The 72,089-nt window shown below is 39.8% G+C and overlaps 1 protein-coding gene and 2 long non-coding RNA genes across 3 annotated transcripts; 1 reads left to right on the top strand and 2 right to left on the bottom strand.

Annotated features, from left to right (window-relative positions):
- Positions 1-34,704: 34,704 nt before the first annotated feature.
- Positions 34,705-35,873, bottom strand: LOC121996894. Its single transcript, XR_006116178.1, has 2 exons — positions 35,684-35,873; positions 34,705-35,585 (listed from the first exon to the last, which is right to left on the bottom strand). It is a non-coding gene; the product is annotated as an uncharacterized LOC121996894 (long non-coding RNA).
- Positions 35,874-38,243: 2,370 nt separating this feature from the next.
- LOC121996898 lies at positions 38,244-38,890 on the top strand. Its single transcript, XR_006116183.1, has 2 exons — positions 38,244-38,443; positions 38,545-38,890. It is a non-coding gene; the product is annotated as an uncharacterized LOC121996898 (long non-coding RNA).
- An 11,985-nt stretch (positions 38,891-50,875) lies between these two features.
- On the bottom strand, positions 50,876-55,053 carry LOC121996883 (probable 3-hydroxyisobutyryl-CoA hydrolase 3). The gene is made up of 14 exons (XM_042551044.1): positions 54,965-55,053; positions 53,549-53,629; positions 53,179-53,247; positions 52,990-53,053; positions 52,795-52,874; positions 52,613-52,696; positions 52,459-52,546; positions 52,285-52,370; positions 52,044-52,165; positions 51,797-51,857; positions 51,595-51,693; positions 51,356-51,457; positions 51,232-51,273; positions 50,876-51,117 (listed from the first exon to the last, which is right to left on the bottom strand). Exons 1-14 carry the CDS (start codon positions 55,001-55,003, stop codon positions 50,977-50,979), a joined length of 1,158 nt encoding a protein of 385 aa, XP_042406978.1. The 5' UTR covers positions 55,004-55,053; the 3' UTR covers positions 50,876-50,976.
- Between the last annotated feature and the right edge of the window lie 17,036 nt (positions 55,054-72,089).

The following is a 72,089-nucleotide window of genomic DNA, read 5'->3' as shown; positions in this document are numbered from 1 at the left end:
GAGTACCATCTGCTAAGCGTTCTTCCGCCTCAAGAAGTCAACAGGATCGGTAAATACAACTTTGCAAAGGAACTTTGGGAGAAGTTCCTTGAGCTGCACGAAGGGACGTCAGAAGCTAAGCTCGCTAGACGAGATCTGCTTCGCAATCAGCTCACCAGCCTGCGACTTGGGGAAGATGAGACAGTCGCACATCTGCACTCCAGAATAAAAGAAATCATCACCGGACTCACGAATCTCGGAGAAAAGGTAGGTAACCGAGATTCGCTCAGGTACGCGTTAAATTCATTTCCGAGAAATTCAAAATGGGCATCACTAGTAGATGCTTTTAACATTTCTAAGGACTTAGAAAAAATTTCATTAGAAGAATTTTTTTCAACATTTGAAGTCCATGAGTCAAGATGTGCAGGAATGAAGGAGCCCAAGAACAACGTCGCCCTCAAAGCTTCGAGAGACGAACCTGAGTCGGAATCCTCTCTCGACGACGAGGAAATGGTAATGATGGTAAGAAGATTCAAGAAACTTTATAAATCTAGATCTACTAACCATCCGCAGGGGAAGAAGAAAAGGATGATCTGCTGCTACCACTGCGACGAAGAAGGGCAAGTCAAGGACAACTGCCCCAAGCTGAAGAACAAAGACAAGGAGAAGGGAAAGAAGCCTATCCAGAAACGAAAGGCCCTGAAAGCGACGTGGGACGATACGTCGTCCGAATCGGAAGTCGAAGCATTCTCCGGACTCGCACTAATGGCGAGCCATCAAGACGACGACTGCGATTCAAGCTCTTCCGAAATGAGCATCGAGAGCATCGATGAAGGGGGAGACACGTCGGAAGAAAGCAGCAGCTCAGGGGGAGAAACGGACAACGAGATCGACAAGGTAAGTCAGGTACGATCTCTTCCTCCCGATAAAATGTTTAAGTTCGTTAAACTTTTAACAAAAGACTGCTGCAAATTAGAAAGTGAAAATAAAAATTTAAAAGTAATTCTAGCTAAGTCTTGTCCCTTAGAAGAATTAGATAAATTAAAATTGAAAAATGAAAAATTGGAATTAGAAAATCAAATTTTGAAAATTCAAATAGATAACTTAAAAAACTATGCATGTTCATCTAAAACCAATTTTAGAAGATTTAATAATTTAAATTGGTACTTTAAATATCACCCGGGACAAATTAGGAACATCTCAAGAAAACATGTCCCTAAAAACTTTTTAGTTAATCCAGTAGGTTGGAACCTATATTGGGTTCCTAAATCATGCTTAAATTAATTTTAAAATTAAAATTAGCGCTTTAAGTGAGAAAATTAAACAAATAATTTCTTTATGAGGCTTTGTCTAAGGAAGTGGTTGTTGCTCCAATAACCAAGAAGGCCTAGTGCCTCGCCACGACCTGGAAGCCAAAATATTGAAATAAATGTTTAATTAACTTACTAATGAAGCATTAATACAAGAATTAATTAGTGCTTGAAAAAGGTTATTCAAAACATTTTATTTCAAATTTACTTACTTAGAATTTTTTTTATATTCTCAAAAATCATTTTTTTTAAGTTAAGAATCTTTTTAAACAAGAAATCTCAGCTTAAATTACACAGAAAAACTTTCTAAATTTCTTAAAAACTTAGAATTTTTTTAAAAAATATATTTTTTTTAAGTCTTTAACCCTTAGATTATTTTTCTTGGAATCCCATTTTGTTGTGATCAAAGGGGGAGAAGGGAAAGTATAAGTCTAGGGGGAGGTAGGTAGATAGATTTAATTTTTCTATCTTTTTGTACTTAAATTGCAAATTAAGTTAATTTACTTAATTTTATTTAATGTCTATTTTTACCCTAGCTTAACTTGGGTTGATCACACCAAAAAGGGGGAGATTGTTGGAACCCCAAGGTTGTTTTGGTGTGATCAACAAGTTAAGTTAGATCCTGTGTGTATTTAACCTTGTGTCTAAGTATGCAGGAGCTTAGGAGCACAGGTACTCGAGCGGAAGACGCAGCTAGCGAGAAGGACGACACGTTGTACGTCCGAGGGACGAAGACTGCGGAAGAGTACACCGGCGGACGAGAAGGAAGCGCGCGGTGATTCCGAGGGACGAAAGCCGGAGCGGAAGATTGCTCGGGGAGCAAGAGACGCAGCTAGCGAGAAGGTCGACGACCGAGGGACGAAGACTGCGGATGAGTACGCTGGTGGACGAGAAGGAAACATGCGGCAATTCCAAGGGACGAGAAGCCGGAGGGAAGCACGCTCGAGAAGACCGGAAGTTGGGTTCGGGTGAGCCCTATTTCGGATGGCAGAGATCACCCAAGCGAGCGGATCCGGAGGAGAAGATCCGGACCGAGGCGGGACTGAAACGGAGCAGAGGTCCCGGACGCAAAAGTCAACCAGAGTTGACTTTTTGCTCCGGGGCGCCCGGAACTGTCCGGGGCGCCCGGAGCAGCCCGGGGCGCCCGGAACGTGAAGTTTGACCAGAACGCATCTTTCGCGTTCTGGACGTTGGGGGATAAAGTTTTATCCCCCCCCCCCCCCAGGGCGCCCGGAACCCTTCCAGACGCCCCGACCAAGGCTATAAATATAGCCTTGGTCCAGAAGCTTCAAATCAACTCAGTAATTAGCATTCCAAACACTTGTGCACTCATTGTTCTAGTTTAGCTTCTGTTTTTGTGCTTTCACCGGTGTAAGAGGCTTCTCCGCCCGAAGGAGTTTTTTTAGTGTGATCACTTTCCTTGGATTAACAACCTCCCCGGTTGTAACCAAGTCAAACAAGGTGCCTCGTTTCTTTCTTGTATTTCTGCTTAGCTAATTTTATACAAGTGTTAGTTTAAGAGTTCACGAAGGGTTGCTTTTGTTTTTTTTTACAGGGTTATTCAACCCCCCCTTCTAGCCGGCCCAACGGTCCTATATATATGTTTTGTTGTTCTTTAGGTAGTTGTCGATAGAAGCTTTAGGGCAGTGAGGTGGATTTCCAGCATCCACCTTGTTTATAGCTGTGAGTTGAGGTATGTTGTAGGAATTTGGCTGCATGTTGTAGTGGATAATGGATTGATTTAAGAATGATTTAATTACATGATTATGTGTAGGTTTGAATTGGAAGTTGTAATTAGTTGTCGAATGTTGATTAGGTTTATGTGTTTTTGAAATTTGGGTTTTGCCCTAATTTAGGGTTAAAGAATTTATTTATCTATTTATAGGAATTTAGCTAAATAATCGTATATCTATTGGATACAGGACTTTGACGCGAGACGAGTATCTTGATGTCGGATTTAGACATTCCTATTGGAGGCGGGTACTTCTGACTTTATGTCGTTTGATATGCATAGTAGTGAATTTAACAAATTGCAATAATTATGTTTCTTATATGTTTCGGTTAATCACTACACGATACTTGTTACATGCTTGGTTGATACTTGTTTTGCATATCATGTTATTTCTTACCTGCTTATACATGCTTATAGGGGGTAGTGATATACCATGCTTCACCATGTTCAGGACCTAGGTTTTATACCTTATCTTATCTATGTACCTTTGATTTGATTCATTGACCTAAGGTGCACCTTTTATATATATATGGATTAGCTCAGGATATTTCCATGGTTAGTGCCATGCACCATTCGCATGATTGCATGTTGTGCGATAGTCCGCTCCATTATTGTTGAGCACATCGCCAGTTACATGGATCTGCACACACCACCACTCATGGGTTAGTGGTCGATACAGGCAGAGTGTGCTGCAGCAGGGAATTTGTTTGGCTTCGTTGGTCCGCTCATGGGTAGTGTGACGCAGCGTGGTAGCCGGCAGAGATTCCTCCCCGTCATCGTGTACCGAGAGTTGAGAGCATTGCGCTCCCCCATTTATGATTTGGGGTAGGAGGATAGGTGTACTCCGACAGCATCCCGTCCACTCGGTCACTCATCAGGAGCAATGACGACAGAGTGCACGGTTGTCACAGCCCTACCGACTCTGTCTCACTATTATGTGTGAGATGGTTGACTGGCGTCAGGGGTGACTAGGACGCATCATTGGCATCATACGCATTGATGCATTTGTTTCTTGTGATTGTGTTTGCTGCATTTATTTGCTGCATTTTGGTTGGATGGTCATGCTTGTCATGCATACAGGATTTCTATACCTCTCGGACTGTTTATCCTTGTACCAGGTCCTGGTTAGTACTGTATTCTCCTGTTTATTTCTATTTGCATTTACCTTTATTACGTCAGGAGACTGTACGCATGATTAGTGTTAGATGTTATTTCCTTACTATGTATATCAGTTGTTACCCGCGGAGGAGTTGACTCACCCTGTGGATATTTACTATTTTCAGGTTGATGCTGTCAGGAGAGAGTTCCAGTTGCTAGTCCCCTGCAGTCCACGAGGATGAGCGTTGATCTTGTGATTTTCTTTATTAGACTGTATTTAGACTTGTTACGTTTTGATACTTGGATCTTGTGTATGGATTGTTTTACTTATCGATGGGTTTGAATTTGAATTTGTTTTACTACATGTCTGCCTAGACGGCAGAAGAGGTAAGTTGATTTGATCATCGGATTTGTGTTTTATGAGTGTAGTAGAGTAGGATATCGGTTTTGAGCTTTATGAGTGTAGTTGAGTAGGGTGGATTTTTGAGTCTTATTATCATTGCCTATTAAACTGCGTGGATGTCTATATGTTGTGGTTTGTTTATTATTGTTATTTATTCCAGCCGCATGTGGCTGAGGTATATGGTGATGTAGTAAAGTTTCAGATTGTCCGCCGTACAGGGGAAATGCTGCCGAAATTTCTTCAGACAGGGACTCCTCCGGGGCGTGACAGTGGCATCAACTAATATCGAGTTGGGAAATAGGGGTCAGGTCTATCAGCAACTTATTGGAGTTCAAAGTTTATAGTCTCAGGAAATACCACCAGTTATACCAACCCCGACCATTACCTGCTGGGTGGAAGATAGGGCCTATATGACCTTGTTGACTTGAGCAGTAGAGGACCGATTTACTCATGATAGTTATATTAGTAGATAACTGGCTTACTTTATTTCATAGAGATTCCAATCCTTGGTTTCCTCATGCCTAGTTAGATAACCTAGAAGGCACATATGAGTACATAATTTGTAAAAATGTAGGGAAGGCCGATTTAGCTGCATCCCATCTATGAGATAAGATCATTACTTTGTGGAAAATGCAAAGGATGACTTTCGGGGAAACAAAGCATATCTTATTGATGATTTTGAGATGAGAGATAGTATTCCTCTACCTCTTTCTATATAGCTCAATAACAAATGTTCTTGAATTTGAAAAAGGAGGAATCGAGGCATAATGGTTAACAAGGCGATGGTTAGTTGACTCGACTAACGCTATTCCATGAGAGATCCTGACTCATGGATCCATCGGATATGGTTAGATTTCTTCGATGGTGTATTGAGATATATGACCCACAATGGTGTGGAGAAGGCGAAGTTATTTACTTATCACTTACGAGACCATGACAATGCTTAGTGATAAGGTATAAAAGATGATCTTCGAGGGGCAAAGCATCATTTGGTGTTGATTTTGAGATTCCATGGAGAGCTAGTATTTCTTTGCCTCCTTTTCTATTGCTCGTCGCTAGAGGTTCACGAACCTTAAGTAGAGCAATCGTAGTATGATGGATTATAAGGCAATGGTTAGTTAACTCAACGAACATTGTCTCCATCAAGTAGCTCAAGACCTTAACCACATGATTATTTATCTAAGGTCTTGAAGTCTATATGTCATAGCAAAGTGTTTGACCTTTTGTCGACATTTGTCAAGGGACATTTACAGACATGATTATGAGAGTTGTAGAGATGCCCTCTTAATAGATAGACTCTCAGTCAATAGGTTAAGTAACCCTTTAGACTTTGTTGTGAGATTAGCTAGGACATAGAGAGGGTGTGATGTAATTTGGGTAATCGATGACCGGTTAACCAAATCTTCTCACTTTTTATCGATCCGTAGGATAGATTCTTTAGATCGATTTGTTGTACTATAGAGAGATCACTAGATCTCATGGTATATCTCCAAGTATCATACCGGTAGAGATTCATGATTCACATCATGGTTCTGGCGGAGTTTATAACAGGCCATGAGTATAGAGCTCTGTTTTAGTACAATTGTTCATCCTCAGATAGATGGATAGTCTAAGAGCATTATACAAATGTTAAAAGATCTGCTGATAGTGTACGATATAGATTACAGAGGCAGTGGATTTATCACAATTGGCAGCTATGAGGGAGTAGTGGAAGCATGGTGAGCCCATAATCCACAAAGTTATCATTACCAACTTGGAAGTGAATCATCATGTAGTTCTATAAGAGAACCTTTAATCTTTTGCAGTTAGGGATTTGTTCATGATGCAAGGATGGACTAGTATATGAGCGTGTTGTGCAGTTGTTACCCTTGGATGAGGATCCTTGAGTTTGAGAAGTAAATTTAGAGACTAAATTTTATTAGTGGAGAGAATGTAAGATATGATAATTAAATAATAAGTGTTATTGGAGAAATAATACTATTAGATTTTCAGGAATTTAAAAAAAAATAGAATTTAAACGGAGCCCGTGTGACACATTTAAATGGATGAATTTATTAGACTAGGGGAAAATCACTATAAGCTACCCTATTTGAATGAAGAAATGTTTAATTTCCTTAAATATTTTCTTTTCTTTTTCTTCTCACCGTTCCCTAGCCTTAGCATTCCTTAGACTCCACCTCTCTCCCTCACTCTCGCATTTGCGATCATGCCGCCAACCCCCTTCATTGCCGATAGCCGATGATGCGTCTTAGCCGTCGCCGGAACAACCTCAGCTATCGTCGCCACCACAAGATTATCGTCATACTGCCACCGATTCTCATCTCCTCTCTCGATCTCCTTCTTCCATTGCCTCTCTTCATCGCCGTCGGCCACGAGTAGGATGCTTTGGGGCAGACTCAGTGCCATCTCCCGATTTCCCCTCTCGTGATTTTTCCCTAGACCTCTACCACTACCCCGACGCTATCGCTTAGTCAGTGCTGTTGTCTCGCCAACTCATGTTGCTCATCAAATCATTGGTGGCCACCAAGCGCGGTGGATCTAGAATATGGTGACACCGGGGATGACATCGAGCACCTGTGGGTCCATTGTTGCCTTCACTCAACGAGGAACGCCTCATCGTTCCTAATTCCCCTCCATCACTAATGCCCGGTCTCTACACGACCCTCTGATTAAGCTCCGAAAATCCCACTTCAGCCTTCTATGGAACTGCCCCCATGGGACAATAGTAGCCGCAGTGTCATCCCCTAGTTTCGTTTTTGCCTCAGATGTAGTAACCAGCGTCTACTAGCCCAAGATTTGGCTCCGCAATCAGTTGTGGCTGATGAGGTATGCACATTTTGGATTGGTGACCTACAGTATTGAATGGATGAGAGCTACATCTATAGTCGCCTTGTTCAAATCGGAGAGGTAATTTATGTGAAATTGATCTACAATAGGCAAATTGGGTTGGCTGAATGTTGTGGGTTTATTGAGTTTGTAACTCGTGTGGTTGCAGATCGAGTTCTACAAACCTATAATGGTTAAGGGATGCTAAAGTCAGAAACAAGTTTTCAGATTGAATGGGTCAACATGGGAAGCAAGTGAGAAATGAAATGATGACATAGAATACACAATTTTGTTGGTGTTTGGGCTGTGGATGGGATTGAGTTTGGTTATTTGGATTATAGTAGATTGGATTGATTTGTGTTATATGTTGCAGAGTTTTGATTCGATTTGAAGCAGACTCCTGGACTTGAAGATATTCAGTGTGACTTACAATAAAGGCAGATACTTCTTCCTTAACATCCATAGTTCTTTGAACTTAGTGCATGGATTATCTAATGGATTAGGTTGGTATATCTTGACTCCACTTGTATTTTATCTGTGTTTGATACTTATATGCTTGATCTTTAATATACTCTTTTTATTATCTATACAGTCTCATTGTTTGATATTATTCTATAGGGTACACATGTGTATGGTGTGTACGATAGGAATTTGGATTAAGATTATTTATATGTAGTAGCGTATACACGTGTATGATTTGTACTATAGGAGTTATTATGCTGTTTATGCATATATTACTGTGCATGCGTGTATAAATGATGCTACGTATTGTAGTTATTGGTAGGCACATGTTGGGTATTTTCATGCATATAGGTACACGTGATTGATGGATCATATTTCTGGATATACCTATGTTGTTATGTTCACACGTGTCCAAAATGTTTAGTTAGAAGCATCTTGTCAATTATACCTATGTTGTTATGTACATACGTGTCCAGCATATTTAGTTGGAAGTATCTGTCGATTATACCTATGTTGTTATGTACATACGTGTCCAGCATATTTAGTTGGAAGTATATATCAATCATACCTATATTGTTATGTGCACACGTGTCCAGCATATTTAGTTGGAAGTATCTGTCAATTATACCTATGCTGTTATGTACATACGTGTCCAGCATATTTAGTTGGAAGTATATATCAATTATACCTATATTGTTATGTGTACACGTGCCCCACATTAGTAGTTGGAAGTATCTTGTCGATTATATTTATGTTGTATGTATATATATATCTAGTGAGCATTATTGGAGGTTTTGTGTTGATTATACCTATGTTGAGTATTCACACATGTCGGATATGTGCTATTGGAGGTATTATATTGATTAAACCTGTGTTGTGGTGTGTGCACCCTGTCCAATATGTTTAATTGAAAGTATTATGTTGAATATACTCATGATGTATGCGCATACAGGTCGGGTGAGTATTACTGGAGGTATCATGTTGATTTTTGTTTGTTGTTTACCCTAACTTAACTTGGGGTTGCTCACATCAAAAAGGGGGAGATTGTTAGTACCCCAAGGTAGTTTTGATGTTATCAACCAAGTCAAGTTAGGTCCTATTGGTATTTGACCCCTGCGTCTAAGTGTGCAGGAACTTAGGAGCACAGGAAGTCAAGTGAAATATGTAGCTAGCGAGAAGGACGACACAGGAGAGGGCCGACGGGCTCGGTGCGTCCGAATGACGTGGTATTGCGGAAGAGTACGCTGGCAGACGAGAATGAGGCACACTATGTTTCTGAGGGATGAGAAGCCGGAGCGAAAGACTGCTCGAAGGCCGTAAGTTGGATTCGGGTGAGCTTTATTCTGGATAGCTAAAATCACCCAAGCGAGTGGAACCGAAGCAGAAGATCCTAACCAATACGAGCTGAACCGGAGTAGAAGACTGGATCAAAAAGTCAACACTAGGTTGACTTTCTGGTCCAACCGCCCGGACCGATCTAGGCACCCGGATCTAAGTCCAGGTGCCCAGACCGGTCCAAGCGCCCGGACCCCGGCGATCCCCCTGGGTGCCTCGGTCGAGCGGCTTCATGAATGGGTTTAACCCGGTCCGGGCACCTGAAACTAGTCTAAGCGCCCGAACTGAAAAAGTTATCGACACGCCAGGTGTCACGAGCCGTTGCGATGCAGATAAAATTCTATCCGCGTCCAGGCCCCTGAACCATTCCAAGTGCCCCCAACAGCACTATAAATATAACCCGGATACAAGGAGCTAAATAGAACACTCGTAATTGATTCCATTTGACTTTAGCTTTGGAGTTGTGAATCTTGACTACTGTAAGAGGCTTTTTTGCCCAGAGGAGACATTAGTGAGCTTTTCATTTTCTTTGGATCAACAACCTCCCCGGCTATAACCAAGAAATCTCTGTTGTGCCTCTTTTATTTCTTTAATTAATCAGTTTCTTTTTATGCAAGTGTATGATTTAATTAAGCTGTAAAGTTCGAGAAGGGATTTTATTTATTTTTTATTATGTAGGCTATTCACCGCCCTCTAGCCAATCGCCAAGGAACCAACACTTAGTAGGTCAAGGACATCGGGTAAAAAATTCTACATGCCGAGGACAGTAGGTGAAAGTCCTAAACGTCACGGTGTCACGCCTCGAAGGAGCCCTTGCTCGACAAACAGACAGAATCTCCCCCCTTATGACAACATATGAAACCTGGATACAATGCCACAATGCAGTACAAGGACAGTTTCTACAGCCAACATGGCTGGAATCAAACACAATTACACAATATAATATGCAGGCCACACGGATAGAATAAAAACACAGTAGAAGACATAAGATAAAACATATAAACAACTGACTGCAAGTTGGCCCAGCTTTATACAGCAACATCAAAGCAAATACAAGAAGCTACAAGGCTAAAATCAAAGACCAAATCGAATTATTATAATGCCAATTCCATAAATTCAAAACACAAGTAAAGCATAAAGCACAACTAGAAAACCATCCTCGGATGTGACATGGGTTCGACAATCAGGATATTCCAAGTGACTTGTATCCCCTACCTATTACCTGGAAAAATAAAAGTATAAATGGGGGTGGTGAGTCCAAATGACTCAGTGGGTCGAAGACAGATAGTGCATAAACATAATATATCTAGAGATTCAAAGGTATATAGTTTCATAGGGAAATTATAATAGCAACAATAGTAATATCATAATAAATATCCATACCTGAACTCATACATTAAGCAAGTAATAGAAAGTCATGTGTAAGTGAAGATCTGCAATAGTACTACTTATAACTACCAATAAGTAAGCCAGTGTCGATGCACATGCAGCAAACATATTTCAATCATATGTAAACATATCATGGTTATATGGATACAATAAAACAACAGCATATGCAAACACAATATCATATGTATATGCATGACATGGTCACTCCTGCCCACCACTCAGCCCCATGACCCTTGTATGGTCGAGAGGCAGAGACAATGACAACTGTATGACACTCCAGCTACCACTACTCTCGAGTGGCCGAGTGGAAAATTTGCATAGTAGCTGACTAGATACATAGAAATGGGAGTCCATTCTACTCGCAACTTCAGCTACCACTATCCATGAGTGGTTGAGTGGGTACGACAGGATAAGCAGCATGTACCCCAATTACCACTACCCATGAGTCGTCGAGTGTACGACATTGGCCAACGACTCTCTCAACCACAAGGGATATATAGTCGTCGGCATGCATGCAATGATATGATGAACAAGATATGAACAACTATCACCACAGATACATAAATAGAAATCAACTATGCTACAGTAAAACCAGCATGCTCAATAGCACACATGAATATATAGCAATCGATGAAAGTAAACTATCATGAATGACAACGAGAGACTGTATAGATATCAAATCTATCATCTCAAGGATCAAGTATGTAAGTATCAAGCTCAGGTAAAATATAAGCGGAGTCAAGGTAAATACAATAACTATCCAAATATAGCTCATGCACTAAGGTCAAAGTACTAAAGAATTAAAGCAAGAAGTACCCACCTCTATATGTAGTCCGTGCCAAATGACTCCCACGTCATGTTGCTCATCTCATTCAGAGTCTTGTATCAACATATGAAATTTAGCTACTTACATCATGCATACAACAGCTAATCCCAAATTCAAATTCAATTAGGAAACCCTAATTGTATCAATCCTTGGTTAACCCTTAATTCATCTATCCATTGAATTAGGTTTTACCCATAACCATGAACTCCTTAAGTGGTCTATGTAGAATTCCATTCATTATTTGATCCAACATCCAATTTAACATCATGATCAAATTTGCTAACCTATCAATCTGATAATTAACCTTCAATCCATTGAATCAACTACTAAACATGATGAATCAATAGGATTACTGAAAGATCATTGTTACCCATGTTTCTTGTTCTCTGGCAACAATTCACCGCTACTCCTTAAGTGGTGGCAGTGCAAGAAGGTAGCTCGCAAGTGGTGATGGTACAAGGTAATACCGGAGATTGGTGGGATGCTGGATTTTGCAGCTACTTGCAACGGCGGTTGTTGCACAGAAGCTTGCAGTGGAGAAAGAATGGAATTGGTGATGACAAGGAGTGGGAGGCAACACCATCAATAGCCAGCTGCAGCTGCGACTTTAGGAACCTGAGGGCGATAGCAGCTCTCACTCGACCAATAGTTGTAGCGTCGCTAACCCAGCCTCGGGTGAAGGGAGGTGGCTAGTGGTGGCTCAGTTCTCCGGTGGTGACACAATCTTCGTTTGGCGGATCATGATGGTGTCGGAACGCACCACGTCATGTGCGAGGAAAAGCCATCGGTGGGGGCATTGCGTGGATGTAGTCACGACTAAGGAGTCGTGCGGCCATGGTAAGGACTCTGACAAGCGACAACATCAAGGGAGGAGAGGGGCATGATGCCGACGGTCATGGTCGGCAGATGAGCTTCCGGTGACTATGCACGCACACACTGTTGTGGATGAGGCAACACCAAGAGATCGAGCGGCGCAACATTACAAGAAGGAGGATCGACGTGAGAGGAAATCAGGAGAGGTAGAATAGGGAAAATGAAATTAGGTTTTCTGTTGTATACTTAGTTTTAATCAATTAAACACTAAATTAATTTCTCAATCAACTCCTACTTAAATGGTTATTCTAAACCAGCTTTCTCCTAACCCAATAGATCCATCCCTTAAAACGTGTCATACAGACTCTATTTAAATTATGAAAAATTTCTAAAAATACTTAGAAAATTCAATAAGGCTATTTATCCAATAACACTTATTATTTAATTATCAGATCTTTCATGCTGACACTAGACGGAAGATTGAACAAGTCGGGGATCTGACATCCAGCAGAAAGTCCTGAAGTCTCGGATGCTGGGCAACAGTCCAAACGATCTGGAGGACCAGTTTGGTATCAGGTAAACTCTCCTAAGAGGAGTAGGTTAGGACACGTTCTCTGTTGAGGGAATAGTAGGAGTTGGTTTGACCTAGGATCTTATGAAAATTCCGACAGTTAGAACCGGACAATCCCGAGACTGTCAAAATACTATATTTTGCTTATTATTCTAACTATGTGTCGCAGGAAGACTAACATTTTGTAAGTTAGGATTTTACCTTGTTCGGTAGACCGAACGCCCAGATTAGTCGACTGAATCCCAATAATCAGAGCAGGATTTCAACTCACGGTGAAGATTCGACCGAGAGATCGGTCGACCGAATAGGGAGGTTCGGTAGACCGAACGGTGGATAAACAATGGGTTGATTGAACCAAATAAGCCGAGGAGGATCAAAGGATCGGTCAACCGAATGGTGGGATCAGTTGACCGAACAAAGATTTTATTCGAAGTGGCAACATCTAGATGGGAATCTGGGTTGATTCAAAAGGATCAGTCGACCAATTAGGGAGGATTAGTCGATCGATAAAAGTCAAGTCACGAACAATGATCCCAAGATTAGTGGATCGAATCAGGTTCAACTTGGCAATAAAATGAGGGTTTGACCAGCAACTGAACAATACCTTCTTCAACGACTTCCATTCTTGCGCGCTGCTTCAAAAAGCTCTCATCGATGCTCAAACACTGCTCCGATAACAACACCTAAGATACTACTCCAAGTTGTTGATATAATCAATTTTTTTATTGTACTTTCAATTCCATACATTTGTAATCATTCAAAGTTTTAGTGGATTGTCCAACGAAAGCACTCAACGAGTGCGAGCCTTGAAGTAGGAGTTATCACATACTTCGAACAAGTAAAAAATAAAGTGTTAGTGACTTCTTTTCCTTTACTTTCCGATGCATTTACTCCAAGTGTTTTAACAAAAAATGTGAAAAAGCCACTAGTACTATCCCCCCCCCCCCCCCCCCCCCCCCTCCAACGCTTTCGATCCTATAATATATACCTGATCATCCTTGTAATTTGAAGATTTAAACGCCCATTTATCGCCATATCTACTTAAAAAAACAAGGGAGAAAAAAAATGTGCAGTGTATATATTCATTGCAAGCTCAAGGCATAGGTCGCTAAGGCATATGCCTAGGCCCCAAACTTTATTGCGACCCTAATTTTTGTTTATTTTAATATTATTTATGTTTATTTTTTAATAAAATATTTATTTTAAATTTTAGATTGATTTTTAAAAACATCCATTTTTAATTTTTAGACTATTTCAATTTTATTTGTTGTTGATTTCTTTAATTGTATATTTTATTTTAAAAACCAACCTAATCGACTTTTCCTTTTCCACATTGATCCCTCAAAAATGTGTGTCCTCATGGCAACTAGTGATCTTCTACCTTTTGCCACTCTTATCAGTGTTTCCACGTCTGCTTTCTCCTCACCCAGTAATGTCACGCCCTTCTTTTTGGAAGTTTAAACCAAATTTCTTTGGTCTTTATCAAGTCAAGTTTGATTGAATTATGTAATGGCTAATTAAGTTATCATGTTGAATTAAATTGTCAAGTACAAGCATTTGATTAGAAAAAATGTAATGGCGTGTTTAATGTAAGAAGATCCAAATTGATCTTTGGACTTCCTTTGTTATGGCTATATAAGCCAAGCTGTGATATGAAAAAACATATTAACAGAAAAAAAAATTACATTTCTTCCTTAGTTATAATCCTTCTCTAATTGTAACACTCCTCTTCTATCCCAAAATATCATATCTTCCCCCCCCCCCCCCCCCCCTTCAATTGGTAACTGAGTGAGGTGAGGGTCAAGCAAAATGACATTTCCTCATACTTTCAATGGAGAAGATTATGATTATTGGAGCAACAGATTTGAAGTTTGACTGAAAACATTCGACTTATGGAATATAGTCAATAAAGGGTTTATTGAGCCTAAATATGAAGAAGCCTTAAGTGATGCTGAAAAGAAAGTTTTGGTGGATCGGAAGTAGGACACACATGCTCTCAATTAGATCAATCTCGCAATAGACAAAGGGGTGTACAAGAAAATCCACAAAGCAACAACAACAAAATAAGCTTGGGAAATTCTACAAAACACTTATAAAGGTGATGAACAAGTGAAGAATGTTCAATTTCAAATTTTAAGAATAAAATTTGAAAAATTGGAGATGAAAGAAAATGATAGTATTGCCGAGTATTTAACAAAAGCTGGTTCTATGGTGAATCAAATGTCTTCGAATGGTGAAGCTTTGGATGATCTCATAATTGTACAAAAGGTACGTCGTTCTCTTCCTAAAAAATGTTTTTATCTTGTTACTATTATTGAGCAAACACGATATTTGAAGAACATGACTTTGGAGGATCTATAGGCATTCTGAAAGACAATTAAGTGAAGATTAATTTATTATTTCCCTCATCACAACACTGGTCAACCTCTTAAATCTCAAGTTTCTATTAGAGGTCATCGTGTTTCATCCTATCGCGACAAGGGCAAAAATTTCAGAGGGTGCGGTGATTCAATGTCTCATGGAAGAGGAAGAAATAATCAACAATATCATCAAAATGACAACAATGAAATTCAAAGCTTCAAGTTTCAAAGAGGAAGAGGAGATGATGGTTATCAAAGAGGCCAAGGATGTGGTTATATTTAGTTATTGTCAAAAACTAAGACATAAAGATATAGATTATTGGCACAAACAAATAGGTGATAAGAAAAATTATTATATCAAGTATAACCACTGCCACAAGCCTACACATAAAGCTGAAAATTATTGGTTTAAGCAAGAAGGTGACAAGCAAAGTGAAAGTGGCCTTATTCATCAAAGTAAAAAATGAAGAACTTTGTTGCTTGCTTCCAATGATAGCAAAGTTAATGAAATGTGGTACCTAGATAGTGGGGCCAGCAAACACATGACAAGTAACAAAAAATTATTTTCTAGTTTATCTAAAATAGATCATGGTGAAGTGATGATTGGTGATGCTAGTACTCACAAAATTGAAGCATTGGTGAGATTTGCTTTAAAACTAAGTTTGGAAATATTGAGAAAATATATAAAGTTTATTTTGTTTCCGGTTTAAAAAGCAACTTGATTAGTGTTGGTCATCTTATAATGAAGAAAGAGTATGATTTGCATATGTATTATAATGCTTGCACTATTTCAAAAGGCAATCAGGTTATTGCAAAGATTGGTGGGACCTCTAACAACTTATTTCCTCTCAAATTTGAGGCTTCAAATTCATCTTGTTTTGTTGCCATTGATAAAAAAGGTTTCAAAGTTGTGGCATGATAGGTTTGGACACTTGAATATAGAGTTTAAAGTTGTTATCAACAAAAGAGATGATTAGAGTACTGCCAAAGATCGACCAAGTTGAAGATGTTTTCGAAGCATGCCAACTTGGAAAGCAACATAGAGATCCATTCCCACAACAAGTAACATAGAGATCAATTCCCACGACAAACAACTTGGAGAACAAAAAGGCCATTACAGCTTATTCAGTCTAACCTTTGTGCAAATATACCAACAAAATCACAAGGTGGGAGTAAGTTTTTCATTACTTTCATTGATAATTTCACAAGGTATGGATTAAATTTCTCAAAGAAAAGTTATAAACATTTCAAGCTTTTAAGGATTTTAAAGTTGAAGTTGAGAATTATACTCGGCTTCATATCAAAACTTTAAGAATTGATCGTTATGATGAATATATTTCAAATGACGCTGAGAAATATTTTAGAGAACATGGTATAAGGCATGAGTTCACAGCTCATTTTACACCACAACAAAATGGATTAAGTGAAAGAAAAAATAGAACAACTATTGAAAATATGAGATGCATGGTCAAAATAAAAAATTATCAAATGAATTTTGTGCAGAAGTTGTTTCTTGTGTAGGTTATCTTATTAATTGTTCTCCAACAAAAAGCTTGAAAGATTGCACACCACATGAGGCATGGTATGGAAGAAAGTCTAATATTCAACATTTAATGGTGTTTGGGAGCATTTCTTATTCACCCATTCCACAAACAAATAGAAACAAGTTTGATGACAAATCTAAAAAGTGCATCTTCATCAGACACTGTAAAAGAAACAAAGCCTACATGCTCTATAATCCAAACACCAAAAATGTTTGATAAGCCGTGGTATTCATTTTGATGAAGATGCAAGTTTTGAAGATCCAAAAGTCAAAGAAAATGAGATGTCATTCCTTCAATTAGTGAACAAGAATCAGAAGAAGACAATTCTTCTCATTAACCAAGTTCTTCAACAAGCCCTCCTCCAAGGAAAATGTGAAGTGTGCAGGAACTCCTAGACTCAACTAAGCCTATTGAATATGAAGATTCTATATTCTTTGCTTTCTTTGTGGGAGAAGAACCAATTTCCTTTAATGATGCAAATAACGAAGAAGTAAGGAAAAAAAATCTTGAAAGAGGAGTTATTACCATTGAAAAAAATGGAACTTGGGGAGCTTACTAATCTTCTTCCATATAAAAAATCATTGGTATTACATTGATATACAAGATAAAATTGAATGTAGATTGCTCCTTCAACAAGCATAAAGCAAGGCTTGTAGCAAAAGGATACAAACAAAAAGTAGGAGAAGATTTTACAGAGGTATTTGTTCCTATGTTAAGACTTGATATTGTTTGATTAATGATCTCTCTTACAAATCAAAATAATTTGATTTTTTGAAATGAATGTCAAATCGGCATTCCTAAATGGTGTTCTTCAAGAAGAAGTCTATCTTGAACAACCTCCTAGTTTTATTAAAAAGTGAGGAGAAGAGAAAATCTACAAGTTGAAAAAGGCTTTGTATGGACCAAAGTAATCACCAAGGTCTTGGTATAGTTGCATCAATTATTACTTTGAGAAGAATGGTTTTCTAAAATTCCCATTAGAGCATACTCTCTTCACCAAATCCAATCCATCTGGAGGCTTTATATTTGTAAGTCTTTATGTTAATGATCTTATTTTATGGTAATGATTTAAAGATGCTAGATGATTTCGAACTCTCAATGAATAATAAATTTGAGATGACTGATTTGGGAGAACTACACCATTTTAATAAAATTGAAGTTCTAAGATCTAAGCATGGAATTTTGATGACTCAAGAGAGTTATGCAAAGGAAATTTTGAAAAAAAAAATAGAATGGAGAATGCAAATCCTATTTCAACTCCTTGTGTTGTAGGATTAAAGTTGAGCAATCATGGTGAAGGGAAATTGGTTAATCCAATTATGTTTTGAAGTTTGGTTGGAAACTTGATGTATTTGACAGTTACAAGGTCAAATTTGATCTGAGGCCCACATACCTTTCATAGATGTCAAGAAGTCCCATAACAATTTCTTGTTCATTGAAGCATTTAACATGATTTGATCAGAAAGGACAAGAAAAGTTAGTTGGTAACAAGGGAAATCTAATAGAAGCAACACCTTACTTAGTTTGTTGTCCAGTGTGACTACATTCAGCTCAGCCCAGCCCGGTAGAGTAAGACTTCATTCTCCACTAGCTTATTTACATCAAACTTCAAATAGCCTAGGGTCTCTGTTGCCTCCAAGTATCTCATACCAACCTGTACTGCCCAAGTTGCGGCTAAGTAGGTAAGTCGGCTCGCTAGGCAGTTGGCCTATGCATGGCTAAGGAGGCTAAATAAAAAATGAAGCAACCCTTCCACCCCTTGTGCAAGTAAGGGTATTCACTGAGGAAGTTGCACCCCCAACTTTGTCGCGAAGTAAAAGAACCCAGGCTCTCCGTATCTCGAGTAAAATAAATAATGAAAAGGCATGGGATCAAGAGGCACTTGATACAATTAAAAGATAATGACTATACCACATATCAAGCGATAAGAATTAGGGGGAACTGGACCAGTAAACTTGGAAGTAGGTGGCAAGTTCTTGTAAAAAAGGGTAGGGTAAACCTAAGGCCAATCATTAATTATCTAAGGAAGTAGGTGATGTAACCCAGTGGCGACTCATGAGGTCGATGCTCCGATGCTGGAATCTGGATCTTATGGTCGGAAGGAATGTCGAACTATAGCTGGAGCTGCAATTCAACACCCTCATGTATATGGTCCAGTATGCCTCATACCAAAGGTTCAATGAGTCATCAGTGGCCATGGACTCAAAGGCAAAAGGGTTAATAATATAAGAAAAAGGCATGGCGAACTTGCAGCATCGTCAAAATCAAAGAAGAAGATGAAGACACTGGAAGCAGCAAAAGCAAATAAAGGCGGCATCACTTTTTTATAGCCTAATATACCTTGGCGACAGCATAGTAGGGTTGTCGCATCAGCCCACCGAACCATTGGATGGCAAGAAAAGAATAGTGAGATCTCATCATAGTTGTCAGATCGCTAGACCGAACAATCGCGATCATGGCATAATCTCTCCCCATCAAAGAGAAACAGTGCCAAGTTACGAAGAGACACATCAATCTCTATGATGGTTCAAAAATAGTTGTCGGATGTCGAAACCAAAAAGGCGTCAACACACCACCATCATCAGATCTAATGTTGTGTCAGCAGCAACACCACCACACGCCTTCACAATTAATGAGGTAAGGTGCTCTCACGGCTCAAAGCAGATACCACATGTCACACATTAATGTGATGGAATAGTGCACTAATCATAAGGGTAATACAAGATCTCACATATCACTTTCATAAATGCAATGCCTTATCTCCTCGACGACCAAGACCCATCCAGTTGTCCTAAAAAAAAGTTGGCACCTCATCTCAACATTTTGAAAAGATAAGCTTGGAAAGCATATGATAATTCAGCACAGTGCAGTCAGTCGAACTACGTCACTTTGACTAGACTTGAAGGAGAGACTTGTTATGTGGTGGATTCCTACAGCCCCCACATGTCTCGTGTCATGAAAAGTCATTCTGATCTATCAGTCAAAGTTAAGGTGGATCAAACTTGACCCAAAGGGAATCAGACTCAATCCATATGAGATAAATGATTTGATTAAACCTACTCAACGCACTCATCCCAAGGAATAGAATTTGCTTGGAGACAAGACATCTACTAAGACTTTGCTTCGGTCGCCAACATCATTCCTGTCTCAATTCCAAAACTCAACATCCTCTCTACCTCAACATTGAACCTAACATAATCTATGTCTCAGCCTCAGATCCTGACATTCCCCATACCTATGCCTCGGATCCCAACATCATCCAGGCCTCAATCTCAATCTTCAGCATAGCCCCTATATCAACCTCAATCGCCGACATCATCCATGTCTCGACCTCAAATCTTGACATCCTCCATGCCTCAATTTTAGTGGCCAACATCGCCCATGTCTCAATCTTAGTCGCCGACGTCATCCAGGTCTCAGTCTTAAATCCTGGCTTCCTCCCTCGACTTCAATCACCAACATCCCCCACACCTCAGACTCAGTCACTGACATCCTTCATGCCTTAGTATCAAATCCCAGTTTCATAGCTGGCATGACCTCAGTCGCCGACATCGTCTCGGCTTCAGCCTTAGTCATGGACACAATCTTGAATTCGGCCTCAGACGCCTACACCATCCCTAATTGGTCCCAGCCACCAACTCTGTCTAGGACTGGGCCTTATATCCTGATACCCTCCCGGTCTCAGGCTCATTCGCCAACTTAATCTATCCTCAAGGCCACTCAACGTCGACTTCATTTCCTCAACCATGGATCAAGCCCACAGGAGGTATTCCAAAACATGTGGCACCCTGTGAATGGAAAAGTGGTTATGTGGTTATCAGGTCTCGTCCCCTGGTTGGCCTACTTCAAACACATGGTGTTTGGTGAATCGAGAGGTAGCTAACAACTATTGGATCTAGTCCCTTCACTGGCTCATATGAGGATGATGAAGAGAATGCTGCATCTGACGTGGAGATGCTCTTCTAACAACTATATAAATCCCAAAGGAGGTAAGTGCAAAGGGGACTCTTCCATTGTGCTAGGCAAAAATGCCCCCATGATCTACCTGCCTGTATCTTGTCATGGGACCGGCGATACTGGGTCGCTTGGGGTGAATGATATAACCTTTTTCTCCAAAGCAAAGAGGATTCTCTCACACAGAAACTCTCTTCAGCTATATCAAACTCTCGCACTTTTTTCTCCATTAACTTCATCCTCAAACAAACTCTAACTTAAGCATCGGAAAGACCTCTCGAGATCTTTCTCCAGCTCATTCTAACTATCTGTTGAAGTGCATTTTATGTCATCCTCATGACCTCATCCTCTTCATCGATGATTTCCAAAGAGGGCACACATTAGCTCGTTCCTTGTCTGATGGCTTGACCATTCATGATATTTGTCAAAGTTTGTGGCATTTTGCCAAGTTCCAAGGTGCTGATTATACATTCAACTAACACATTATAAATTGAAGATTTTAAAATTATTTTGTGTCGTAGACCCATGTTACAATGTCAATTTTTATAATACATTGGAAATTATTGTGTTTTTTTTTTAAAAAAAAAGGTATGCGGATCCAAAAATGGTAATAACCTGGAAGTTATATGGGGCCACAAGTTTCTTGTTCCTTGGAGTTTAATATTAGTGTACGATTATAGAATGGACGCAAATTAATTTTGCAAATCAGTTTGTGATCAAAATATGAGAAATTATAATTTTTTATTCATTACTTTAACATGAGACTTCCCAATTTTATATGTTAATAATTATGAATTTATGGGCGCAAGATGATTTCAGCTTTGCACCCGAAAACTTCATCCACAAAATGGGCACAAGCTCATTTCCTATCAAATTGCGACTCAAATTTTGAGAAAACATAAGTTATTTTAATTTCTGACTTTAAAAGAGTAGTAACATAACTTCAAATTTGTTATAAAAAATATATAATTTATAAGGGGAGCTAATTTATAAATTAGCAATGAAAATTGGGTTTCATCATAAATTTACAACGAAAATGGGATTCGTCGTAGATTTGCAACGAAATTAAGTTTGTCACCGATTTGGCGAAGAACCCATTTTCGTTGCAAATAGATTATGAAAATGAATTCATCACCAAATCTGTTACGAAAACCAAATTCGTCATAGATTTGCGTTTGTAAATTGTACCACAATTTTTTTTATTGCAAATTTACAACGAATTTGGAGACTAAATTATAATATATCACAGGATTGACGATGGATTTACATGTTTTCGTTGAAGGGTTTGGTGTAAGATACAACAATAAATATTAATTAAATAATAAATGTTATTGGATAAATAATTTTATTCGAAGTTAGATTGATTTAATTAAATTTTAAACCTATGTATAAATATCTCTCTCGTCACTATTCACTGATCATCTCTTCCCAACCAGATCCCTAATGTCGCATCACCTATCTCCTGATCTGACACCGCAGCCGCGCCACACTGATTGTCAGGCATCGCCGCGCTGATTTTCGTCAGTCGCTTCTTCCACTATTGGGGCATAGGGGAACAGCACGGTTGCGTGTGAGATGTCGATGCCCATTTCCCCTCTCGTCGCTCTCTTTCCCCGATCATCACCATCGGCACCCCTCTCCCAACTCTCACTGCTACCACTTCGAGTCAGACCAGCGCAGCGACATCGATGTCATCGGCCGTCGCGAGAACACTAGGCCCGTTGTTTCCTTCGTCCGTGCTGAGCAGCCATCCATCGCAGCCCCTCCCTTCACACAAGGTCGGATTAGCAACCAGCTGTGTTCGCCAACCGCCCCTTGTTCCTCTTCCCTCTACCATTGCCGGAGAGCTGTGGTGACGCAGGGGAGTTAGGGTTGTCGTTGCTACCACAGTGAGTTACCACTCGTTGCCCTCTTTAATTGTGCCAAGCCAACCTGTCATCGTCCCATCATCAACCGCTTCTAGAGCAACAATTGACCGCCAGAGAAGAGAGAGTCGTGGGCCATGGCAGAACAGGAAGGGGCCAAATAATAGTTGGTATGCCCTTTATTAGTTAGTTCTTTGTCAATGGATATTGTTATTACGCTAATGATGATTGCTATTAGTTTGATTGTTCTTGGAGCACAGTTGGGATCAATGGTGTCAAGGGGAAACGGGGGAAAATATCTTTATTGATGAAGGACACTAATACGGGACGAGTATCTTGACGTGTGATTTATTTGACACAAGCTACATATTGAAGGCGGATACTTCTTCCTTGGCCTCTAGTTCATTGAACTTTGTGCATGAATTATTTGGTGGATTAGGCTACTTTATCTTGACTCCACTCGTATTTTATCTGTGTTTGATACTTATATGTTTGATCTTTGAAATGATCTCTTTATTGTCTATACAGTCTCACTATTTGATATTCCTATTCTATAGGGTACACGTGTATGGTGTGTACGATAGGAATCTTTATTAAAATTATTTATATGTAGTAACATACGAACGTGTATGGTATGTATTGTAGGAGTTATCATGCTGGTTATACATATGCTAGTATGTACATGTGTATAAGTGTAGCTATGTATTGTAGATATTGTTGCTAGACACTTGTTGGATCTTTTTATGCATATAAGTATATATGATTGATGGATCATGTTTCTGGATATATATGAGTGCTGTGTAATCATACATGTTAGGTGAGTTCTATTGGGAGTATCTTGTTGATTACACCTATTTTGTGTGTGTACACATGTCTATTATGTTTTATTTGAAGTATTATGTTGATTATATTCATGATGTATATGCATATATGTCGGATGAGTATTATTAGAGGGGCATGTTGATTATACCTATGTTAAGTGTCCACATGCGTTTGATATGTATTATTAGAGGTATCTTGTTGATTATAGCCATGTCGTGTGTGCACGTGTGTCCGATGTGTATTATTAGAGGTATCATGTCGATTATACCTATGTTGTTATGTGCACACGTGTCCAACATGTTTAGTTGGAAGTATCTTGATGAGTATACCTATGTTGTGAGTGCACATGTGTTTGTCATGTGTGCACATGTGGCTGGTGTGTATTGTTGGAAGTATTATGTTGATTATACTTATATTGTTGTATGCACACGTATCTAGTATATACTTTAGATGTTGCTGCTTATGGTATATGTTGTATGGTGGACACCTGTTGGATCTATTCATATATATAGACTAGGTGATATATTGTACAATATGCATGCTGACGACTATTGCTCCCTTACGGTATGAGCTAGTTTGATGACCATTACTCTCATGTGGTATGATCTAGTTTGATGACCATTGCTTCCTTGTAGTCGGAGTGTAACGACCCGCCTTCTACTGACTAGGCTGTAAGGCCGATCGTCACATTATGCTGTGCTAAACTACTATTGCGGAAATCTGGATTGATTAAAATTTTACTAAACTGATTACTATAAAACCTGAACTTAATGTTCTAGGTGTACCTAGGAGTTGTACACATGCTGGGAAGATAATCTATGCCTCTCGGTTGTCCTGCTAGCTGTACCCAGGCATTCCAATCGATCCATGAATCGATTGGGTTGTCGGATCGATCCAGCTTGATACTGGCACGGAGAAAACTCTGGATCGGTCGGCTGACCGATCCATAAACTATTTTGCTTCTGTATGCGGCTGGATCGGTCTACCGACCGATCCAGGAGTACACTGATCGGTCGGTAGACCGATCCAGTGGCTCACTGATCGGTTGGCTGACCGATCAGTGAGCTTTATACTTCCCTGATCACATCTGGATCGGTCGGCTGACCGATCCATAAACTCTCTGTTCGCGACTGGATCGATCAGCTGACCGATCCAGTGGTACAACCCACTTCTGGTATCACAACCCACTTAGTGAGGTAGATGGTTTCTTACTAAGCTTTAAGCTTACAGATACTTTTTCCTTATACTGCAGATAAAGGTAAAGGGAAAATGGACTAGCGGAGGCTGGAGGACAATGCGATGAAGATGTGTGTGGAAGGAACTTGGAATAAAAGATCTTAGGGATCTAACAAGCTTTATTTATGCATTAGAACTTTCAGCAAAATTAGTTAACTGTTAGAACCTTATTATTATTCACATAGTACATTTGCATGCCATAAATTAGTGAACCATGGGTGATATCATGTTTAAAGTGTTAGCTAATACATGTTAAAAATGTTTCTAGCTGTTATAGACTTGTTGTGTATGAGTTGGGCACGAAATAGTGCTGAAATCAGGGGTTCTGATTCGAAATCAGAAACCTGATCGATCTACAGATCGATCAGAAGTGGGTTGTGCCACTGGATCGGTCAGCTGATCGATCCAGTCGCGAACAGAGAGTTTATGGATCGGTCAGCCGACCGATCCAGATGCGATCAGGGAAGTATAAAGCTCACTGATCGGTCAGCCAACCGATCAGTGAGCCACTGGATCGGTCTACCGACCGATCAGTGTACTCCTGGATCGGTCGGTAGACCGATCCAGCCGCATACAGAAGCAAAATAGTTTATGGATCGGTCAGCCGACCGATCCAGAGTTTTCTCCGTGCCAGTATCAAGCTGGATCGATCATGAGATCGATCCGACAGCCCAATCGATTCATGGATCGATTGGAATGCCTAGGTACAGCTAGCAGGACAACCGAGAGGCATAAATTATCTTCCCAGCATGTGTACAACTCCTAGGTACACCTAGAACATTAAGTTCAGGTTTTATAGTAATCAGTTTAGTAAAATTTTAATCAATCCAGATTCCGCAATAGTAGTTTAGCACAGCATAATGTGACGATCGGCCTTACAGCATAGTCAGTAGTGTTGGTGCAACCTTAGGTCAAGGTTGACCTGGTTGACCTGACTCGAGTTGTATTTTGATGTTTGACGAGAATAGAAAAGTTCTATTCTGATGTTTGACGAGAGTAGAAAAGTTGTATTCTGATGTTTGACATAATACAAACTTGGGAGATTGTGGGTGCAATCTTTGGTCAAGGTCGACCTGGTTGACCCGAGGTGAGTCTACCTGATTCGGGAAATCCTGGTGAGTGAAGCCAGGCGAAAGTCCTGGTGAGTGAAGCCAGGCAAGGGAAAGTCCTGGTGAGTGAAGCCAGACAGTTGGAAAGTCCTGGTGAGTGAAGCCAGGAAAGGGAAATTCAGATAGGTCAAACATCTGGTGAAAAGTCCAAGCAGGGAGCTTGGCACGGGAAAAGTCCAAGTATGGAAGCTTGGCATGTGAAGTCGGAAAGGGCTCGGTAGCTCGTTCTCCGGACTAGGTCAGAGACGGCTCGGTAGCTCGTTCTCTGGACCGGATGAAGTCGGAGAGGGCTCGGTAGCTCGTTCTCTGGACCGGATGGAGTCGGAGAGGGCTCGGTAGCTCGTTCTCCGAATTAGGTCAGAGAGGACTCGGTAGCTCGTTCTCTGAACCGGACGAAGTCGGAGAGGGCTCGGTAGCTCGTTCTCCGGACTAGGTAGGGTTTAGGGCTAGGAGCTCTAAACCTGGATCGGTCTGGTGATTGATCAGTAACCAAACAGTGTGTTTCTGTGAATTACCTGATCGGTCTGGTGACCGATCAGTAATCATACAGAAGCGAAGAAGATCGGGAGAAGAAAGAGGGGGATCGGTCTGTCGACCGATCCACCTGAGTCCTGATCGGTCTATAGACCGATCAGAGAGTTGGGCAACTCTCTGTGAAGCGTGCTGATCGGTCTGCCCTCTTCGCAGGTTCGCAGGTTCAGGGATATAAAGGGGTCGAGTGCCTCTACAGTCTAGCGGTCGCCTTTCTTTTCTTGCTGATCTTACTGCAATCAGAGCTTTGCTGAGCTCTCATTTTCCTGAAGCTTCGTGGAAGCTTCCTTCGGCTGGTTCCTGCTGTTGTAGGTGTTTCGTGAAGTTGCTGCTTCATCCAGTCGACGAGAAGGCAAGCTGTGTTTTTACATTCTTACTGCTTTTGTATTGTGCTGTATCTTTGTACTCCTATCTTGCTGTTGCAAGAAGTTTGTGGTGAGGTTTCTCCACCTAGAAGGAGTTTCTATTAGCCGGTTTTCCGGGGTCTCATCCACCGACGGATTGAGAGGATTCGTCCACCTTACGGACACGCCGAGGAGTAGGAGTTTCATCTCCGAACCTCGTTACATCGCTGTGCTTGAGGTTTGATTTTTCCATTTACGTTTCTGTTGTTATTTTTCCGCTGCGCTAACTTGATTTGTAGAAAGAAACACGAATTTGGGGTCGGCTATTCACACCCCCCCCTCTCTAGCCGCGACCGTCGATCCTAACAAGTGGTATCAGAGCGAGGTCGCTCTTCGTTGGATTAACACCCGGGGGAGCACGAGCTAGAGAATGGATGGACTTGGAGATGACGTAACGATTCCACCCTTCTACGATCGCGACGACTTCGCCTTTTGGAAGGTAAGAATGAAGTACTTTCTTATGACTAACTTAGTTAATTGGAAGTGTGTACAAGTAGGTTTTGTTCCTCCAAGGGATGAAGAAGGAGAAATTCTTGAGAAGAAGAGGTGGACGAAGGAACAAATCCACCAATCCGTAATCAACGACGAGGTAATGAAAAATTTTGAATTCTCATTACCTAACGATATCTTGTGTAAGATAGGTGGTTACAACAATGCCAAGGAATTGTGGAACAACTTGGCCAAGTTCCATGAGGGAAGCTCCAATTCAAGTCATGAAGAGGAATCAAGTGAGTCAAGTAGCTCACTTCATGGATGTAAGGAATTAGAAGTTGAGGGCTACTCAACATCTAAGGAAGAAGAGGAGAAGAGTTCTTCTTCAAGATTGGAGCAAGAAGAAGAAGCTTCTATCTCCGGAAGGGATGAAGGAGAAAGCTCATATCCACCCTCAACACTAGGTAACTCAAGCAATTTAATTTCTTTTAAATTACATATAATGTGCTTTGAGTGTAGGGAATATGGACATTACAAGAGTAAGTGTCCAAGGAGGATTAGGAAGACTCCACCGGCACCAAAGGTCAAGAAAGCCGGAGTCCCGATACGCAAGGGTAAAGAGCACGTGGTGTGCTTCCAATGCAAGCGAAGGGGACACTATATGAGCCAATGTCCGAGGGGGAGGCAATCTCACAAGGACAAGAGACCGAGCACGTCTATAGGGGGAGCTAAGGCAAACCCTAAGGTACCCTTTAAGGCACATTATTGCAATTCTAATAAGAAACATGCTAGTAGCTTTATTACAATTGCCAATGATGATAAGCATGATAACTATAGTAACTGATACACGTGCTTAGGTGCCAAACATGTTAGTCTAGATAAGCACAATACTAGAAAAACCAACCCTAGAATTGACTCATCTAAGGTTAAGGAAAACTTAGGTAGGAATCCCAAAACAACTAGACATATGCCTAGGTATACCTCAAAGAAAAATGACAAATTAAAACTTGAGGTATTAGAAAAGGAAAATCAAGTCTTGAGGTCAAGACTTGACAATTTAGAAAAGGCCCTTAAGAATTTAGAGAAGTCAACTCAAGGGTCTAAGGGTCAAAAATCAAAGCTCACTTATCATAATGTTCCATTTGATTATGGAACAAGACCTAGGGCTAGAAAGACCATCACCAAGGTCACAAGGGAAGTCACTCCTAGAGTTGATCTTGATGAGTCCCAAATGACCAAGGCTTTAAAGCCTAGGAGGGTCATTAGGAGGGTTGCTAGGGAAGTCATCCCTAGTGAATATTTAGTGAACCCAATGAGCTCAAATAGGTTTTGGGTTCCTAGGAGCGTGATTTCATCATGCTAGATGGTTTAGGGTGTGCCAACCTTACTTGAATAGGTAGTTAACCTAATCATGGCAAAAGGTGGCACTTTAGGAATTTTCAAGGTGTAATCAAGCCTTGAAAATGAAATGAAAAGTTATTCCTAAGGTGATTAGGATGTGCCAATCATATTTGAGGAGTTGTCTAGAGTCAATCTAATTGGCACATAGTGATCTAAAAATCTTTGGTATAAGATGCTAGGTCTATTACACTTAGGAATATATAACCTATGGCAAAATGATCAAAACTATCAAAAATGGCAATTAAGGCTAGAATTAGGTATCTTCTATACCTTTACATGTTATTTGCCATATATTTTTTGCCATATGCCATGTCATGACATCATATTTAATTTATTATCATTTGAAATGTCATGATAATGCTTAGGTTAGTTAAATGTCATGCTCTATTTAAGTTTCATACTTTATGCCATGACATCATGACTTTGACACATGTTTTTACTTATGATATCATTATATGTCATGTCATCATCTTTTGCATTTATAATCAATTAATTTGATTTAAGGACAAAAACACAATTTGATATGGAGATCAAATTGTTGTTTAGAAAATGCATGAGAACTTAGCCTAAGATGACCTAAACTCATATCTCACATCAAAATTGACTTGGATGTGTTTAATACACCTTAGATGTGTGTGAGATATTAGGATCATGAGTTAGGATCAAGGTGCATAGTTCTTGTACCTAGATGAGCATAATTCGAAATTGAGGATCATAGGGAAAGCTTGTGTACAAGTCATGTACATTTAGCCCTAAGATTGTGGTCCTAAATTAAATGGTTTAAAATCATTTCAAAGTTGATTTGAAAAACCTTGATGAAGATTTTCTAGTGATAGCATTCATCATTGAGTAAGTTGATACAAAGATTGATTAACTTTGAGTTATTTCAAAATCTTTTGAACTTTGTATCAAGATTTGAAAATGGAAGTTATTTTCATAGAAAATTATTTTTTCTTGATAGTATATGTTATGAGGAATGTATCCTCAAAGTTTTATAATTTTTTGAATTTTCTAGAATTTTCTAGGAGTTTCTGAATTTCGGGAGGAAAATCAGAAATTCTGATATCAGTCTTGTGGACCAATCAGAGAGGATTCTAATCGGTCCAGGAAAGTGTGGATCGGTCACTAGGACCGATCCAAGAGAGTGTGGATCGGTCTGGTGACCGATCCAGTGAAGGCTGATCGGTCTGGTGACCGATCAGAGCGTGCGAAATGCTAATTTTTCGACTGTTGACTGAAATTTCAGCTATGAAAGTTGGTGGTTTAGATTTCTAAAGGTTTGAAACTCTCCACGACATTGTTGGTGCAATGGTCAAGGGGGAGTTGACCTTTAGGGGGAGTTTTACTACTGGTCAAGGGGGAGTTGACCTTTAGGGGGAGTTTTTACTCCTAAAGACTTGAGTGATATGGGATTATCACTAAGTTAATTGTTGACCTTAGTATAAGGGGGAAATTAAGGGTTTCAATGAAAGGTATGAGACTTTCATTAGGAAGAAACTCTTGACCTTGAGTCACTCTTTTTGATATGTGTCAAAAAGGGGGAGAATGGGAGAATGTCCAAAGAATGTTCAAGGAAGAACATTAGAGTGTGGGGAGAATGTTCAAGGAAGAACATTGGAAAACCTAAGTTAGGTTATCGGGTTAACCTAACTTGATTATGGTCTTTGTCAAACATCAAAAAGGGGGAGATTGTTGGTGCAACCTTAGGTCAAGGTTGACTTGGTTGACCTGACTCGAGTTGTATTTTGATGTTTGACGAGAATAGAAAAGTTCTATTCTGATGTTTGACGAGAGTAGAAAAGTTGTATTATGATTTTTGACAGAATACAAACTTGGGAGATTGTGGGTGCAATCTTTGGTCAAGGTTGACCTGGTTGACCCGAGGTGAGTCGACCTGATTTGGGAAATCCTGGTGAGTGAAGCCAGGTGAAAGTCCTGGTTAGTGAAGCCAGGCAAGGGAAAGTCCTGGTGAGTGAAGCCAGGCAGTTGGAAAGTCCTGGTGAGTGAAGCCAGGCAAGGGAAATCCAGATAGGTCAAACATCTGGTGAAAAGTCCAAGCAGGGAGCTTGGCACGGGAAAAGTCCAAGTATGGAAGCTTGGCATGTGAAGTCGGAAAGGGCTCGGTAGCTCGTTCTCCGGACTAGGTCAGAGAGGGCTCGATAGCTCATTCTCCGAACCGGATGAAGTCGGAGAGGGCTCGGTAGCTCGTTCTCCGGACTAAGTCGGAGAGGGCTCGGTAGCTCGTTCTCCAGACTAGGTCAGAGAGGGCTCGGTAGCTCGTTCTCTGGACCGGATGGAGTCGGAGAGGGCTCAGTAGCTCATTCTCCGGACTAGGTCAGAGAGGACTCGGTAGCTCGTTCTCTGGACCAGACGAAGTCGTAGAGGGCTCGGTAGCTCGTTCTCCGGACTAGGTAGGGTTTAGGGCTGGGAGCTCTAAACCTGGATCGGTCTGGTGACCGATCTAGTGATACGCTGGTTGACTGATCGGTCTGGTGACCGATCAGTAACCAAACAGTGTGTTTCTGTGAATTACCTGATCGGTCTGGTGACCGATCAGTAATCATACAGAAGCGAAGAAGATCGGGAGAAGAAAGAGGGGGATCGGTCTGTGGACCGATCCACCTGAGTCCTGATCGGTCTACAGACCGATCAGAGAGTTGGGCAACTCTCTGTGAAGCATGCTGATCGGTCTGGGGATCGATCAGTATAGGTCCTGATCGGTCCCCAAGACCGATCAGAGAAGGTCTGGACCGATCATGGTGGAGCTTGATCGGTCCAGCTCTAGCGGTTGAGTCACAACGGCTAGATTTCTGCTGTGTCTTCTGCCCTCTTCGCAGGTTCGCAGGTTCAGGGATATAAAGGGGTCGAGTGCCTCTACAGTCTGGCGGTCGCCTCTCTTTTCTTGCTGATCTTACTACAATCAGAGCTTTGCTGAGCTCTCATTTTCCTGAAGCTTCGTGGAAGCTTCCTTCGGCTGGTTCCTGCTGTTGTAGGTGTTTCGTGAAGTTGCTGCTTCATCCAGTCGACAAGAAGGCAAGCTGTGTTTTTACATTCTTACTGCCTTTGTATTGTGTTGTATCTTTGTACTCCTATCTTGCTGTTGCAAGAAGTTTGTGGCGAGGTTTCTCCACCCAGAAGGAGTTTCTATTAGCCGGTTTTCCGAGGTCTCATCCACCGATGGATTGAGAGGATTCGTCCACCTTACGGACACGCCGAGGAGTAGGAGTTTCATCTCCGAACCTCGTTACATCGCTGTGCTTGAGGTTTGATTTCTCCATTTACATTTTTGTTGTTATTTTTCCGCTGCGCTAACTTGATTTGTAGAAAGAAACGCGAATTTGGGGTCGGCTATTCACACCCCCCCTCTCTAGCCGCGACCGTCAATCCTAACAAGTAGAAGGCGGGTCATTACACGGAGCTAGTTGATAGTAATTGTTATACATTTGGATTTGCATGTATCCTATCGGCCAGGGCTCCCATCCCATTATAGGTTGAGGTCAGAGCCAAGCGACAGTGATTGTTGTACACCGAGATTTATATGTATCCTATTGATCAGGGCTCCCTTTTGTTGGAGGTTGAGGTCAGAGTCAGTCGACGGTGAGTGTTATATCCTTAGCCGCTCATAGTGATCTGTGATAGAGTGATCTCGTGCGGCCCGTAGCTAGATAGCTACTTCCTGTCGACCCACAATGATCTGTCATAGAGTGATCTCGCACGGATAGGGACCTTGAGATTTCAGATTGCCCATAGTGATTTGTGGTAGAGTGATCCATGCAGTCCCTAACTAGATAGCTAGATGTCTTGGTCACTTGTATTTCTTGTAGTGGAGTGTTGCTCCCACACATGATGGTTTGTTTATGGTTTTATTATTGGATTATTATACCTTGGGCTATCCACAGTGATTTGTGGTAGAGTGATCTCGTCTAGCCCGTAGCTAGATATCTACTTCCTATATACCCATAGTGATTTGTGGTAGAGTGATCTCACACAGACAGGAACCCTGACATTTTGGACTGCCCACAATGATCTGTGGTAGAGTGATCTCGCGCAGTCCCTAGCTAGATGTCTTAGTTATTTGTATTGCTTGTGGTGAAGCGTTGCTCCCACATATGTTGTATTGCTTGTGGTGGAGCGTTGCTCCCACATACGATAGATTGCTTGTGGTGACTGTTGCTCCCACATATGGATTGCTTATGGTGGAGCGTTGCTCCCACATATGATGGATTGCTTGTGGTGGACCGTTGCTCCCACATGTGATGATCTATTTCTACTATATGTACTGGCATATGCTTAGGCTTTGCGATACCTATATTGCTTATGTTGTAGACACATGTTGTATATATCTGAGATCTTGACATGATTCATTCATGTGCATTTATTATATATGGATATACTGTTATATATATTGTTCAAGTATTATGAGCAGATTTGTTGTTGATCCTAATAATTTACTAATCGTTATACCATGTGTGCTAGATCGGTACTAGTATGTGTATTTATCATGTCATATATGATCATGTTCTTATTTCCCTACTTGGATTGTATATCTTTGATCGCCTTACACATTTATCCATGCACTGCCATTTATCTATTATCTGTTGAGTTATCCAGACTCACCATCCCTTTTACTGATTTCCTTCCACCAGATAACAAATAAATGTTGGAGAAGTTGTTGGGAGGGCCACTTGTATCCATTTTCAGATTTTATTTTGGTGCAAGTCATGTCGGCATGCAGTCAGTCTATTATCTTACGTGATTTTGTGTTTGTACCAACCATGTAGGTCATGTAGCTTTATTTTCTTCCGTTGTATTTTTGTTTTAGCTCTGTGAGCTACCTATATAATTACGTAGTTATGATTATTTCCAGCCGTGTGGGTTGTATATACAACTGCGTGGTTGTGTTTGTTTTTCAGCCGTGTTAGCTATTGTTTATTTTACTTGTACAGCCGAGTGACTATGTATCCATGTTACAATTGTCATCCTTACAAGAGAGGTGCTGTCCATTTTTCATAGACAACTTTATCCCCGAGGCATGACATTTGGAGACGACTTACTTGATAAAATAATGTTTTCGTCGTAGATTGTTTTTGCAATGAATTTTTTAAAACAAATTTGTCTCAAATTGTCATATTTTTATAGCGGATTATCCTGCATGAACTGTAACATTATCAAAGTAAAAACATATAACTAACCAAACTAAATGCAAATGCATACATTAGAAGAAAATTTCATCACTAAATAATTTGGAGGAGAAAAACTTAAAAATTGAGTATAAAAATACAGAGGGGATATAAGAGATATGCATAATGTAAAATATCTCATAAAGGAATCCAAGGAATAACAAATAAGGTTATGACAGAAATCTTTAATATCTTAGATTTCTCTGTTGGACGGTTTATCATTTTGCATGTTACTCTTTTATACTCTTATCATCCCTTTATTTATTTATTTATTTATTTATTTATTTATTTTATTGTCAGGAAATTAAACATATGCATGCTAGTGTAAGCTCTAAGAGTCAATTAAAAGTTGATTGACTTAAGATATTTTGTATCATATTTTATTAATAAAAGATAAATTTATGATTAATATTTTTTCTTTAGATATGTGCTAGATGAATAAGTATAATAATGTCCTAGGATAGTAGATCCTAGTTTACAGCATATCAATTGGTTGAATTGATAATGAAAGACTATATATATATATATATATATATATATATATATATATATATATATAAACACTATACTTTTAATTATTCCTAATCAAGTATTAATATACAAAGGCAATATTAATGCATTGAGACTAGCATGCATGTCAATTGATGACTTAATCTCACAAGTCATAGATATGAGATATCAAGTTGACACATGAGTGTATATTAGAGAATATGCACTGAATTGACCTGTCATGAAAATATTTCATGGATCGTTATATGAATGTCATAAACATTCTCATGTAATTATTAGTAAGAATAGTTGGTAAGTGCGCAACTGTCACTTGCGCAGAATCAAATTAATTCATTTATACTCAACGGAACCCCTTAACCTACACTAAGGTAGTATAGTAGAGGACTGGGTCATCTCTCACGTGGAACCAGTGATAGGGCATTTGCTCTCAGACGGAATCGAACAGGGGCTTTGTTTTGGAATTTCTACACTTAATGCAAATAAGGGAATCCTAACTAACCAACAAATATGAACTCACAACGCAGTGTCACTCTACGTTGTGAGGATCCTTTCTAGAGAAGAAACATGCATAAAGAAAGCAACAGTTAAACAACAGTAATTGACTAAACAAACTAACAACAATTAAATAAAACCTAATTATGATTAAAAGCTAAACTTGTACCACATTATCACCCTATGACACAAGATCAACAATCATACATAAATGGAACTAAACAGAATATGAAACTAAACAATTTAATATGCATCCTAAGGAAATAACAAGTAGACCAAACATAAAATTAAGCTACATAAACAGCAAGGTGAACTACACTATCCGAACCACTCTTCTTGTGATCAACCACCAATCGACTACCCCTGCCGTCACACAGAGACCCGGATTTGGAACGCCAGCCCTGGTGGAAAACACAATGATTGATTGACTGCTCGTAACAACGCAACCTCACTTAATTTAACAATGCTCTGCCGGAATTGTTGACTGAAGTTGCTGGGATCATGCCAGCCTTCGCAACACCGTCCGCAGAAGTCCACAGCAGCATTAGCCTTGGGATTCAGATGGGAAGCACATTGGAGAAGAAGTAAAACATTGCGGACAACTCAGATTCTACCGGAATTTGTAAACACAGTGAATTTCCTGGACTTCCTGCCTTCGGAACGCCGTCCGCGGAAGTCACAACAGAACCAATGTGGAATTTAGAAGGTGCTTGCCAGAGAAGAAGATGAAACGGCTGACTTCCTCCTTGGAATCTTCCGCTTTCACAGCGCCATCCGTGGAAAGAACATCCACTGAGGAAGGGATGGAAAAGGGTGCCTCTCCGGAGGAGAACGCTCCGCCGATAAGAAAGCCCTAATTCTGATCTCACTGTGTCGTCGCCGCCTTGGGATGGAGATGAAGGGAACCTCACCGGTTGGAGCAGAACTACTCCACCGGAGACGTCACCGTGAAGATGTCATCGCTACTCACAAAGGTCCGTCGGAGATTGCCGTCGTCGCCGCTGGAGAAGAATCACAGAAGAGGATTGGGGGAGTCAGGTGTGCGGGAAAGAGATGCTGACAATACGAGAAGAAAAGAAAGTAGAAAGGGTTGGCCGACCGGCAGCAAGGAAAGAAAAGATGTCGTCAGTCAACGGTGAGGAGAAGAAAGGAAGAAGAGGGTGCCGCCGGTAGTCGCGAGCCCTAGCAGAAGAGGAAAAACGCGAGAGATGGCCTTCGGCCTTGTGCGTCCGCGTGAGTGAAGAGGTAAGTTTCTTAATGGGTTTCAGGTTTGGGTAAGGAAAAGGATTCGATCCGAATCCAATATAAAAAGGAAAATTAGATTATGAAATTGGACTTCAAGATTGGGCTTTAGAAGTGGGCTTGAGGATTGAGCTTCTCTCTTTGAAATGAAATGAACCAAGGCTCAACCTTAGCTTTGGATCCAATTAATTTGACTCAGTTCATGTATATGAAATCTCTTTAATCCCCTACAAAATCATGAAATAATACCAAGATTAGGGAGAGATTATAATAAGCTAACAAATATATCCTAACTCATGAATCATGATATAAAGCAAGATTTAAATGAATGAGAGGATAAAAATGCTAAGTATAAGAGCTAAAATATCACATAAAAATGCTAGTTATCAATAGTCCTTGGACCTGAAGTCACTATACTTCTCTACATAAGGAGTTGTGTATTTTAGTATCGACAAATGTTACTTATAACAAGATGGACTATAAAGTCGATCATTAAATATGCAATAAGTTATGCGGAGAGATGTGAGTGATGTAGATGGGACATATTCCTTCCACATGATGGAAGTGATATTTATAAGCCCCTTGATTAACTATGATATAAAAATGCATGGTCATTCTTAAATTAGTCAATACCATATTGAGCTTATTTGATTGAGTGTGTCTACTTAGCGATCAAGAAATATAAAAATTGATAAGAGGATGACATGGTCTATGTCTTAGTAATCAATCTAGATATCAAAGATTGAATGACTGAGTTATACAAGATAATAGACATAGAAAGGTTAGGTTAGATATCGATATTCTCATCGATCGCTTGAATAACAATGATGCATTGCTAGATGTAGACTCAAATGAATTTGAATTAGACTCATGGGATTAATGGGTTAGACTCATTGACTTATTGCGTTAATGACTTATTGGGTAATGGTTAATCCAATATACTAAATCTAACGCATTAAGATTAATAGATATTAATAGAGATTAATTCATCATTAATCAAAAGAAGATCAAGAGGCAAAAACTTTTAATATTCCTTAGATAAGTACAAAAGGCTTGTAGAATTCATTTTCATTTAGATGATTTTGTATCTTCTTCCTCTTGATCCTCTCTTGGTCGAACCTCTTAGAGTGGCTAGCACCACGAAGATGGTTCTCTCCGAATAGTGAGTTCGTGAGACGAACAGGAGAATGTATTTGTGTAGATATCTTAGAGGTGCAAACATGCACTTTATCGTGCTAAGATCTGCATCCAAATCAAATTTGCTGTCGGGAGTTCACGCAACAAAGGTAATGATTCTATGTGATAAAGTAGCAAGAACGTAGTATACGGTATTCGTAAGGATCTCTGGAGGGATCCTTTTTCGCTATGTATGTGATTATTTTTCTCATAAGATCCCTACAATGCATACACATTATATATGGATGAACAACTTATAATCCTTTTAAAATAAAGTGCATCAAAATCATATATAAATATATAGGATGAATGATTCACGTACACATAGGTGAATGATCCACAATCCACACAATTCAAAATACATCGTAAATATATATAAAAGGTGGACAATTCCACAATCTACCAAGTATATAAAAGCTCATCATTGTGTGTGTGCCCCCGTGGACGACTGAGATTAACTGGCTACATGACAGCGTTAATCAGAAATTGCCACATGGATAGTTGCTCTCAACCACCCACGGGGGCGCACACACAATGGTGATATATGAATTTTGATATTCTGCATACCTTATCCTGCACATCTCAACTAGTTTTTATCTTGGGCGGTAAATATGAGCACCCAGCGTGAGCATCTATCATGATAGATGCTCACACTGGGTGCTCATATTTACCGCCCAAGATAAAAATATTTTCTCTTTTTCTATATATATATATACACCGATCGAAGTCTACGCATCCTTGAAAAAGCTCTAGGACCCTTTTTAAATGCAGAGTAAATGTTCTATATATATAGCATAAATAATTCATTTTATTTAGGTATTTTAGCATAATAAGATATGAAAGTCCTTCGGAGTTAAAGGGAAGGCAAACCTCTAAGAATAATTGTCATATTCATTATCTTATTAATTTTAATATCAGTGTCCTAAACTAATGTCCTTATGTAAAGAAAATCAGAATTTATGAAAAAGGAAGTACAAGTTGAAGAAAATGATTCAATATATGTAAAAATAAAATTAAGATTTATTAATTATTCTTTTCGTTATTACTTATTTTGAGGCAGTCTCATAATATTTTATTTATTTATTATTATATTAATTGACGGAGTGTTATAATATACTTATAAATCATCTCTCTTATAAACAAATAAAAATAATCAATAATTTTATTATTTTATTTTATTTCTCTCCCATCTTATTTCTTTCCTAATATTAGAGTCAGATGTAGCGATAAACGGTGAACCAATGTTTTAATTAATCTTTTCTTTTCTTTCTATCTTATGCCTCTCGTTTTCTTTTTGTTTTTAATTAACCCTCTCTCTTTAATTTCGTTTTTCATCACCTCATCTCCTCCCTCTCCTCACATCAAGCCGACACCCGACACCAATCAGCCTGCATCCCCTTCTCCTTCGCTCCGACCGACACTGGCGCCGCCTCATCTTCCGGTACTTATTTTTCGCTTCAATTCAGAACCTTTACTTTTTTTTCTTCTTCAACGCACAACCACTAGAATCTCTGAAGAAGACTGCCGCCGGTTTCTTTGAAGAAGCCACCCCTTTTTGAAGAATCCGACTCGAGCGGCCTGTTGTCGCCGCCCTTTCTGAAGAAGCCGACCTGTTGCCACTGCCGATTGGCTCTCCTTCTCCTTTCTCTGCTGTCGACGCCAACAAAAAGGGGATTTCGCTGCTGCTACCTCTTCTTCGCCGTCCAACCTCTGCTCCGGCCAAAGGAGGCACCGCCAGCCCACCTCCGGACTTCCGCCGCCACTCTTGGCTTCTCTGCTCCGGCATAGAAATCATCTTTATGGCACAACTCTCTTCCTTATCTTCGAATGTCATATCTTATTTATCCATCAAACTTAATTACATGCATTGGAAGATGCAGTTCCTTTTCGTTACTTTATGTTCATAATTTACTTGGAGTTATTGATGGTACTTCTCTTAAATCACAAGAAGACGATTCAACTTATGCTATATGGAGTAAGAAGGATCAAATAATTATGACATGGTTGATTTCAATGATTAGTGAGCCTATACTTCCTACAATTGTTAGGCAATACACTTCATGTTACGTCCATCACTAAAAATTTACTCTCAGTTCGTCAATTTGCTCTTGATAATAAAGTATTCTTTGAATTTTACCTTCATTATTGTTTTGTGAAAGATCTCACAACTAGAACCACCCTGCTCAAAGGAAAAATTAGAGATGGTCTTTATTATCTTCAACCTATATCCGCCAAAGCTCTAATTGGAAAATGCACAAATAAAACCTCTTGGCATGCAAGACTTGGTCATCCATCTCTACGTCTCGTTCAAGAAATCATTAATTGGTTGACTTACCGACTTCTTTGTCATCCTCATCTCATTCTATTGAAGTACGTTTAAAAGCAAAAAGTCACAAATTACCCTTTGTTTCTTCTTCTCGTACATCTTATTTTCCTTTAGAAATAATTCACTCTGATGTTTAGGGCCCTACTTCTATTTTGTCAAATCAAGGTTTTCTTTATTGTGTGATTTTTAATGATGACTTTAACAAGTTTACTTGAATATTTCTTATGAAATAAAAATCTGAACTTTTTTATTTTTTTTTTATCAATTTCAAAGACACGTAGAACGCTACTTTGACCCTAAAATACTTTCTCACCATTCTAATTGGGGTGGAGAATATCAAACGTTCATCGTCATCTAAACTCCTTGGGCAACTTTTGTCAAGCCCCGGAGGAGTCCCTGCCCGAAAAAATTTCGACAACATCTCCCCTGTTCGGCGGACAATCTGAAACTTTCTACATCGTCCTCTGGGCCACATATACCTCGGCCAACACGGCCGGAACAATAACAATAATATAAACAATCACCCACGCAATTAATAATTTAACTAACTGTAACAGTGATAATATGACTCAAACACAACCCTACTCAACTACACCCATAAAGCACAAAACCGATGTCCTACTCCACTACACTCATAAAGCTCAAATCCGACAATAAAATCAACTTACCTCTTCTACCGTCTAAGCAGGCGTGTAGTAAAACAAATCCAATAAAACTCATAGGCAACAAGAATCCATACAAGATCCAAATGTATCAACACAAACAAGTCCAAACATAGTCTAAAACAAGAAAAACTAAAAGTTCAACACGACGTCCTCGTGGACTGCAGGGGACTAGCGACTGGAACCCTCCGGATATCATCAACCTGAAAATAACAACGAAGGAGGGTGTGAGTCTAACACTCAGCGAGTATCAACTGATATGCATAATAAAGAAAATAACAGGCAGCACTAATCATGCGTACAGTCTCCTGATACAAGGATAAATGCAACTAAAACAAAACAGGAGAAAACTGTACTAACCAGGACCAAGGTATAAGTACAATAGGGTCGTCAGACCGAGAGTGTCATAATCCTGTATGCATGTCAATCATATGCATCCATATAAATGCAGTAAGTAAATGCAGCAAACACAAGCAATAAATGCATCATGCATATGATGCAAATGTCATGGTCACCCCTGATGCCAGTCAGTCATGTCACACACAATGGTGAGACCGAGTGGGTAGGGCTGTGACAACCGTACACTCTGCCATCACTGTTCTTGATGAGTGACCGAGTGGACGGGATGCTGTCGGAGTACACACATACTCCAACCCCAAATCATAAATGGGGGAGCGCAATGCTCTCATCTCCCGGTACACCATGACGGGGAGGGATCCCTGACGTGCTACCATGCCCCGTCACACTACCCATGAGTAAACCAACGGAGCACCGAACAGAGCAAAACTAACGTGCTACCACGCTGCGTCATGCTACCCATGAGCGGACCAACGGAGCACCGACAGTGATGAAACTGGCGATGTGCTCAACAATAATGGAGCAGACTATCACACAGCATGCAATCATGCGAATGGTGCATGATACTAAGCATGGCAAAATACTGAGCAGCATAGCAATAATCCATATACATGTAAAATGTGTACCATCGGGAAGTGAATCAAATCAAAGTACACGGACCAGATAAGGTATCAAAAACCCTAGGTCCTGAACATGATAAATAACATGATTGTGTCACTACCTCTATAAGCAAGTAAATACTAACATGATGCGCATAGCAAATAAACAAACAAGCATGTAGTAGATTAGGTAGTGATCAACTGAAACAGATAAGAAAACACAATCATTGCTATTTGTTAAAGACATTACTATGCATATCAAATGACATAAAGTCAAAGTACCCGCCCCTAATAGAAAGGATTGTATCCGGTCCAAATCCGACGTCGAGATTCTCGTCTCGCGTCAAAGTCCTGTAGTAAACCGTATAGTTTAGCTAAATTAATTATAAACAAATAGCTAAACAAATTCCTAATCCACCAACCATCTAGGGTTAGCTTCATTAACCCTAATTACACCATTAGGTTAATTCTAAACCTAAGTTAACAATTATTGCTAACACAACTAGCAATCATCTACAACGAAGATCAATTCCTACACTATACCTAAATTCCCAACCGTTGTTGTTGTTGGAACAAGGGTTGTTTGCTATTGGAATTTAAGGCAGCAGCTGTTAGAACAGAGTGAGAGCCAATCTGCTGTGATTCCGGATCAAGGTGAGATCAAGCAACAACACCCAAACAGAGAATCAAACCCAAATCCATAGCTAGGTATGACACTTACCTCCAACCAATAGCCCTAAATTTCTTCCGCAAGGAAGGAGTCTGAGCTCCGATTAGGGGAAGCAGCAAGAAACAATCCAAAATCTTCCTTCTAGTGTAAAACAGGAAGAAGGTCACAAGCCGATAAACCCAATCAAACAAGATCATTAAATCTATAAACTTCTCGTCCCTGCTTACCTTGAGGATCGCTGCTAGGGCACGGGAACACCGACGATGGATCGACACTGGCACGCAGAGACAAAGAAAGTCAGGCGATCGTGTGGAGACGGCTAGGGCACAGATGAACTCGACCGCTGACGCTAGGGCACAGGCGACAGCGGCGCTGGTTCTGGTAGAGAGACGGCAGAGGCACAGGAGGAGAAGGGATTGGGCGGCGCGGCTCTGAAGAGAGGGGAAGATCGGCACTGCTCGACTGTCGGGAGAAAGAGACGAAGCGAAACCCTTGCTGAGGGGTTAAATCGCGAGGGAGAGGAGGAACCACCGACGGTTAGGGCTGATCGGCCGCGAGGAGGGAAGAAGGCGCGGGGGAAACGACTCGGCACGGGTTCGGCGAGGAAGGGAGGAAACGAAGGAATGAAAAGAAAAGAAAATAAAGAAAAAGAAATAGAAAAGAAAAAGAATTTAGAAAATAAACATTTCTTCGCTAAAACGGGGTAACCTAAACAGGCTTTCCCGGGCCCCTTTTTTATCCCCGTTAACTCGTCCGTACGAGCTCCGAAAAATTCTCGAAAAATTTTCAAAAATTCTGAAAGATTCCCTTATTCTTATTCACCATTTTTTGGTATTTTATATTCTCCCCCACTAATAAAAATTTGGTCCCCAAATTTCGTTATCTACCATCAACAAATACTAATAACAGATAAAGAGTACAAAATGATGAACGGTAAATTAAATCACATACCTCAAGTGAAAAGATGGGGCTATCGAGCTCGGATAGTATCCTCCTCGTCCGAATGATGCTGTCATCCGACTTTAACCAGCCGGATAGTCTTGTTCCGCAACTGACGCTCTTGACGGTCCAGAATCCGTACCGAAATCTCCTCATAAGTGACGTCAGACTGAACGGGAACTGGGATATCTGTCAGCACATGCGTCGGGTCGGGTACGTATCTCCTCAGCATAGATACATGAAATACATCGTGTACGCCTGCCAGAGATGGTGGTAGTGCCAGCCGGTATGCTACTGCTCCAATCCTCTCCAGGATATGGAAAGGTCCAATGTATCGCGGAGCTAACTTACCCCTGAGACCAAATCTCTTTACCCCTTTCGTGGGTAAAACTCTCAGGAAAACATGATCACCAATAGAGAACTCCAAAGGTCTGCGTCTCCGATCAACATAACTCTTCTGGCGGTCCTACGCCTCTGACATCTTCCGTCTGATAATACGGACCAACTCTGCCTCCTGCTGAGCTCTATGAGGTCCCAACAGCTGAGCCTCTCCAACCTCATCCCAGAGGGTGGGTGTCCGACAAGGCCTACCATATAACGCTTCAAATGGTGCCATCTGGATAGCCGAATGAAAACTGTTGTTGTAGGCAAACTCTACCAATGGCAAATGGTCCTCCCAACTGCCTCCAAAATCCAATACACACTATCTCAGCAAGTCCTCTAGAGTCTGAATGGTCCGCTCTAACTGTCCATCTGTCTGTGGATGGAAAGCTGTACTAAATCGGAGTTGAGTGCCCAAGGCCTACTGCAAACTCTGCCAGAAATGAGACGTAAGCCGGGGGTCTCTATCCGAAATAATAGTCAAAGGGAAACCATGCAATCTGATGATCTCCCGACAATACAGATCTGCCAATCGATCAAGGGAATCTGCCCTCCGAATCGCTAAAAAGTGCACGGATTTGGTTAATCGATCAACGACTATCCAAATCGCGTCATGACCTCGTCGTGTTCTCGGCAAACCCACCACAAAGTCCATAGTAATATGTTCCCATTTCCACTCAGGAATAGAAATCCGCTGAAGTAAGCCGGCAGGTCTCTAGTGCTTGACCTTCACCTGCTGACAGACAAGACATCTCGCTACAAATTTTGCGATGTCTTTCTTCATACTGTTCCACCAGTAAGAACGCCTCAAATCTCGATACATGCGGGTCTTGCCTGGATGGATCGAAAATCGAGAGTGATGAGCCTCCTGAAGTAGCTCCTATAAGACCGGATGAAACTGAGGTACGCATAATCTGCCTCGGAAGTATATAATACCCTCCTCGTCTCGTGTGAACTCGGTCTACTACCCGGAAGCTATTTGGCTGCCAATAAACTTCAAATGCTGATCACTGGCCTGAGCCTCTCGGATCCTCATCCTGATCGATGATTGAGCAGCCATGGTAACAAGAATACCCTGCTTTGTATGTCCCTGCTCCTCAAGGTCTAACCCGAAGAAACCCTGAACCAAGTCTGTAACTGAAACTCAGTGGCAAGCCAAAGTCCCTCTGGACTTCCTGCTGAGTGCATCGACAACCACATTAGCTTTCCTCGGATGATAGCTAATGGTACAATCGTAATCCTTCAGGAACTCCATCCATCTCCTATGTCGGAGATTAAGCTCCTTCTGAGTAAAAAAAATATATTTGAGACTCTTATGATCAGTGAGAATCTCAAATGTAATGCCGTATAACTGATGCCACCAAAGCTTCAGAGCAAAGATGATGGCAGCTAAATCCAGATCATGAACTGGGTAGTTCTTCTCATGCTCCTTCAACTGTCGAGAAGCATAAGAGACTACCTTGCCGTGCTGCATCAGAACAGCGCCCAAACCCTGAAGAGACGCGTCGGTGTAGAGTACAAATCCATCCTCTCCAGAAGGTAAAACCAAAACTGGAGCCGACACTAATCTCCGCTTCAGCTCCTGGAAGCTGGTCTCGCAATCCTCAGACCACATGAACTTCACGCCTTTCCTGGTAAGGCGTGTCAACGGCATAGCAATACGCGAAAAACCCTCAACAAAACGTCGGTAATATCCTGCCAATCCCAGAAAACTACGGATCTTCTGCACTGACTTCAGCTGCTCCCAACTGGTGACATCCTCGATCTTCTGAGGGTCTACTGAAATACCTCTGCTCGAGACCACATGTCCCAGAAAATCGACTGAGGATAACCAGAATGCACATTTGTTGAACTTCGCGTACAACTGATGTCGTCGAAGAGTCTCCAAGACTATGCGAAGATGCTGTGCATGCTCCTCCTCGGAACGCGAGTAGACCAATATATCATCGATGAAAACGATAACAAACTGATCAAGATACTTCAGAAAGACGCGGTTCATCAAGTCCATAAATACCGCTGGAACGTTGGTAAGCCCAAATGGCATTACCAAAAACTCATAATGACCATACCTGGTACGGAAAGCAGTTTTCTGAATATCAGATTCTCTGACTCTCAGCTGATGATACCCGGACCGCACATTAATCTTAGAATACACTGATGTACCTCTGAGCTGATCAAACAAATCCTCGATCTGTGGTAAAGGATATTTATTTCTGACGGTCACTGCATTCAGCTGTCTGTAGTCAATACATAACCTCAGAGTGCCATCCTTTTTCTTGACAAATAACACCGGAGAACCCCATGGAGAAACACTAGGGCGAATAAATCCCCTGTCTAAAAGCTCCTGGAGTTGAACCTTTAGCTCGTTCAACTCTTTTGGTGTCATACGATAAGGAGCTTTCGATGCCGGTGCGGTCCCCGGAATCAGCTCAATAGCGAACTCCACTTGCCTTCTAGGAGGCAGACCTGGTAGCTCCTCTGGAAATATATCGGGGTACTCTCGGACTACACAGCAGCTTCTGAGCCTGAATCGTTGAAACGATCGATATGCCGTCGTCTCTAATGCCAGTGAAATCCCACGAGGGTTGGTTCGGAGGCCGGAATGTGACCACCCTCATCTGGCAATCAACAGTGGCATGATATGCTGACAACCAGTCCATGCCAAGAATAATATTAAAATCGACCATTTCCAATACTAAAAGATCTACCGTAAGTATCATGTTGTCAAAATCTAACGGGCAACCTCTGACCTCCTGAGTGACGTCGAATGAATCACCGGACGGTAGGGAGACGGTCAGTCGTTACGGTCTAAGAGTGGTTAATCTACCCATGTCCCTCATAAATGCACGACGATCCAACCAACTGAGCTAATAGGTCATTCTCTAGCCTACCATGCTCAGTGAATTAAATATTAGTGCCAATACATATTAATCAGGAACATTTCCATGAAATTCAAACAGCACAAATTAAATTGCACTACACAATGTTTCCAATTCAGATGTATCCAAACAAAAAGGCCAACATCTAACTGGCATATATATCAGAAGGTACATCCTTCAATGAAGCGAGCAGTATTGCATAGTATACCATCCGATATAATTTCTTTCTCTTGCAACTGTGAGAATGCATGAGTTCTCAACATGACATTTGTATCCTTGCAAAGGACCATGTAAATTTATCATGGAAATATTGCAGGGCTTGTTTGTCTTCAAGAGAAGTTAAAAAAAATAGTGAGAAAGAGACTTCTGTATCAAATTAAATACAGAAAATATTAACTAGGCCACACCACCTTAATAGCATGGATCATGATGACCAGTTGTCAAATAAAGTCCGGATAGTAACATGATACATTAGGTATCATCAAGTGAAGGATTTCCTAACTCTTTTGCTACTAAACATATTTGATCAACAACCTTTAGACTAACAAAGTAACACTTGTATGCTACTCCAAGATTTTGTACGTTGTTGGAAATGCATTTATTTAATCTGCACAAAGGGAATGGGGAGCGGTTTGATGTATAGCTTATATGTTCATTGTGTCAGAAGTTTATGGATATCTATTTAATACACGGAATAGCTCAGAAGTTTCTTACTCACTTCCTCGCAATGACTCCATTATCTATCCCGTGTTCCTACTTAGCTATCATACAATAACCTCTACAAGAACCCCACCAAATCCAATTGCCTAACTACTGGAAATCTTTATAACATCACAGTATTAACACAATATACATATGGTATGTAATTATAACTGAGATAGTCTAATTGAGGTCATTCGTACTTCTATAAAGCATCACACCATATCTTACTAACAATGTAGCTAATTCCAATATAGACTACATATCTCTTTATAACCAATAAGGATATCTATGTTATCCAAGTATTAAATACAGTCCAAAGATTATAAAATTAAACATTTTACCTATTTGTCGTCTGAAGATGTTCCGTCGCTGTCCAGTGCCCATTTTACCTCGGAATTCCGTACAAGAAAACCAACGGAAATTCATATAAATCTGAAACGGAAGTCCGAAACATAAACATAATGAAAATTCGTGCTAATCCGAAATAAATACCCAGTTTGACTCGCAAATTTGGGCTAACCCGAATATCCAGAACACCAAAAGCAGGTATTCATAACTCGCTCTGATACCAATACCAATAAATTTGTATCAGCTAAATCTCGAAATCCGTAAAACAATATACAAACAAGTATCGCCAACCTTGGCGTTCTGATACCAAATAAATTGGTATCAGGTTATCACAAAGATCCAAAATACGAAAACAAAGGATCATATACCTGTGCTCTGATACCAAATAAATTATCACGCCCCGGAGGAGTCCCTGTCCGAAGAAATTTCGGCAACATCTCCCCTGTACGGCGGACAATCTGAAACTTTCTACATCGCCCTCTGGGCCACATATACCTCAGCCAACACGACCGGCACAATAACAATAATATAAACAATCACCCACGCAGTTAATAATTTAACTAACTGTAACAGTGATAATATGACTCAAACACAACCCTACTCAACTACACTCATAAAGCACAAAACCGATGTCCAACTCCACTACACTCATAAAGCTCAAATCCGACGATAAAATCAACTTACCTCTTCTGTCGTCTAGGCAGGCGTGTAGTAAAACAAATCCAATAAAACTCATAGGCAATAAGAATCCATACAAGATCCAAATGTATCAACACAAACAAGTCCAAACATAGTCTAAAACAAGAAAGACTAAAAGTTCAACACGACATCCTCGGACTAGCGACTGGAACCCTCAGGACAGCATCAACCTGAAAATAATAACGGAGGAGGGTGTGAGTCCAACACTCAGCGGGTATCAACTGATATGAATAATAAAGAAAATAACAGGCAGCACTAATCATGCGTACAGTCTCCTGATACAAGGATAAATGCAACTGAAACAAAACAGGAGAAAACTGTAATAACCAGGACCAAGGTATAAGTACAACAAGGTCGTCAGACCGAGAGTGTCATAATCTTGTATGTATGTCAATCATATGCATCCATATAAATGCAGCAAGTAAATGCAGCAAACACAAGCAATAAATGCATCATGCATATGATGCAAATGTCATGTTCACCCCTGACGCCAGTCAGTCATGTCACACATAATGGTGAGACCGAGTGGGTAGGGCTGTGACAACCGTGTACTCTGTCATCACTGCTCCTGATGAGTGACCGAGTGGACGGGAAGCTGTCGGAGAACACACATACTCCTACCCCAAATCATAAATGGGGGAGCGCAATGCTCTCATCTCCCGGTACACCATGATGGGGAGGGATCCTTGACGTGCTACCACACTGCGTCACACTACCCATGAGCGGACCAACGAAGCACCGAACAGAGCAAAACTTACGTGCTACCACGCTGCGTAACGCTACCCATGAGCGGACCAACGGAGCACCGACAGTGATGAAACTGGCGATGTGCTCAACAATGATGGTGCAGACTATCGCACAACATGCAATCATGCGAATGGTGCATGATACTAAGCATGACAAAATACTGAGCAGTATAGCAATAATCCATATACATGTAAAATGTGTACCATCGGGAAGTGAATCAAATCAAAGTTCACAGACCAGATAAGGTATCAAAAACCCTACGTCCTGAACATGATAAATAACATGGTTGTGTCACTACCTCTATAAGCAGGTAAATACTAACATGATGTGCATAACAAATAAACAAACAAGCATGTAGTAGATCAGGTAGTGATCAACCGAAACATATAAGAAAACACAATCATTGCTATTTGTTAAAGACATTACTATGCATATTAAATGACATAAAGTCAAAGTACCCGCCCCCAATAGAAAGGATTGTATCCGGTTCAAATCCGACGTCGAGATTCTCGTCTCGCGTCAAAGTCCTGTAGTAAACCGTATAGTTTAGCTAAATTAATTATAAACAAATAGCTAAACAAATTCCTAATCCACCAACCATCTAGGGTTAGCTTCATTAACCCTAATTACACCATTAGGTTAATTTTAAACCTAAGTTAACAATTATTGCTAACACAACTAGCAATCATCTACAACGAAGATCAATTCCTACGCTATACCTAAATTCCCAACCGCTGTTGTTGCTGGAACAAGGGTCGTTTGCTGTTGGAATTTAAGGTAGCAGCTGTTAGAACAGAGTGAGCCAATCTGCTGTGATTCCGGATCAAGGTGAGATCAAGCAACAACACCCAAACAGAGAATCAAACCCAAATCCACAGCTAGGAATGACACTTACCTCCAACCAGTAGCCCTAAATTTCTTCCGCAAGGAAGGAGTCTGAGCTCCGATTAGGGGAAGCATCAAGAAACGATCCAAAATCTTCCTCCTAGTATAAAACAGGAAGAAGGTCACAAGCCGATAAACCCAATCAAACAAGATCATTAAATCCATAAACTTCTCGTCCCTGCTTACCTTGAGGATCGCTGCTAGGGCACGGGAACACCGGCGATGGATCGACAGTGGCACGCAGAGACAAAGAAAGTCAGGCGATCGTGTGGAGACGACTAGGGCATAGATGAACTCGGCTGCCGGCGCTAGGGCACAGGCGACAGCGACGCTGGTTCGGGTCGAGAGACGGCAGCGGCACAGGAGGAGAAGGGATCGGGCGGCGCGGCTCGGAAGAGAGGGGAAGATCAGCACTGCTCGACTGTCGGGATAAAGAGAGGAAGCGAAACCCTTGCCGAGGGGTTAAATCGCGAGGGAGAGGAGGAACCGCCGACGGTTAGGGCTGATCGGCCGCGAGGAGGGAAGAAGGCGCGGGGAAAACGGCTCGGCCCGGGTTCGGCGAGGAAGGGAGGAAACGAAGGAATAAAAAGAAAAGAAAATAAAGAAAAAGAAATAGAAAAGAAAAAGAATTTAGAAAATAAACATTTCCTCGCTAAAACGGGGTAACCTAAACAGGCTTTCCCGGGCTCCGTTTTTATCCCTGTTAACTCGTCCGTACGAGCTCCGAAAATTTTTTGAAAAATTTTAAAAAATTCCAAAAAATTCCCTTATTCTTATTCGTCATTTTTCGGTATTTTATATCTTTTATCAAGTCTTATGTCCTCACACTCCTGAACAAAATGACTCCTCAGAGAGAAAACATCGTCATATAATTGAAACTGTCTTAGCTAACAAACTCAACATCAAAGATTTTCCGTTGAATTTGTCGCGCGGGGGAGGGGGTTGTAAAAGAGAAGCATTCACTATGATTATGCCAAAATAAAATTAAGACCTATTAATTAATCCTTTCGTTTATCACTCTGTCACAAAATCTTATAATATTTTCTTTATTTATTATTATGTCAATTGATGGAGTCTTATAATGTATCTATAAATTATCCCTTTTTATGGACAAACAGAGGCAATCAACAATTTTATTATTTCATTTTGTTTCTCTCCCATCTTATTTCTTTCGTTCCAATCCTTATGGGCACCTAGAGGAGGCAAAAGTGGCTGCAAACCACAATTTAATTCGATAAACATGGTTACTTTTGTGATCCAACTGGGCATGGACGAACATTATCGAGTACAAACCTCAGCCGCAAGGGCATGGATTCCTGCGACCAATGGCAGCAATGATAGGGCTACAACCATGGCGGTTAACGATCCAAGAGGTGTGGCCATGCTCTATAAATAAGAACAACAAAGGTTGCAACATCGAGCGACAATAATATTTGTTGAGAAGACAGCAACAAGGATCACTTTTCTGGTTGTAATCTAGAGCATCGTAGGCTAGCCGAGGGAGAGATCGAGAAAGAAAACATCGAAGAGCAGATGGAGACTTGGCGAAACATACGAGCTCTTAGGACATCTAATTACGCCTATATTAATGACCTCATCTACTAAAATTAAGCCTTGGGACCTTTGGTACTCCTTCTGAACTCTTTGTTGCAGATAAATGAATAACAGTCATTGTTTGTCATTGCATATTTTATTCAAATAATAACAATACAGATAAAAACTAACTGTCATTTACTTGCTTATTTTCATTCATTTTATTTCTCTTTAAGTAAACGAGACATTAGAGTTTAGCTCTCAGTCCTTTTTCACGCATGTCTCTAGGAGGAAGTTGGAGTTCTTTCCAGCCTTCAATCTCAGGTATCTTTGTCAGATATTTCTCCACCATATCATTGCTCACCAGTTCCAATTTCGAAGGCTCCCACTGTCAAGTATGATAACAAAATGATAGAAGAAATTAATATGAAAAAAAAACAAAAATATATGTGAAAGTTATTTAGAAGAATTTTGGTACAACTTGTGTACGTAGATATATCACCTTTGGTTTATAGTTTTTCTCCAATAGTGTTGCCCTAACACCCTACGTTCAACAATATATCAACACTTTTTTTCAAAAATGAGAAAAGAGAAATAAACTCTATACAAGGTAAATTAGTGAATACCTCAAGTGAGTCGTTTGACACTGTTCGTCGAAAAGAATGAGCACATATTTTACTGTCTCGAATTAAGCACTCTTCTAGTGGTTCAAATCGACCTTTTCTAACCTATGAATTAGGGTTAGAGATATGAAATTTCATTAGTTATATGTATCTTTTATATCACTTGTCCTTTTCTCTCTTTACCTTCATCCAAGTAAATAAACTCTTAGAAAAAGAGAAAAGGAAGATAATAGATAATTTACCGACATAAGGAAGATCTTGAGATTTATTGGTGATGCTGCCTTCATTGATCTTATTGACTTAGTAATCCACTCCTCTTTCAAAGTTGCATTCTCATGTTCCTAAACAATCATAAATGGGATATGTAATGATTTAAATTATGACTCAAGGTATACAAACATATACATAAACGTTCATAAATACATACATGTGTTGTATCCTTACCAAAGAAGATAAGATTTCTTCTACTGTTTGTTTTGAGAAAAAGTGGTTGATAACGTCGAGCCTACAAAATGATATAAATAGAAACACGTTGAATATATATATATATATATATATATATAGATATATATATATATATATATATATATATATATATATATATATATATATATATATATATATATATATATATATATATATATTTGTGGGAAATTAAGTGAAAATGTGTATGTACTGAGGCATGGTTCACCTATGAAGAACACTGTCTTCTTTCAATAGCAGTGGCTGAGTATATTTGCTAATAATTCCCTGGATTGTATTTGGTTCAACAACATCCACCTCATATAATGATTTCTCCAACAAAATTAAATTCTATTCATTGGTTAGAAATAATAGTGTAAGGACAATGATGTTCAAAATAGATTCTGATTTTTGTTTAAGGAAAATAAACAAACTAGCATATTCTTTTTTGAAAAAACAAGATAGAATACTTTTGAAGGAACAAAGTGAGTGGCAAGTCCACATGCTACCATCTCAGCACCATTCAGTCTTGCACCAGTAAGGCCAAGATATTCCCCTAAAATGATCAATCACAGTCCAAAAATCATCATATATTTTCAATATAATCACATATGTAATCATAGAGTTATTAACTAAGTGATAACCTAAGAAGCCGGGAAGCTTAGAAAGAAAATAAGATGCTCCAACATCCGGATAATAGCCTATAGCTGCTTCTGGCAATATTGCAAAAACCTAAAAGCAAATACAAAGCACCAGTTCAGAACCATAAATCTTAGCATAAATGCCGATTGATCGTACCGTGTTTTCGGTAACGACTCGGTATCTTGCATTCATAGAAAGTCCAGCACCACCTCCCATCACTGCCCCATTGATCAGGAAAACCTTCAAGTAGAAATTTGCTTAACTCGATATGTTACAAAACATATGTGGAGAATATTGTTTCAGTAAGCCTATTGTTGTATCTGATATGAGCAACTCACCAGGGGCATAGTGTATGTTGCCACTTGATAGTCCAAGGTGAGTTGCTTTTGATAAATTTGAGTTGCTAGTGCCCATTCACCTTCTCATATTTAGGTTAACAATTAGTTGCTCTTATCAAATTTCAGATAAAAATGAATAATACAGAATCACCAAAAAAACTTCCAGCTAATTAATATAGCCGTTTTGAATAATACCTGTGAGCGAGCAACGATAGTATTCAATAACATCTCCTCCAGCACAAAATACTTTTCCATTTGCCTTCAATCCATGATGAAATATTCAGAAATTAGACACTTATAAATAGTGAATTTGATCCGGAGAATAATAATATTTTCTTCATAAAAGAAGTTGAAAGTTCAAAGAAGAAAATGGATGCAATGTACCTTTACGATTACCAACTTAACAGTAGGATCATTTTCCAACTTCTGGAACTCCTCGGACAATTGTAAAACCTTAAAAACAAGATTTGTTTTTGAAAGAAATCAGAAACCTAATTTAACATGAATCACAAATTAAAATCAAAAAAGAAAAATGACAATGGAATATTTATTGCCAATATTTTAGTTATGAGTAAATAAGTAAATTTATCTTATAAATGGAATGCTTTTAAATGTTTTAAATTGGATGGAGATAAATAAATCAAACTTTAAATTGATTTTTTTGCTTAATTTTAAAGCATTAATAATGGCATGTAATTTATCAAAAAATAAATTTTTAAATGGCTTGTACAATTGAGACTAAAGATGAACGAACCATTTGATAGTTCAGGGCGTTCAATTTTAGGGGCCTATTTAGTATCACTGTCTTCACATGAGAGTTTCCTTCCACCAAAACCTTGCAAAAAGTAGAAACAAAAGGTTAGAAATTTTAAATAAATCTAAAAATATTCAATAATAACCAAGGGAATTAATGCTTTAATTTATTGCTAATTTTCTTATCCTCGTATATGCAATAACTTGAGAGCTATTGATTTCAATAGCTAGACTCCTTTTTCTCTTTGAAAAAAAAATGTATATATTATATACAATGAAGAATCTAATTATTGTTGTTATTTGAGATACTATGCAGATATGTTATGTTATATGGAATTAAATATTGGGCTATGACATGAATATATAAGTAGAAGATTAGAGTTGAAGAGATTATGATATTAAAATGGATGTATGGACATATAAGGATAAATAAGATAAGAAATGAAAATATTAGAGAGAAAGTCAGGATTGCACCTATTGAGGGAAAATTCTAGGAGACATGTTTAAGATAGTACAGATAGGTACTTAGATGACCAATAAATATTTCAATTAGGTGAAATGAAAATATAACAGATGTCCATATCAAATGAGAAAGACCTAAAAAGACTTAGTTAACAATAATAAAACATGACAAAATTTATTTAAATGTAAATAATGATATAATAGGAGATAGAGCATAATGACTTAAAAGGATCCAAATAGTCAACCCCGTCTAGTGGGGTAAAATTTGATTATATTATTATTGTTGTAGAATTAGAAATACTATACAAATTAAGGGCAATCACTTTATAATGAGATATATTTGCAGAGCTAGGAAGAACACAAAGGAAAATCACGTTATAGTGGATCAGATAAACAAAGTTAGGTAGAACATATTCGTCATGATATTTATTTTTTATTATATTAATTTATATTGTTTTATATATTATTTTATTTGACAAATAACACCAAAATAAACATATTTATATTGTGATTATTAATTTTTTTATGCCTAGAAAGTGGAGAATATGTTTAGCTCAAAACACAATTCAAACCCTTGTTAATTCATATTTGCTAAGCAACAAAAAACACAACAGAACTAAAAATTCAAAAAGAAGTTACTAGATAGGTTTTTTTTTTTACAATGATATTTTTCCTTTATTTATTTGGACAAAAGAAAAGCTGGAAAAAGATTAAACCATTATTTCTCTCTGAAATTAAACAAACAAATTTAGTTTAGTTGGTGTAGACATGTCCAGCACTGTAAGATCTCATCTAATTTATACAGTATTAATTAGAACAGTAGTAATATACAAGTGCTTCTCTTAGTTACTTCTTGCAATCTAAAAATACATGCTTAACACTCATTATAGCAGCTAATTGAGGGCCAAAGCAAGCAAAAAGAAATGAATGAAGTTGCAGATAACAATATATATACCTGATCATCCTCGTAATTCGAAGATTTATTTGTAGCCATATCAACTTAAAAACAAAGGAGAAAAAAAAAAGGCATGCAGTGTGTATATTGTATTAGTAAAAGGTGATGATGAGTTTTATAGAGAGAATTAAAGGCCCTCGAGTTTAGCTCTGCATATTCTTTCATTGACTGAAATGATTGCGTGCAAGGCAGGTTGTTGGATAAACATGTGAGTCATATTAACAATGGTACTTGCAGAATGAACCATCGATAAACGCGTGTAACAAAGCAAGAAACATGTATATCTGGATTAAAACGTGCTTCTCGCACTGTTGATTTAGAAGACAATGCCATTCTTAGTCAACCAAATAAATTCTCTACTGTTGATAAAAGATCATTTATAAGACCTTTACTTATGTGTCAAAACATTTGGGAATACATAATCAAAAATCAGATCTCCACTTATATGATTATCATTTATCACTGGAAAAAAACTAATTTAGTGACGAATTTTTACAACCAAATAAATTCATCTGAAATTAGCAACGAAAATTATGACAAAAAAATATTGTCTCTAAATTAGAAACAAAACTATTTCGCCTTTTTACCGATCCACATAACTAAGTTTCCGAAATTATCAAATCACGTACTCATTTTTCATTTTACTTGTAAAATATTGAACAAATAATAATTAAATAATAAGGTTATTTGAGAAAATAATCTTATTAGAATTTTTAGAAATTTTCTTGGAATTTTTTGGAGTTTGTATGACGTATGTTAAGGGGATGCATTTATAGACTTGAGAAAAGTCTGTTTGGAATACTCAAATGTAGGAGTTGATTGAGTTAATAAAACCTAAGTATCAATTAAAACCTAGGTTTTTGTTTTTATTTTCGTTTCTTTTTTTTTCTTCTCCCCATCTCGCCGATCTCCTCCTCCCCTCTCCTCTTTGCACTGTCACCGCCGCATACTCCCGATTTCCTTTCCCTTCTCCTCTCTTGCGACGTCGAGCCACCGGCGACCCTTGCCCTACTTCTCCATCGCGATTTCTCTGTCTCTCCTCTCGATTCCTCATTTTTCCCTTTCTCTGCCCGATCCCTTGCCCTCTCCCCTCTCGCTGTGTCGCCTCTGCTCAACACTGTCAATGCCGCTCGACGCCGCACTGCCGGCAGACACCACCCGACGTCGTGTCGTCCACAAGCCAGTGTGTCACTTATCTCGGTCGCTCCGTCATTGCCGGAAGGGAGGAGTCGACACGAGGAAGAGTGGCGACTCCGTTCCCTCTCTGCCGCGACGCCGCAACACATCTCATCACCCCTCTCTATTCGCCTTGTGTAGTTGCTGACCTCCATGGCCAGATGTCGGCCGCCAACCACCTTGACACTCTGACCGCAAGACACTGGCATCCCACTCCTATGCACCGACACATCCTCTTCTTCCCTGCAGCCAAGCTTTTGGGTCGCGCCCTAGAGCTGCTGTCGAGCCACCTCCTTCAGATCCGACACCACCGTTCCCTCTTGTTGTGGTACTCTCTCTAGATTTGGAGAAGAGGGGAGCTCTAATTCCACCATAGTAGCATTTGGATTTCCGATAGAGAGGAAGCTACAAATCTATATTAAGGTAAAGCATGTTAGTCTCATATTGGTAGCTGATATGAGTTATGATAAGTGGACCTTTTGCAGGAGAAGGAAAGGGGATAACAAGGACAAGGAAGATTGAAAAGGGCGAGATGAGGGGCCGTTTGGAAAAGGTTTGATCAAGTAAGGGGGTCGCTACACGTATGGCCGACAGAGATCGGTCAAACGTAATAGACCGACTGAGCATATAACTTCGGCGGGCAAAGGCTAGCCGAGGGTAAGAGACCGATCGAGCGTGAAAGTACTTATCCTTAAGCTATCCTGAATGTTTATGTACGCCTGACTGATTAATCTCGGTCGATAAGGCATGTTCGGCCGGGCTCCGTAGACCGATCGAACACAAAGGCATGTAGTCTCGCATGACCCTTAGTATACAGCCGACTGAGGGAAGGTCTACCAGACGATAACGTTTATATACGCCCGATTGATTAATCTCGACCGATAAGGTATGACCGGCCGAGTTCAATACACTAGCCGAGCATGGAAAGCAGGTTGAGCATAAAGGTCTTCAACCTTGCACGGTACCTGGAATATTTATAATAGTAGGATCATGGTCGGGTATAAACAACTGATCGACTATAGAATATCAGCCAAGACTAATACAACAGAAGATATTTCTCATATATACAAAATGGGCTTATGTGACTAACCAAATGTATATAACAGGTGAACCATAAGAATATGTAATCATGTGACAGCTTAATTAATTTGACGGCAAAAAGCTTCTAGAAGTCTCCACAGGTATGCTAAACAACAAAAAAGGTACATTTGGGGTGAGAAAAAAATTCCTTAAACTATTATTGCAGTTTCGACTTACGTCATCTCTTAACAAATTTTAACAAATTGGGGCCCACCTCATAACTGTGGAGATTAGATGAGGTGGAATAAAAAGGGGAATCCTCTCCACTGGCCAGGTACGCAAACATACACATTGAATCAGAAGAAAACCCTAATTTTCATCTTTTCCACATTGCTCCTTCTTCTTCTCGTCGGAGACTAACTTGAGCGTCCGAGGGCCTAGCCAAGGATTCTCACCCCGATCTTAGGTCACTAACGCTTTGTCGGTTGGTCTCATTATGTGTAGGAAGAGGAGATCATCCATTGGATTGTCGAGCCTTGGCCGATCCACGGAGTCACCTCTCTAGAGTTCCTTTTTGCGAGGTATTATTCATAGATCCGCTTTAGTTTTCTCGGGTTTATTATTCTGCATTTAGGCTCTTGTGAGGTCCGCTGTGGTTTTCTCAGATCCTCTCCTGGTCGTCGGTGTCGGAGTCATTATTCGTCACCGCCCATCGTCGCCAAACTCTTCATCTCGCAACCTCTCAAACAGGATCAAATTTGGCGCCGTCTATGGGAACTCTCACCTGAATCGGAGACTACATGATGGAGGACGCTGGAAAGTCTAACACTATTACTCTGACCCAAGAAGACTTGGAGTTGCTCATCAACTCCAGAATTCAAAAGGCATTACAACAACAACAACAATAGTAAGAAAACACTGGAGGCACCTTACCGGTAGCGATAAATCCAACGATCTCGACTACATATCATCGCAAAACTGGAGGCATGGAGGAGGATGATGTGGCTTACATAACTCCTGCTCCCGTTTCTCCCACTCGACATCCTCGTGCATGCTTTCGTACACCTCTGGAACAAGGAGGATGAAAACCAGCGCTTCAAGAATCCTCTGATGAAGCACATGCGAAGGAAAAAGGCAGAGGAAAAGCAGTAACCAGCGACAGTTCCCCGGAGAGAATTATTACTTCATTCTCTCAAAGAGATCTTGACGATCCACTACCCAAGCATTATCAGAGCTTAAACATTGGAGAATATTCTGGTGCCACTGATCCTGAAGATCACCTGTCTAAGTTTGAAAGTACGACTCTGCTACAGCAATTCATTGATGGGGGCAAGTGTCAGATGTTTCTCATTACTCTGGGAGGAGCAACTCCGAGATGGTTTAAGAGATTGCCGAAAAACTCCATCAGATGTTTTAAAGATTTTCGTAAAGTATTTTTTCATTATTTCATCAGCAATAGAAGGTATCATAAGATCCCTTGGAGCCTTTTTTCTATTAAACAGGGGCCTAAGGAAAGCATCAGAGCCTACATTAAAAGATTTAATCAAGTAGCTATTGATGTCCCCAATGCTACTACTAAAATTTTAGTAAGCGTTTTTTCTCAAGGGCTTAATGATAATGATTTGTTCAAAGATTTGATATGTAATCCTCTAACCAACTTTGATTTATTAATTGAAAGAGCTACTGAATTCATTAATGTGGAAGAAGCCTAAGCTGCGTGCAAAAAATAAAGTGTGGTACCTACTGCAGTTCCAACTAATGACAGGTCTACAACTCCTTTTCATCCACCAAGAGGACCTCGTATGGTTCCTCTGCAACACCGCCAGCCTAAGCATAGGCCCAAGCAATTCAACATGTGGAAATGTCATAAGACGTCCCAAGGAAGTGGTGTACCTACCATATGTTAGGTACCCATTACACTGAAAATTATTTTTCCCTGAAGAACTAGTGGATAAATAACAATCGGTATCGCCGACGATCTCTCAACCGACAAACCTATCAAAGGCAAAATAGTCTGCCTAAGCTGGAATATCGGGCGACTGAGCCACAACAGGGAGCGCTGCAATTACCGGGCGAGCCATCTAGAATGCCCGAACCAACACATCCCGAGATGACAATGGCTCAGAAGGAGGAAATCTCGATAGACCTTGGAGTGCAAATTACTTGCAACCATACAAAGCCTAACAAGTACGCCTGTAATTTATCCATATATTTCATTTAATTTTTGGATATAATGAAAAAATGCAGGCATCTAATCATTAATCAATACATACATTTGCTAGAATAGACCAAGCGATTCTCCTCTCGAGCGTGCTTCCCCCGCTCAGAGATAATCGATCGAGGACCTTAAGGAGTGACCGGCCTGACTTCCTTAAGGGGAGCCGGAGACTTTAAACCCTTAGCAGTTGAGCGTGCTTCTTCCGCTTAGTACTATTCGAGCGTGCTTCCCCCACTCAGAGATAGTCGATCAGGGACCTTAAGGAGTGATCAGCCTGACTTCCTTAAGGGGAATGGGAGACTTTAAACCCTTAGCAGTTGAGCGTGCTTCTTCAGTTTAGTACTATTCGAGCGTGCTTCCCTCGCTCAGAGATAGTCGATCGGGGACCTTAAGGAGTGACTGACCTGGCTTCCTTAAGGGGAACCGGAGACTTTAAACCCTTAGCAGTTGAGCGTGCTTCTTCCGCTTAGTACTATTCGAGCGTGCTTCCCCCGCTCAGAGACAGTCGATCGGAGACCTTAAGGAGTGACTGGTTTGGCTTCCTTAAGGGGAACCGGAGACTTTAAACCCTTAATAGTTGAGTGTGCTTCCTCCGCTCAGTACTATTCGAGCGTGCTTCCCCCGCTCAAAGACAGCCGATCGGGGACCTTAAGGAGTGACCGACCTGACTTCCTTAAGGGGAACCGGAGACTTTAAACCCTTAATAGTTTGAGCGTGCTTCCTCCACTCGGTAACGATTAACTAGGATATCTTGAGAAGAGAATGGTTTGGCTCTCATCAAAATAGCTAGAGATTTTATATTTTAAGAAAATTCAAATTCGCTCGGGAATACATTCCCAATCGAAATATATCAACTTTTTGGCTTCCAAGCATTAATTCAGGTTCGCTCAGGAATACATTCCCGATCGAAATACATTAACTTCCTGAGCTTCAGGTATTAATTCAAATTCATTCGGGAATACATTCTCGAACGAAATATATCAACTTTCTGGGTTCCAGACATTAATTCAGATTCGCTCGGGAATACATTCTTGACCGAAATATATCAACTTTCTGGCCTTCAGGTATTAATTCAGGTTCGCTCAAGAATACATTCCCGACCGAAATACATTAATTTCCTGGCCTTCAGGTATTAATTCAAATTTGTTCGAGAATACATTCTCGACCAAAATATATCAACTTTCTGGCTTCTAAACATTAATTCAAATTCACTCGGGAATACAATCTTGACTGAAATATATCAACTTTTTGGCCTTCAAGTATTAATTCAGGTTCGCTCGGTAATACATTCCCGACATAAATACATTAACTTCCTGGCCTTCAGGTATTAATTCAAATTCGCTCGAGAATACATTCTCAATCGAAATATATCAACTTTCTGGCTTCCAGACATTAATTCAGATTCACTCGGGAATACATTCTCGATCGAAATATATCAATTTTCTGGCTTCCAGACATTAATTCAGATTCACTCGGGAATACATTCCCGACTAAAATATATCAACTTTCTGGCTTCCAGGTATTAATTCAGGTTCGCTCGGGAATACATTCCCGACCGAAATACATTAACTTCTTGGCCTTCAGGTATTAATTCAAATTCGCTCAGGAGAACATTCCCGACCGAAATATATCAACTTTCTGGATTTCATATATTAATCCAGGTTCACTCGGGAATACATTCTAGATCGAGATACATCAACATTTCGACCTCCTTGTATTAATTCAGATTCGCTCGGGAGGACATGCCCGACCGAGATATATCAATACTTCGGCCTCCTCTTATTAATTTAGATTCGCTCGGGAGAACATTCCCGACTGAAATGTGGCAATATTCTGGCCTTCTCCTATAAATTTATATTCGCTCGGGAGTACATGCCCAACCGAGATATATCAATACTTTGACCTCCTCGTATTAATTCAGATTCACTCGGGAGTACATTCCCGACCGAAATGTGATAATATTCTGGCCTTCTCATATTAATTTATATTCGCTCAGGAGTACATGCCTGATCGAGATATATCAATACTTCAGCCTCCTCATATTAATTCAGACTCGTTTGGGAGGACATTCCCGACCAAAATGTGATAATATTCTGGCCTTCTCATATTAATTTATATTCGCTAGGGAGTATATGCCTGACCGAGATATGTCAATATTTTGACTTCCTCATATTAATTCAAATTCGCTCGGGAGGATATTCCCGACCGAAGTATGGCAATATTCTGGCCTTCCTATATTAATTCAGATTCGCTCGGGAAGACATTCCTGACCGGAATGTGGCAATACTCTAGCCTCCTCGTATTAATGCAGACTCGCCCGGGAGGACATTCTCGACCGAAATATGATAATATTATGGCCTTCTCATATTAATTTGTATTCACTCGGGAGTACATGCCCGACCGAAATATGACAATATTCTGGCCTCCTCGTATTAATGTAGATCTGTTTAGAAGTACATTCTCGATTGAAATATACTATGTTCAGATCCTCTTGGGAGCATATCCCCGACCGAAATGGCATAACCCTTTGATTCTTACATATGAAGCTTGACCAAAGTACAAAAGTGGATGGAATCCTTTATACCAACATGGTTCACTCTAAAAGGATACAAAGTTCGCAAGAAACAAGTAAGTGCTGATTTATACCAATATATTTTCAAGTGGAAACAATAAGGAAAAATGCTTATGTTTAATCACTTGACCCATTACATACCCACCTATAGGGTTGCATGGTTTCGGGACCACCTCGTTAAAGCACCTACCCTTTACCTCTTGTATGTTATAAGTAAAACAGGAACAAATTCGAAAAGGGAGAAGTGTCAAAAGATAATGAACCATAAAGCAAGGGTAGTTCTCTGGGCTAACAAACTTAAAGATCGGTATGCGAACAAGTAAGTATCACCTCTCGAATATGCGCCTATCGTACATACAAATAACTACTCTATATTCATTTCTGATACCATAATTGTCACATGTCTACTTTAAAAACCTGCGAATATATCTAACATGCTATGATTAACACATGCCTGCTTTAGAGATTAGCAAGTGTTACATATATATATATATATATATATATATATATATATATATATATATATATATATATATATATGCACCAAGTCACGAGCCAGTAATGTTTTTGCGGCACAAGGCTCACCGAGTGATGGAGAGCAAGCACCCATAGTTTGTCTTACAACCAGGTCAACCATACCAGGCTCACTTAAAACTACTGATGAATTGCTTGGGTGACTCTTTATTGAGTCACCGTCGATCAATAAATAGGGGAGGAGGGTCTTGAGCTAAAAACCCCTCTTCTCGCAATTGTGTCAGAACCCCATCGACTGAATGGGTTAGGGTCCCCACAATGTGACTGGCGAATTCATTCGTGAATTCAGAAGAGGTTAAGTATTGCTGGCGTCGGCTCTCCCATCGCTCCTCTTCACCCGCCTTATATGTCTATAATTCTGACTCAAGGCGTTCCACTTTCTCTTGGAAACTGATCTTTTCAGTTTTGAGATGTTCTAACTCTTTAGTGAGGAAATCTACTTCTGAGTCTTGAGCTTTTAACTTCTCCTGTAGCTGTAATAGCTCAAAATTCTGAGAAGTCAATTCTTGAGCTAAGTCCGGGGACCTAGGGAGGGAAGTCTGAAAGCGCTCTAATATAGAAGATCTGAGGGCAGCATCTGAGATAACTTTGTCTTTTTTGGCTACTTCAACACTTAATTGAGAGGACAAGCTCTGTATTTGCATCTCCAGAGTCTTTTTCTCTTCTCCCCTAACCCCTAGCATCTGGCGATGATTCTGTAAGTCCTCCAAGAGAGTCATTTGATGAGCTTGAGAACTTATCTTCTCCTGGAGTTGGGTGACCTCATTGCTCAGGGTAGGGGAGGCTGCCTTTAGGGCCCTTAACTGATTCTTCAACTCCTTATTCTCCCTCTCTAAGTCCACGGCTAAATTGCTCATGTACAGGATCGAGGCACAAAACTAAATAGAACAATAATGTAGTTATAAGTTGTAGGTACAAAATAAAAGAACACATTTAAAATACTTACCGCAATGGCCTGACGGTTGTGGTTGTCGGCTTGATGAAAGATAGTCTTTCCTTGCATGGAATTCTGACTCTATAACCAAGAAGTAGTCAGGGAATCTTTCAACTAAAGGAGCCCATAAGAAGAAGAAGCCTGATTTTGTCCCAAGAAAGAGGGTAAGTCTTGAACTTGTTGAAAAGGACTTGAGGAGGAATAGAAACAAGGGTTGGAGGCCATGCGGAAGAAGAAGGCAACACACTGGGACGGGAAAAGGAAAGGTCGACGCTAGAAGTAAGGGGAGGCCTTGGTACAACAATAGGGATAGTAGGGAGTGAAACAGAGGGCGCAGACTCAATGGTTGGGTCAGTAACAACATCTTGGAAGCCAGAATTAGAGGATCTTTTGCAAGGGGTCCTTCTAGCTCTCACTACTAGAAGAGAAGGAGAGGAAACCTGGGAAGATGGGGAGGACACTGACGTGCCTGGAGTTACCCTGGAGGCAGGAATGACTGAGAGTGTAACGACCCCACCCTCCTCTCTACTAGTCTGTGAGGGTGGGACGTTACTTGACTATTAACTTTACTTAACTAGTGTTGCTCACATGTTGATAATTATACTTATAACTCTTTACAAACTCGAAACATGCAATAAGTAACAGCTGGAAACATAAATAACTCATCTAATACATTCTACTCAATTATTTGTTCTCAACTAAAACTATATATATTAATCTGAACATGCTAAAACTATATATTAATCTGAACATGCATGCAACAATAATACAACTCAGATAGCGGAACTAATGTGCATAGAAAATAAAAGGAAGAATTCTAAAACTTAAAATATTCAATGAACAAATCCAGTAACATGAAAGAATAATCCCAACAATCTAAATACAAAATCTTAATGAATTCTTAAGCAAAACCCCAAGGCTTCCATAGTCCAGACATCACACATCCATCTCACATCTCCTTGTCGCCTTCCTTCGCCATAGCATTCCTTTCCCTTTATCTGCAGTAAGAGGAAAATGCAACTATAAGCAGAATGCTTAGTAAGCGCTATCTAACTCACAAAACTCGGATATGCATGTGAACAGGAAGAAATCTAAGAACTGAATGCTTTAAAAGAAATACTACTCATGCTCATCTAATAGCAAGGAAACCAAAACAGACTGAAATGCTAAACATGTAAAGTTGCTCATGCTCATCTAATAGCAATAAGAAAATCCAAACATGTAAGAATAAAAGAGGCTTGCTGATTTTTTTTTAAAACTTATGGGAAGCTTATTCCATTTGTTCAAAACTTATACTTTTATACTTCAAAATAATAATCTCTTGGGCCCAGGCTTAGTACCATTGCACGCTCCCTAATAGAAACTGAGGTAGCGAGCCACCAGCCCTATGAGGGTAAAGACCTTGGTCTTACTAGGGCCGAGACCTCAAAATCGGTTACCTAGATTTGTTTAACGACAACCTCGGAAGTCGGGTACTAGCCTCTTCAAATAAAATACTTGTTACTTGTTAATACTTCTAATAAAAGAATACCTCATAAATTAAACAGTAAACTTAAAAAAAATATACTGTTCATACTCATTGCATAGCACAATCCGAACCCAAACAACAAGGTTGTTCATGCCCTTTCTTGGCACAATTCTAAAATGCACATCAACTCCAAAAGGGTTGTTCATGCTCAATGATTCAACACAAAAAACTAAATCTGTTTAAGGTCACAGCAAACCTAAAAACTAGAAACTGTTTCATACTTTAAAAATCTAAATACTAAGGCTATTTGTTCATGATACATGCACCCAAAACCAAGGGCATGCTCACCAAAACACATAGTAGTGTATACACATTACAGCTAGAAAGAAATTTGCTACTGGAAACCACTCAAGCATAACCATTCTTCATGCTAAACAAACAAATCCATACTATCTCATGTTCATTGCCTAATAGCCCAGAATGACCGGATTGCACAGCAAACCCCAAAGGGAGCTGCTCGTGCCCTTTTCATTCTCAAACCGAACTGCCCATTAAAATCTAAAACAGAACAATCTAACTAAAAATCTAAAACACTACCCACAGAGCCTGAAGAAATACAAACCATATGCCTAACTATACAATTACTTTCTTACTTTGAGATCCATGGTAGAAACTTCAAAAGCACTGCTCCTTACAACATGCTTCGAAAAAAAACAAGAAGCTAACATGAATCTGAAACTACTCTTACTGCAAGTCAGAAAGCACTTACCCTTGATCTTGAACTTACAACTGAATTAGACTTCTAGGGTTTCGGAGAAGCTTGAGATTCCAGCAACTTCTTCACATCTACACGTTCTCCTCAACGAGGTGATCGCGGTGATGTGAAGAACCCTCAGATTGACCCTTGGCCGGCCACCGGAGACGAAGCCTTAGTTTCGGCTTCGTTTCCGCCTGAGCAGAGACCGACGTGACACGCGAGAGGAGGAGAGGAAGTTTAGGTCACGAGGACAAATAATCCCTATTCCCCTCTTAACTTATCCCTTTTAATACTTAGGATATTTCTGTTACCTATCACCGCTTAAATTATTTCCGCCTTCTATTTGATCAGCACGGCCCTACTGGGTTCCTGGTCATTCAAAACAACTTAAGGATTTGCTTAACCAGAGGTCTCCGGTTCGAACCTCGGCTCAACCTCTTTATTTTTTGCAACTTGTTTCTTTTGGTAAAAATACCAAACGAACTCGAAAATTAAATAAAAATACTTTAAAAATTTCTAAAATTCTCTAGAATATTTCTAAAGCATTTCTAAATATTTTTAAGTACTATTAGGACTCGAAATAAGGAAATTTGGGTTGTTACAATTCCCCATACCTTATAAAAAGTTTGTCCTCGAACTTAGAATAATTCTGGATACCTCTGTCTCATACTGTCCTCACGCTCCCACGTAGTTTCCTCGTGCTTCTGATTTTGCCAAATGACCTCCACTAGTGGTACTTCTTTGTTCCTTAGTCTCTTAACTTCTCTGTCCACTATCCGTATAGGTCTGCTCTCATAGCTAAGATCCTCCTGAATCTGCACCGACTTAGGCTGAATCACTTGGCTAGGATCGTGGAGGCACTTCTTTAGCATGGAAACATGAAATACATTGTGTATTGCTGACATGTCTTGTTGTAAGTCCAGCTTGTAAGCTATTTTCCCAATCCTCTCTGTGATCAGGTAGGGCCCTACATAGCGGGGACTTAACTTGCCCTTTTTGTCAAATCTCATCACTCCCTTTATAGGAGCAACTTTGAGGAAGACTGAATCCCCTACTTGAAATTCAAGTGGCCAACGGCATGTGTCAGCATAACTTTTCTGTCTACTCTGAACAGTCTCAATTCTCTGTCTGATCTTCTGGATAGCATGAGTAGTTTCTTCTATCATCTTAGTCTACCTTCCTAGTTCTGATTCCATTTCTTTTCTTTCTCCAGCCTCCAACCAGCATATAGGTGATCTACACTTTCGGCCATATAGTGCTTCGTAAGGTGCCATCTTGATAGTGGTATGATAGCTATTGTTGTAGGCGAACTCAGCTAAGTACAGATACTTGCACCAACTGCCCTTAAAATCTAATGCACAAGCCCAGAGCATGTCTTCTAAAATCTGATTTACTCGCTCTATCTGTCCATCAGTCTGGGGATGGAAGGCTGTGCTGAACTTGAGTTTGGTGTCTAATGCATTCTGGACACACTCCCGAAAATGAGAGGTGAAGCGCCCATCCCTATCAGAAACAATCGACTTCGGGACTCCATGAAGTCTGATCACTTCCCTAACATATAGCTATGCCAACTGCTCTATAGAGTGGGACACCTTGATGGCTAGAAAATGGGAAGACTTGGTCAATCTGTCCACTATCACCCATATTGCATCATACCCATTAGTGGTTTTTGGAAGACCTGTTATGAAGTCCATGGATATTTCTTCCCACTTCCACTCTGGTATTGGGAGGGGTTGTAGGACTCCTCCTGGTCTCTGGTGCTCTGCTTTGACTCTCTGACACGTCAGGCAGGTACTGACATATTTTGCAACATCTCTCTTGAGTCCAGACCACCAGAATCTCTGCTTCAAATCTTGATACATCTTGGTGGAACCAGGATACATGGAGTATGGTGTATTATGAGCTTCTTCTAAAATCTTCTTTCTCAATTCCTCATCATTGGGGACACAAAGGCGTCTCCCCTGATGAAGGATTCCACTGGCTGATACTCGAAACTCTGAATTTTCTTCTCTTTGTATCTCTTGCTTGATTCTTTGGATATCTGGATCTTCACTTTGCTTTCTCTGTATATCCTCGAGCAGAATTGACTCTAAGGTCAATGCAGAGAGTTTCCCATAAATAATTTCAACTCCAAAGTCTGACAATTCCTTCTGCAGTGGCAGTGCTAATGATGACAAGTGCATCAGAGTTACACTGGACTTTTGACTTTGTGCATCCGCCACTTTGTTAGCTTTACCTGGGTGGTAGAGAATTTCACAGTCATAATCTTTAACCAACTCTAGCCACCTGCGCTGTCTCATGTTTAAGTCTTTCTGGGTAAAGAAATACTTCAAGCTTTGATGGTCGGTGAAGATTCTGCACTGAACTCCATACAAATAATGTCGCCAGAGTTTTAGTGCAAAGACCATAGTTGTCAGCTCAAGATCATGAGTGGGGTAGTTCTTCTCATAGTCTTTGAGTTGTCTGGAAGCATAAGCTATAACTTTCCCCTCTTGCATGAGCACAGCTCCAAGGCCCATCTTAGAAGCCTCACTGTATATGTCAAAACTCTTGTCACTCTCTAGAACAGTCAGAATGGGAGCACTGGTCAATCTTTTCTTCAATGCTTGGAAACTTTTCTCACATTTGTCTGACCATTCAAACTTCTTGTTCTTTCTAGTCAGGGCTGTAAGTGGAGAGGCTATCCGGGAAAAGTCCTCCACAAATTTCCTGTAATACTCAGCTAAACCAAGGAAACTTCTGATTTCCCTGGCGTTCTTAGGTCTACTCCAGTTGTTGACCGCTTTTATTTTGGCAGGGTCCACCTAGATACCTTCTTTAAAAATGATGTCACCTAGAAACGCCACCTGTTCTAACCAGAACTCGCACTTTGAGAATTTGGCATAAAGCTGCTTTTGCTGAAGGGTCTGCAATACTATTCTCAAGTGCGTGTCATGCTCCTCTGGGGTTCTTGAATAGATCAGAATGTCGTCGATGAACACGATGATAAACTTGTCAAGGTATTCTCTGAACACTCTATTCATTAAGTCCATGAAGACCGCAGGTGCATTATGTAAGACTGTTAGATTCGATAGAGGGGGGGTGAATATCGATTCGAAAATCTCGAGTTAAAACGCAGCGGAAAAGTAAGGAAGTAAAGAAATGAACACGGTTGATTTTTACTTCGTTCGGAGCCTGTGACGACTCCTACTCGAAGGCCCGTACTCCTTGAGTACCTTCGTTGGGCAATTCACTAGCAATTCAGATAATTACAATTTACGTACAAATATTGCTAATGAAAAGAAAGAAAACACAGCTAACCGACAAACAATGAATTAAAAGGAGAGCCGGAGTGAGTCGTCGGAGCTTTGTGAACGTTGTTGGAGCGCAGAGCAGCAGAGTGATTGGACCGTAGTTCTCAAGACCGATATCTTGAAGCTCCCGGGCTTCTTTTATATGCCGCCCGGCGCTGGATCCTTCCGGCGCTCGAGTGTGACGAACACTCCCAACCAGATGCTCCAAGTGTCAACGCTCCCTGGATAAATTTGCCTCCGGCGCCTGGATCCTTCCAGCGCCGATTCCGGCGCCGAGCTATTCCGGCCCTCACTGTTCCCTACCTGCAAAACAGTGTTAGTCCAAGGCAAATAAACCCTGCAGCACAGTTTGTTAGCACATTTTTACAGATACGCTAAGTAATAAAAATTAGCATCAAGAGTATGACTTAGATTCCGTCATTCCGAGACCGGAATCTAGTCACGATCTCGACTTAGATATCCGAAATGGATCTAAGCCGGATCGACACCTAATGTCCCCTTCCCGGGAACGCGTCCTCACAGTCACTCCCCTCCAGTGACTTACCTCACTTACCTGCCAGACGTCCGGTCAGCCCGTCGACCCATCTGGACTTCTCGCCAAGCGTCCGGTCAGCCCGTCGACCCGCTTGGACTTCTCGCCAGCTATCCGGTCAGCCCGTCGACCTAGCTGGACTTTTCCTGCACACTTGATCAAAGTGTCAGACAACAACACAACTAACTTAACCTATTTGTCATTCATCAAAACCTGGGTTAGACCGTTAGTGCTACCCGCACCAACAATCTCTCCCTTTTTGATGGAATGACAACCTGGTTAAGTTAGTGAAAGCATATGTACGAAACAACATGCATTTGTGTGGTTTTAAAGTTAGTTTGTGTTTTCAAATTGGTTTAGCTAACTTAACCACCTAACCCTTCTCCCCCTTTGGCATTCATAAAAAAGTAAGCAGGGGTAAACAAGCATAGTGTAGAGTAATAAAAAGTTTGGTTAAAAAAAATTCAAAGATATTGATAAAAGTATAATTTTTAACAGCAAAAAAAAAAAATAGTCAAGTTGACTTGGGGGAGTTTAAGCTTTTGAAAATTTGTTTAAAGCATTAGCTTTTAGCTTTTAGAAAGCTAGCTAAGTTTTCATTTTCAAACACAAGTTTTCAAAAACCAGAATTCCAAAACTAAGTTTGAAAAATTTATTTTTCAACACTAAGTTTGTAAACGATTTAATTTAAAACTTAAGTTTTGACAGTGATTTAAGTTTGAAAAAATCTAACTTTCATAATTTTTAACACTTGAGTTTTTGCAAATCAAATTTCAGTTTGTAAATATTGATTTTGAACTTTACTTTTAGTTTTCAAAGGAGTTTGGTAGAACTAATTTTGATAAAGTAAAATAATTAAATCTAATTTTCAAAAATCAAAATTTTAAAGTTCAAAAGTACTAGTTTCAAAACCATGGTTTAAAATACTTGAAAAGTTGAGTTTTCAAAGACTAAGTAAAAAGGATAAAAAGTTTGTGATTTAAAACAAACAATTTTGAAAAAATTTTCACAATTTTAAGCAAGTTGATATTGAAAATTGATTTTCAAAATTAAGGAAAATGATTTTGAGAAGCTTAGTTTGCAAACTTAAGTTTTGAAAAATCTAATTTCCACAATTTTCAAAACTAAGTTAAATCTAATTTTCAGAATCAATTTTCAATAAAAAGTAAAACCCAATTCTTAAAAACAACTCAGTTTTATAAGAGTTAGTTTTCAAAAGTAGGTTTAAGAAATTTTTAGGAGAACATTTTTCAAACAAGATTTAAAATATTTTATATAAAGGAAAATTTTTAATTAATTCCTCCCCCTGAACCTGACATAACTTTAACCAGCTGTCTAACCAATTAGGTACTAACTAACTATCAGAAGATAGTAGCTTTCACCTGGTTAGTCAGATAAAGTTAATTATAATCAGTCAGTGTTTGACTTGACTGATGAACTTTAATCTGATTAATATCTGAATTGTATTTAACGTCCAGACTTATGTTGATGCACTGAAATAAGCATCTTAAGTCTAGACAGTTGGCCTATGCATCTCACCCCTTTCTATGTTTATCAAACACAAGCAAGGTAAGCCTAAGATGTTGGTGAGATGCTCAAGAACTAAACCTATGGGTACATGCTTTCTAAGGATTCAAAACTAGTCTAAGGCCAAAACTGTTTTTGAAAAATCTAAAAATGGAAAGTTTTGAAAACAAACAAGTTTAACCTATAATTTGATAAAACCATTTTTGAAAGTATTTTGAAATTTCCTAGTCTATTGAGCACATCCCCAATTGTCGTCGTAAGTTGCTAAATTCACTTTCAGGGAGTGGTTTTGTAAAAATGTCAGCTAAATTTGATTTAGACTCAATGTACTTGAGTTCAATATCACCTTTAGTAACATGATCCCTGATGAAGTGATGCCTAACTTCAATATGTTTGGTTCTTGAATGATGTACAGGATTCTTGGTTAAGTTAATCGAACTTATATTATCAATTAATACTTTTACATTTGTGATATTTAAGTTGAAATCTTTTAGAGTATGCATCATCCATAATATTTGTGCAACACACTCGCCTATAGCTATGTATTCTGACTCAGTTGTAGATAGTGCAACACAGTGTTGCTTTCTACTAAACCAGCTGACAAGGGATGGACCAAGTAGTTGGCATCCACCACTTGTGCTTTTGCGGTCTAATTTGCATCCGGCATAATCTGAGTCAGAATATCCTATTAATTCGAAGTTGTTGGTCCTAGGATACCAAATTCCTACATTTGTGGTTCCCTTGAGGTATCTAAAGATTCTTTTGACTTGAGTCAAATGAGATTCTTTAGCACAGGTTTGGTATCGAGCACACATACTAACTGCAAATAAAATGTCAGGTCGGCTTGCAGTTAGGTAAAGTAGACTACCTATTGCGCTCCGATAATGTTTTAAGTCTACTGATTTTCCATTAGGATCATCATCTAGGATTGTGTTGACGGCCATAGGTGTTTTTATTTCTTTAGTATTTTCCATTCCAAATTTTCTAAGTAATTCCTTAGTATATTTTTGTTGATAAATATAATTTCCTTCATTTGTTTGTTTGACTTGTAACCCTAGAAAATAAGTTAATTTTCCTACCAGACTCATTTCGAA

Source organism: Zingiber officinale, chromosome 6A (assembly GCF_018446385.1).
Source record: "Zingiber officinale cultivar Zhangliang chromosome 6A, Zo_v1.1, whole genome shotgun sequence".
Classification (NCBI taxonomy): Eukaryota; Viridiplantae; Streptophyta; class Magnoliopsida; order Zingiberales; family Zingiberaceae; genus Zingiber; species Zingiber officinale.
The sequence above is the reverse complement of the archived record's forward strand: the minus strand, read 5'-3'. Positions and strand labels throughout refer to the sequence as shown.

Bases quoted from the DNA above. Each gene is read 5' to 3' on its own strand.
- LOC121996883 (XM_042551044.1), bottom strand. From the start codon at position 55,003: ATGGCTACAAATAAATCTTCGAATTACGAGGATGATCAG. The intron at 53,248-53,548 runs GTTCGTTCATCT...CTTGTTTTTAAG, and splicing joins ACGCCCTGAACTATCAAATG to GTTTTACAATTGTCCGAGGA. The intron at 51,858-52,043 runs GTGAACCATGCC...ATCATTTTGTAG, and splicing joins GAAGACAGTGTTCTTCATAG to GCTCGACGTTATCAACCACT.